The sequence below is a fragment of the Rhyacophila brunnea genome, unplaced genomic scaffold (assembly GCF_057557595.1).
Source record: "Rhyacophila brunnea isolate RB1 unplaced genomic scaffold, BYU_Rbru_1.0 scaffold_4, whole genome shotgun sequence".
NCBI lineage: Eukaryota > Metazoa > Arthropoda > Insecta > Trichoptera > Rhyacophilidae > Rhyacophila > Rhyacophila brunnea.
In genome coordinates this window covers 21,725,702-21,796,351 of record NW_028233068.1, presented here as the reverse complement: position 1 = coordinate 21,796,351, position 70,650 = coordinate 21,725,702, and the positions used below count along the sequence as shown (strand labels likewise).

The 70,650-nt window shown below is 30.4% G+C and overlaps 3 protein-coding genes across 3 annotated transcripts; all 3 read left to right on the top strand.

The window, feature by feature from the left end:
• The first annotated feature begins 22,632 nt into the window (after positions 1-22,632).
• LOC147067088 (farnesol dehydrogenase-like) lies at positions 22,633-34,468 on the top strand. Its single transcript, XM_085954322.1, has 7 exons — positions 22,633-22,680; positions 24,312-24,546; positions 27,064-27,223; positions 29,047-29,173; positions 29,738-29,870; positions 32,209-32,370; positions 34,356-34,468. The coding sequence occupies exons 2-7, from the start codon at positions 24,340-24,342 to the stop codon at positions 34,401-34,403; spliced, it is 837 nt and encodes a 278-aa protein (XP_085810448.1). The 5' UTR covers positions 22,633-22,680; positions 24,312-24,339; the 3' UTR covers positions 34,404-34,468.
• Positions 34,469-38,197: 3,729 nt separating this feature from the next.
• Positions 38,198-43,957, top strand: LOC147067087 (farnesol dehydrogenase-like). Its single transcript, XM_085954827.1, has 7 exons — positions 38,198-38,246; positions 38,521-38,744; positions 39,954-40,113; positions 40,493-40,619; positions 41,638-41,773; positions 42,399-42,545; positions 43,907-43,957. The coding sequence occupies exons 2-7, from the start codon at positions 38,538-38,540 to the stop codon at positions 43,955-43,957; spliced, it is 828 nt and encodes a 275-aa protein (XP_085810953.1). The 5' UTR covers positions 38,198-38,246; positions 38,521-38,537.
• A 12,756-nt stretch (positions 43,958-56,713) lies between these two features.
• Positions 56,714-64,056, top strand: LOC147067086 (farnesol dehydrogenase-like). Its single transcript, XM_085954826.1, has 6 exons — positions 56,714-56,899; positions 58,050-58,209; positions 60,103-60,229; positions 61,724-61,859; positions 62,532-62,699; positions 64,006-64,056. The coding sequence occupies exons 1-6, from the start codon at positions 56,714-56,716 to the stop codon at positions 64,054-64,056; spliced, it is 828 nt and encodes a 275-aa protein (XP_085810952.1).
• The last annotated feature ends 6,594 nt before the right edge of the window (positions 64,057-70,650 follow it).

The window sequence follows — 70,650 nt, the reverse complement described above, 5'->3', positions numbered from 1 at the left end:
CAAGAAAATAGAGGGGAGAAAAGGGTAAACATTATAAATATCCACGACCTGGCTGCAGAAAGTATATTGATTGAAAAACCACACGTTTATTTCACGTGTGTCAATAATGGATCTAATACCTGAACCCTTGTCTAACTAAAGTAGAGCATCACTTCTGCGCTAAAACTAGGCGGAAATATGCCATAACATGAATTTAATAAAATATTTCATAAATAAAAATACATATTACGTGACTTCTTTTTAAATTGATATTAGTAGAAAACAAGCAGAGTAGTGAAAGATTTAATGGTGTTTTTATTAAAATTTTATTAATATTTTCGCAACAGCACAGTGTTCCTTAATTTCCTAAACCCATTTGATGTGTAGTTTATTTCGTAACAAGGTAGGTACGTATTTTCACACGCCTCAAGAAATGTGTCACAGGAAATTTGCACAATAAGGGATAATATTTTATAGATGCTTATTTATAATACAGCAAAGCAGAAATCCTTTAAAACACATTCTTAGTAAGCTGCGGTAAGTATTAAATTCAAGAATAATTAATAACTAATGGCTTTACGTTCCAGAAAGTTTCGAAACAACATAATTTTGTGCTTATTAATAACGTGCTTCTTATTATTTACCATTATTTGTAAGATTGTATTCAATTTCTGCATACTATGTATACAGTTCGAGTTATATCTCTATATATATAAAAATCTCGTGTCACGATGTTTGTGGTCGAACTCCTCCGAAATGGCTCGACCGATTTTTATGAATTTTTAACGTATATTTTTTAGGTATGAGAATAGGTCAACAAGTATATTTCATACCGCTAGGTGATTAGGGTATCTCTATCGAGAAAAATTTTCTTTTATTTTTTTGAAAATTTTTTTTTTGTATTTTTTTTATTATTTGGCATAAAAAAATAACTATAACCCCAAATTTTCACCTTCCTACCCCTACCCTCCCATTTTTTAATCGCGATTTTATTATTTTTGTATGAACAAATTTAACCGTCGTTCGTATTTCAAACAGAACGAAATTATTTATGTTGTTGAATGACAGATGGCGCTACGTCCGAGAAGAATTCAAGAGAAGCGTCACTCATTTTGACATTTTATTCGGCATATCACAACGCAGTGCGTGCAAAATTTTGTACGATTTATTTTAATTTATCTATTTTTATGTGCGTGTATTACAGTGCACAATGCCAGCAAGACGCAAGGGGGGCCGTTTGGGCCGTCAAACGAATAAAGCAACAAACATGTGAAATAGTAGAGCAGAAAGAACAGACGAACAAATCCAACAAGATAACAAAAACGTGCGTGTAAGCATGTCGCAATTGCGTGCATCACAATCACAAGAGGCACGAGCTGAACGAAATCAACAACGACAATTGGAACGGAGCCAAGCGCGCCGGTTTGTAGTTAACACACGCAGAGCAAATGACCGACAACGCCAACAAGTACATCGAGCATTTACATCCGCTTCGTTCCTTCGTCTCGCATTCGATTACGAGCCAGATATTGAATATTCCGCTCATCCGAAAGTGCTGATTGGTGCTATGGACAAAGAATGTCCCCATTGTCATGCGCTCAAATTCAAACATGAGTCAGCCGGGATGTGTTGCGCATCAGGAAAAGTGCAACTATCAGAAATTGAGATACCACCAGAACCATTGAACGGCTTGCTCATCGGCACGGTTCCAGATTCAAACCTGTTCCTGAAGTCCATTCGCACATTCAATTCATGCTTCCAAATGACTTCGTCCGGAGCAACAGAAATAGTTCACAATACTGCGGCAAATGGTCAACAATTCTATTCAACATTCAAAATCAAAGGCCAAGTATACCACAAAGTAGGCTCATTGCTGCCAATGCCAAACGAACCACATACATTTTTACAAATCTACTTCATGGGCGCGGCGGTGAGGACATCAATCATGTGGATGCACGTTGCGGCTACAATAGCCTCAATTCGCATTATGCCAGGCGCATCGTCGGCGAACTGGACGCCCTGTTGAATGAGCACAATGAATTATTGAAATTCTTCAAAGCACACATGCACGAGTCGATTCAATGCGACTGTTGTTGACGACATTGCTGGAATCATGGTTGGCGACCGCACATTGACACGAGAAATCGTGATTCGAAGAAGAAACAATAATCTGGAGTTCATCGCTGACACACACCGTTCATACGACGCTCTCCAATATCCGCTAATTTTCTGGAAGGGACACGACGGATATTGCATAAATATTAAACAACGAGAGCCTGTCACGGGTAATTCATTCATTATGAACATCATTACTCATTTTGAATTGAGAAAATGAATGGTTGATGTTTTTTTGATTTTATCGGCGGTCATCGTCTGCAGCGCTCTATTCCTCTTTCTGTCATAGATCCCATCCCCACACACTTACGATACATTTTTATTTTTTATTTAACAATCAAAATATTCACTAGAAACAGCGCTCGAAATGGAAAAATTTACAAACCGGAGCGCTCGTAGTAAAGTTATCAAAGTTTATGTGTTTTTTTCATAAAAATAAGTGTTAGATTTTCTATTTTATGGCCTATCCAGCTCAGACGGTCAAATTATCTATTCCACGAGACGGAGCGAAAATTTTACCGATTTCACGAATAGGAACGTCGCTCCGGTGCGTTCCGGTTCATTTCGAGCCCTGACTAGAAATAATTTATATGGCAGAACAACGTTTGCTGGGTCAGCTAGTATTATTATATATTTCAGTAATATTAGCCTAAATTAATATGTATCAATTTAAAAAGAAAGATATATAATAATTCATTGTAAATATGATATGACTATATTAAACTAAACATATCATTCGTGATTAGGATTTATATTTTCATTTATTCTATTGTACCAATGTATTATCCACTATTCAATAAAACAAGGTTTTATTTAACACCTATCCAATAAAATACGTACAAGAACTATTTTTAGATATATTATGTTAATTAAGTAAATTTTACATATTTTTGTTACTTAATTGAGTTTTTGCATTCACTTTTATTGTTTTTGTGTTATATTTCGTTTCAACAGTAAATAAATAATCCATCATATCTATATTATTATTCATAATCATTATGTACTTTGCATTTTACTATATAGTAGTATGTTCACTCAGTCCCGCACTAAGGGTAAGTGTTGAGAATGCCCAGCACCTAGTATTTCTTAATAATATTATTTTAAAACGTATTGAATTCAAATACATAATTTGAATATGTTGAAATATAATATATTTTGAAGGACACTCATGTTGCCTACTGCTAAAGGATGGCAAATTGAAAATTGATCGCAAAATATATTTAGAATACAATATGCATTACTGGATAAGAGTTTAAAATGGCTAATGTCACCACAGTTGTATAAACAAGTACCGAAACCCATCATCTCAAAGTTTCCACTTTAAAATCGACGGAATCATAAAACTATAAAATTTAAAGTCCAGGTTTTATATCATTTTTTTTTATTCCATGTGTATTTACTGTTTAGTAACAAAACACTAAATTATTTTAAAAATTAGGTTGCACAACACGGAGGTGCTACATGTTTTTATATTTTCAATATTGTTTATAGATAAATTAATAATTTGTGTCTGTATTATCTTCATAATAAATACTTTTTATTTTTTATATAAATGGTATTTTTTTGTTTTAAATTTAAAATTTTAGTATACATAATTTATATAATGTAGAATTATATTATGTGGTTAATTCATGAACATTGTTGTTTTTATATTTGTAAAATATGTGTAATATTATTTGGTATATTTAATAAATTTTGGTTTGGCATCCGGTGGGTAAAAATCCTTGACGCGGTTCTGAGAGCCTTTTTTGAATAAATAAATAAACAAGAATAGTTAATATATCATTGCAATAAAAAGACATTGTATTAATTAACATATAACACAATATGTGTGGGTATTGATCATTATTAATTTATATGGAATACATGTTGTGTTGTGTTTTTTATTAATATTAATATATTTTTGTGAACGTAAGAAATTTGAACATAGGTACGTCAAAAAAATGTATAATAATTTTATAAGTTATGTTTATTCTCTCGTCTGATTATGCTAATTCGAATTACATTGATTCAACATTCGATTAACAGTTTCAAACACCAATTTTAGCTCTGCTAGAAGAATATTTATAATTAAATAATATTATTATTTACTTTATATACCTTCTAATTATTCATAGATTCCTACCAAGTAAATGCAATGATCGGTAATTGATGTATTGTGATATATGAGTATATACAGTTAAGTTTAGATGTAATATATTATACAAACGTTACTTTGTGTGTTGAACATTTTCACTATCAATCATGGAGAGGTCTTTCAACAAAACCGTTTGTTTGAGAAGGGTTCATACCGTTGCGTAGCAGTTGAGGTAATACTCTTTGTATCTAAAGCTCTGGGATCAATTCCTGACGGCTCTTTTTAGGCATTGTCGTTTATTCATGGATAGGATAAAAATATTTTCATAAATCTTATATATAACATCAAATTTAATATAATAATATATAATATTGGATACATTTATTTTTGCTTTTATATTCGAGCACACGTGTCTTCACAATAAACTGTATTCGTATCTCAAAGGGATCCAAGGTATAAGTACGATTTTTATAATGTTTTAATATTGTAACAAAGAGTAATTTCATTCTTCTAAATTAACTAAATTTTATTATAATATGTTTTTGTAACAGAATCATGAAATCTATAATAGGAATAGTTTATTGATTATATATTATTTTTTCCATTATAACATCAAGCATTGTTTTTTTTATAAAATACTTATTCGATATACTTATAACAATAGTTAATTCTTATTTGTCACTAAACACTAGTAAGGCAAGAGTTGGGTAGTTTACACGTTGTAACAGGTTGTATGTACGACTTATGGTGGGATACGTACTAATGATTAGTAAATATGATGGGTTTCTATTCACTCGCACTCACAACTAATGCTTAGGTATTAATATTCGGTCTGTATACACGTGTTGGTATTACTAAACCCGTATAAACAAGCCTTGATACAAGTTTCATCGATATTGGTGAAGTAACTCTTGAGTTATAAGTTATAACGAAACAAATAGACAGACATTCAATCAAAATAAAAGAAAACTAAATAGTCTAAATACTGATGTGATTATTTCAAAATCACAGACACTTCTGTTAAATTAATAGTATATTGATGACTATCACTATCACTATTGTGATGTTACTACTCTAACTTAATATAATAATAAACAATAATGAAAAGTTCTCTAGATGAACAATTTGGTAGCCACAATCAAATGCGCAAATTAATTTACATATTTTGAACAATAGTCCTGGAAAGTACGAGTAGTTACCTATTAGGAATATTTTAGTGTACTTACTGTGACGGCGCGTATATCTGTTATTACATTGGATAATAAATTGAAAGAGAAAATAACCAATTATCTTTACAATAATTGTTGAGTCAAGTTACCTATTTCAAAACAAAAGTAAATAGGTACTTAAGTGGAAAAAGTTTGCTTTTGTGATAGTTCGCCATTTCGGCGGGCAAAGATAATTCCAAGTTTAAATGGCTCATAGACTTAAACAGTTAGATTGTTTTCTTTAAGCAAAGAAGAAGCGGGAAACTTTTCAAGTTTTTGCGGGGAATGTTTTCCTAATTGATTTATATGAACACCTTCATTGCCGTATTTAAAAAAACAATATATTGTCAGTGAAGTATTTTTCTCTATAATTTAAGAAGCATTATGGCCATATATGTAGACTGTAATAAAATAAGAAGCTTGGAATTTCAGACATTTTTTTGATAATTTACTATTTAAACTGTATAAATTAAAAAATCTGTACTTATCTGAAAACATTGAAAAGAAAAATATTTTTTATTTTAAGTCAAAGATAAACTTACAATTACATATTATTGTAAAAAAAAATGTATAAAATATGAATTTTTCAAAGGCCCCTATCTTATTATTACATATATTTTATGATCATATTTATTATTAAAATTTAGTTTATTAAGTTTTCTATGCTGTACCTATGATATTTTTGACTAATTCTAAACCTAAGATAGTTTCAATATTTTTTTATATTTATTTTAAAAAAACATCGATTTTTATAAAAAATAGAAATGTGTATAACCTTTTTATTTCTTTTTTTACGAATTGAAAATTTTCACACGTACTTTTTTATTATTAATTCTGAGCTTTTCGGCAGGAAGGGGGGGGGGGGCATGTAGTCTCGATATTTATGAATAGTAAGTGTTAATCTCAGTTTATAAATCTATAATGTAGGTAAGTACTGAAGATTGTTTTTATATATTTACTAATTATCCGGTTAGTACATTATCGTAGATTAAATATTTAAAAAATACGATTTTTACGCATTCATTGTTAAAATTATATGATCTTTACTCACTCATTATCTTCGTGATATAAAACTATGTTAATTGACTATTAATTAATTAAGTTTTTGTATTCCAAATTAAAGTATCTATTACTTTAATACTTTAGACGCTGAAGACGCACCTGGCGCGTATGACAGGCGACCGATCGATGTTATTAACGTGCATTTTAAAGGTGGTAATTAAAAGCCGCAAAGTCAGTCAGCAGCAAATGGGTTACTAACCAACGTCACGGATCACTCCAATAGTTTCTGTTGTATCTTACTTGAACTTTCTAATAATTTTAATTGTTGTTAATAATAAGAGGCCCGCACAGGGCGCGATACCCAAGAGACGCAGGTTTGATTCCTGCCGGGTGTCTCACTTTTTTCAAAAAAGATTTTTTCTATCTGCTATTTGTTCATGAGTGTTTTCAAAATTACGTAAGTATGTTCAATAAAACTATGTATTTCCTTACGATATGTATTTAGTTGTAAATCGTATAAATACTATATTTCATTCGCTAATAACATTACCTTGGTGTTGCCAGAAATACCCTTAAATTATCATATTTAACAGACAATAATGATTTTGTCAGTTTAAGTTAGTAACAGCAGTGTTTAGTAAGTTTAGTGGATTTAAATTATTTGATGTTGGCTATTGAGTGTATAACAAACAAATTTCATTAAAGTTTAAATTAGTTCGCGTCTCTCAGTAGGCATAATTCATTTATTTACAGGTCATCGTGAGTAGTGTTTATAACTTTCAATGAATAATTGAATTTTAGATATACATATATTATTACCATTAAAGGTTCAGTTATAAATAACAGATATTGTAAATAGGGAGAATTTATTTCCTTCGTTTTGGCGTGGAGATGTCACAGTGACAGAGTATCCTCATCAAAATTTACATGTGGTTTTTTCAGTGCGTTTTTTTATATATAGTATGGATCCGAAATGTTGAGTGTCTGGCTAACAACCATTCCTCGGAAAAGTCTATTAACATACCATTCACTCTGTGCAGGTATATAATAGGTTCTGCTTATTAATAAAAGTGGTAATTTACTAATATCATTTATCAGGTTTTTGTAAAACGTTTCCTAACGTATTATAAAATTAATGTTATTATTAAAATATTTATGTAAATTGATAGCATAAGGAAACTCAATAATTATTGAGTAAAATTAATTTACAGTGCGTCCTAAATGTGTCCAAAATTTGTGTGTATTATTTTCAAAACATCCCGAGTGGTCGGTGGCTTAAATTTCACTTGAATAACAAAAGTTTTGATCGTAAATTAAAACAAATTGGGAAAATGTGAAAGAGAAATTTGGGTAATTACCATAAATTCTACCTACCGAATCAAAGGACAATAAATTGTGAAACTTTTGCATCTGGATAAACCTCATCCGCCAAATTCAAAACGGGAATGACAAATTTTAATTTGTGCCCAATTTGAATTGATAGTGATTAAAAGTAACTTACCAATAATTAATATAGGTATAGTATACACCTACTCATAATTATTTATTAGATTTTTATGATAATAATAGTCTTTCTTATATATTTTCCTTGTCCGAGCGGTCATTGACCTCGAGCATACTTTATATTTAGCACGCACTACTAGTGGTGCTAGGTATTTGGAAGCCTGAAGCGATAACAAGTTGGAAGCCATCTTACGAAAATTCCCCTTTCTGAAAAAAAAAATGAGAAACAAACCACCACTGCATCTTAAATTGTAATTCTGTTGTAATTGTAAGTTTTCTGATAATATTTTTAAGATTCTGGTAATTCTTGATGAAACGACCACCTCATCTGCTTTATAGCCACTGCAAGATAGCTATTAGGAATTGCAATCCCGGGATCCCGTCGATGATTTTCGTATCGGTTTTCAGGGTTTTGTTTTATGATTATTTATTAATATTACGATTTAACGGCCCACATGCTCAGCGTAGGTCAAAATGGAGCTTTTATGTTATTTTCAGAGCATAACCCTGGACATTCCTTAAACGTTGTTGATAATATATTTATATAATTTTGAAGCCTTATTATCCTTTATATTTATTTTAAACAGACTGCATAAAGTATTTTTATTACATAAAATAGTATTCTTTTAAGCCTCTCGTTCTAATGTTTTAGACTATAGTCATATTTCAGTACGTCCATGTGCAGTTGTGTTAAGATATTTAGATTTATTAATTTTTAAACGCATTTACAAAACCATTAGTAAAATTAATGTTAACATTATATAGTGACATATTTACGATAAAAAAATATATTTTATAATCTTTTTGATCTCAAATTTGACAATAATTAGACATTTTATTATTAAAAAATGGGCACGATTAACACAATTGAAGATAATTATAAAGATACTGATTATAAGTTATGTCTTTGACCGTTCAAATTTGATAAACATCCTACGAATAATGTTTGCTTTATAATAATTATTGACCTAAGAATATGGTAGTATTTTTTTTAAATACGCCATTTCTATTGGCATTTCCCAGTGACTAATCTACAACATACGGCCGTAGCCATACATTGATAAACGATAAATGAAGTCGGGAGTAAGATCATTTGAACGCGCGTGTTTAAACATGTACCTAACCGATTTTTTTTTTTAAACGTTACATTTTCAAAACGCGCGTTAACATAATTTTACTCCCTAGCGTTAGGAAATAATGAATACGACAACGGAATCCACAAGCATGTACTACTCGTACAAAGGCTTGGAGTATCGCATTCAACGGCGGCATCCAGAGCATCATCCATATCCCATGACAGTTTAAGCATCTCTTTTTATTGACATCCGTCGCCAAAGAACTAGTTGTCTTTAATTATATTAATTTAATAATGTACGCTGGTTATATTAACCAGTCACTTAGTAGTTATTATAAAGAAATATCCATTACTGCTTGATATTGAAATAAATGAAATATTTAAAATAATATTATTATATCACTAGGTTAGTTATGTTTTAATTTGGAACTTGTTTCCATACTTATTTAGGAAGATAAAGAATAATATACTTGCCTCGAAGAGCTGAGAGAAATCAATAGTTCTTGAAAAACATAAGTACTAATCCAGTTTCCTATATATAATACAAAAAAATAAATAATTGAAAAACTCTTTTCTTAACTATATAGTTAGGATTTGAACCGGAAACTTTTTGATTGTCCTACAATCTCTCTATCGTTAAAAGGTTGTATACAGAGGGCGCATCTTTAGTATTTGAAAAACTCTTTCCCAGTTTCATTGAAAAACAATAAAGGTAATAAATTTACATTTTTTCCATGGATATAAAAGTGACATCTCAAATTGTTTGTTGATTTATTACACCAATTGAAAAGAATACAGTTATAAAGAGACTCTCCAAGCATTTCTTTAACGTTGAGTAAAACAAAAACAGCTTCAATTTAAAACTATATCAATATTTTATATTCACAAACTTTTCCACTTTTTGTATGCTCCTTCAAATTGAATGCAAATAACTTTTTAATGTTTCATTATTTTTCTTTATGGCATTTTTTATTTTCGTACAAAACGCTTTCTCATTCAATAAGACATTAATTTGAAAATTTAACGAATTGTTATCTGGATGATTTTAAATAATTATATACCTAGTTAGTTATTATTGGATTCCATTTAAGAAGTTAATTAAGCTTATGGAAAAGATTATTATCGAGTTTCTAAATTATATTAAAATATTCTCAAAGTGTATAAAATTATGTATGAATCATATAGGTTATAACAGTGATATACTTAATAGTTTCCAATCTTTTTCGTGTGACGGTATATTATTTAAATTATGAAAAAATCTATATTCATATAGACGTGGGTATTCAACGCATATCACTCGTAAAAACATATTATCATGTGAGAGTTTTGGATTCGAATCCCGAGTTTGGGAAATATACATATTTACCAATATGTTTGGATCAGCGTATGTACGTAAAAAGTTGAGCAAGAGTGGCTATTTCTCGTATAAATAAAAATCTCTTGAAAAACACCAATGGCGAAGACACAATAGCAATTAACGATTGGTCGTAAATAAATTATGTAAATAAATTTATTTACCACTATAATGTAATTAATCATAGAAAAAATAATGTTTATATATATATTTATTTAAATTAGGCATTAGCGTCTGTCGGAATCATAGAAAAATCTCGATTATTGGAGACTACTCCACACATACAAAATTTACATACATAAACATATACCGATACCATCACAAATAATATTCAAAAATGTATGAATGGAGTAGGCGAGATAACGCATTTAATATTCGAAAAATATAACTATGTTTGAAAGAAACCTAAAGATGTACCATGATAAACCGTCCGGTGTTCGAATTTAGAACTAAGTTCATCACATATATACAAAATATTGAATATGTCAAATGTTAGCATATTGTGGCGCCCCTCACTCAGCAAAAAACTTATACTGGTGGATCTATATATTTTTTTTTTTCGACCATGTCCGATCCTGATAGGATCGTATGGGCCTCCACAGGGTGGAGGTTTGTATTAACAGATTTTATTTTTTATGAGAAATGGATGTCAGCCACTTGCTCAACCTATTAGGTCCATACCCTGACACACACAAATTGAAAAACAATATGTGGACTTGCTATATATATATAATGATAATAATAATTTATTACTATTTAACCTGTATTTTATGTTATATTTTGTATCTAGTTTGGTTACATATATTTATTTTTTGCGCTCTTTACATCATTTACACTGGCCAAGTTGTTAGAACGTCCATCCATCAAGTCATGGGTTATCGGATTGACCTCTTGGTTGTTCAAGTTAATATTAGTATTTATGTTATGGGGATGAAACAAAACTCAAGTTCCGTATGACTGTCCAAGCACTTTTTTGTTTACCCATCTGCTACATACCTTCGGTGGGCACTCATTATCATATTGATAGTATTCTGAGGTATGTATCAGATGTATTGTAATAATATTTTTGTATATTCAAAAATGTGTATTTAGTATAGCACTATCCATTACTTTACATGTAGGTATTAATAATTTAATGTTTTTGCTATTAAATTTACTACCCCCAAATATTATCTCGCTACGATCAATTTGGTGGTTGAATGAAATAAAATTTTAGGCTCTTAGATATCGAACGCAATATTAAAATGGAAATAAAACGCATTTTTATGATTCGGTTATACTTATAGTTAAGTACATACGAAAAATCTTTATATTACAGCATAGAATGAACAACCAGTGCCAGTGGTGAGATTTTAATTTTATGACAAATATTGTGAAATACAATACAATAATTAAATTACAATATTTAATGGCAATTTCTCAATTTTATAGTTTTAGCGTAGTTAAACTTCTCGTCAAAAATAAAATTAATATTATGTACGTTGTGGTATTGACACGTGGTCAATTTTGACAGGTATTTTTTTATAAATCAATTCCTTATTTGTGATATGTAGTGAATGATATAGTTCCGAGACATGTCGAACATGTTACTATTTTACATTTAAATTGATGTAGTAAAATAATAAATACCGTATATTGAAGACAAATTCTAGTTACATAACAATTTTTTAATATCTGTATATTTTATAAATCATGGAATTGACTGATTGAGTAAATTTAATGTTATATCGTGTTGAAATGCTTGCGGCTTTATATTTAGGAAAAATAACAGGGTAAAGATTTCTACATATTAAATCTGCAATGCGAAATTACTAGTTTTATCAATATTCTTAGTAACATGTGACCAGTTTCTTCATCATATTATATTTAGGCTTTGTCAATATATTTTATAGAGTCAACGTGTTTAGTAAATAATATGGAAACCTGTAGGTCTCTGTATACAAAATTAATATGTCGAGGTGTCTTCTTATATTATAGTTTTTTTTAATATGAAAGAGGTAATATTTTATCCATCAGGTATGTAAGTATATTATAAACCAATAAAATGTAACGGCAACAAGTTTACTTATTGAAAATGGTTGGGTTCTTGGGTATGTACCATGCAGAATAGGGCTGGAGAAGCTTTATGGCAATAACCGAACGACCATCGCCTACTGCAAAAAGGACCAGTGATTCACATTTAAAGCCCTCTATAGACCTTGCGATTATTTAACTTGTTAATGATTCTCGAGAATCGAGAATTTAGGAATTATAAAATATGTCAATCTTGAGAATTTGAGAGTGATTGATTAATTTGTTGAATTTTACGTACTTTTTTTGGTTTTCCGTTATTGTCATTCTCTCTTATGTGTGAAATGCGGATTCTTTGATGATTAAGCTTGAGAGTGCGGTAAAATGTTAAGTATACCTAAGTACTAAAATCTAATTTTAAGAATATTCCACAAGCTGAGAAAAATGATGTTGCAAATTATGCTTCTTAAGTTATCTGCAGTCATTTCAACTATGAAAAATAAGTAGAACAACAGGCTCGCACATTGGCGCAGATGTATTAACAACCGGATCGCACGGACCGGTGCAAAGTGACTGAAAACATCAATAGAAGCAATTGAAGGAGGGCCTCGTTATATTTAAGTATTTCACACAATTTTATGACGAAAAGCGTCGTCAAGTTTAAGAAGCGTGACACATTTAAAAAGTAATCAAACGTAGGTATTTAGAATGCAAACTCAGGAAAACACAGCTTTTTATAATGCACGTTTTCAACAGTAGCTTAGCTAAGCTTATTATAAGAATTTTACAAATAATATTATTTACTTACGCTATATAGAAATAAGCTGCATTACATTATAATATTAAACAATTGAAACAGGTAAAATTTTTTTGAGTATTTTTCGATTTTAAATATATTTTTGAAAAAACTCAGAAACACCTTTGTAATTTAAATCAAAGTAATGATTATTTATAGATGCATAGAATAGTCCAAAATTTAAATTTTGATGACCTTCCACTTAAAAATGTGTAGTTAATAACAAGAGTTCATATTATTCAACACCAAAATAAATATATAGATGATTAAAGAATGAATGTACTTAAAACTATTTTTACGAAAATTTTGAAAATCCATCTGATACAAATTGCTTAAATTAAATCCCCATTGGAACTAAAAATGTATCTTTAAATTTATCTTGACATAAAATTGAAAGCTTCTTAGATTATTTTGTCATTAAATTATCAAAATTCGCTATTTTACAATGGACGCTTTCGTTCAGTGGTATTGATCACGACATCCTCATGAATATTCTTGAGAATTAGCCAATATTCCCATGTGGTTTTCTATCCACTTTAATTACCCATTATATCGAAATCAATAACATTAAGTTTATCAAAATGATAAGTTTTTATTAAATTTAAAGCTTTTTATAAGAAAAATGCAAGAGTTGAGGTTGGGCTGTAAATGTGTTAGTAAGCAAACAAAATATGATTGTCTAAAATTACCCGGAAATCTTTTAGAACAACATACTTTCTAAAGTTTTCAAAATTTTCGGTTAAACGTTTTATATTGTTTTATATTTTACAGAAGGTTTAACATTAATAGTATCCAAAATTAGTCTGCTACTTCTATTTTCTTAATTTATGAAAATCGAAAATATAAATACGGAAAAGTTAATAAATGAGTTTGTTTCAAAGATCCTTTGACAACTTATTAATTATAATTAAGTGGATCCTGTAACATAGAATAGAGAGAGGAAATGTTTTTTGTACGTATATATGTCTTTTGTGTTTGATTTAGTAATAATAGGTAATTAGATTTTTTTATAACTTTTATCTACGTTGGTTTCCCTTATTTAATATGAACATACATACTGGGTAGTGTTGTTGCGTTTGTAAAATTAAGCATCGTGATATTACATAGAATCGAATTAAGTCTAGACTCCATAATAGAAGGCTAGAGGCAACGTCATCACCATTATAAAGATGGCTGAGAAACTCTTGCAGCGAAACTCATTTTAGGGAATTAGTGTTAGGGAGAAATTTACAGATTTCTTGGCAACACAGCGTATACTTACAATTTTGACGAGCTCCAATATAGCACACACTCCAGAAAAAAAATCCTTTTATGTGTAGTTACGAGGGTGGGTCAATAATTCCTTAGAAAAAAGCATTAAAACAGTTTTTATTTTTGTATTTTTTTTTTATTTCTCAACATAATCTCCTTGGAGCTCAATACACTTGGTAAGACGTTTCTCAATTTTTTTTAAACCGTCAGAAAAATAAGTTTTCGGAAGGTCCTCAAAATAAGCATTTGTCCGATCGATGACTTCTTCATTTGAAAAAAAACGTTGTCCACTTAGCCATTTTTTTAAGTTTGGGAAAAGGAAAAAGTCACTGGGGGCTAAATCTGGCGAATACGGTGGGTGGTCGACCAATTCGAACTTCAATTCTTCAATTTTAGCCATTGATCGTAAACATGTGTGAACACGGGCATTGTCCTGATGAAAGAAGATTTTTTTCCTGTTTAAATGAGGCCGTTTTTCTTCAATTTTGTTTTTTAGCTGGTCCAATAAAGATGCATAATAATCCCCTGTTATTGTTTTTCCTTTTTCCAAATAGTCAACGAAAATAATTTCACGTGCATCACAAAATACAGTAGCCATAACCTTACCAGCTGATTTTACGGTTTTCGCCTTCTTTGGACATGGTTTGCCTTCGCAATCCACTGCTTTGACTGTTCTTTCGTCTCGGGAGTATAGTGGTGTATTCATGTTTCATCCATAGTCACAAAGCGACGAAAAAATTCATCCGGATTGCGTTGCATGAGCGACAACAGGGCTTTAGAGGCCACCACCCTATTGCGTTTATTGTCGACTGTGAGCAAACGCGGCACCCATCTTGCAGAAATATTTGTCATGCCCAATTTGTCATGTAAAATAGAAATGACGCTACCTTTTGAGATCCCTGTAACCTCAATTATCTCACTCAACTTTAATCTTCGGTCACTTAACACCATATCGTGGATTTTATTGATCATTTCTGGTGTAGTCACCTCTACAGGACGTCTTGAGCGTGGTTCATCCTTTGTTGATGTACGACCACGTTTAAATTCATTTAACCAGTTATAAATAGTTGCAAGTGAAGGAGCAGATATGCCGTGAACTAAATCCAACTCATTTTTTATTTCCTTTGCTGTTAACCCTTTTATATTAAAATGTTTAATAACTGCTCTAAACTCAATTTTCTCCATTTTCCATTTTTCAATTTTCCACAAGCAAATTTTTTTTTAAATGTACGAGAAACACACAACAACCCGACCAATCTGATTGAAACTTCGCAGCATACTGAATCGGTAGTGCCGCTGCATGAAAACAAACCGCTTACAGTACTAGTCGCGCCACCTGTCGGCTTTTCTAAGGACTTATTGACCCACCCTCGTACCTAATTTATTTACAAAACAGAAAAATTGAATCGACGCGATTTTGTACTAGGTACTCCATATAAGTCTATGAGGTTTTGTCAACCTGAGTGGTTGCCTCTCGAAATTCTTCAGAAATATCGACATATGTAATTGTATGTATATAAGTAACAAACTGGTTGGTAAAATCGATTTCCATGCATCTATTATTTTATTATGTTAGGATTCATCTTTCCAGAAATCTTTAGGCTCTGTCAACTGTCAACTATACTATGTCTCTTGTCTGCTCGCTAATTATTATCACGGTCATATTATAATTAAGTTAATTAAATTGTAGTCTGATCGTATCTATTATGTTAACTATTTCTAAGAACAAGATTAAAACTGATTAAATTTAAGACATTTTTCTACGAAACGTTATTCTTTTTATCTCGATAAATAATGTGGAAAAAATAAAGGATCACGTGCAGTTATAGGTGAATCATCAATATATACATCATACAGATACGACTATATAATATACTTATATGCCAGCAATCAAATAAACCTGATTTTTATTTTATGTGGTACCACATGTTACCTGTTAAAACATGAATAAATTATTGTAATAAAAAAGTCCTTGAAAAGTTCATTGAACCTAAATTGCACATTATTAGTTGATTTTAAAATTGGAAAAAATAATTGAAGTACCGAGATTTAATTTTAAGTTTCAGATTACATAAAAATGTATATTTTGACGTAGAAAATATTTAAAAAAAAATGCATTCTAATGAATTCATTATTATATTAGTAATAAAAAAAATTAATTGCTATGTCATATGTTTTATTTGTACTTATTTCTCAATATTTTTATTTATATAAATACTTGTTCCTAGATTATCCAAATTTAAATTAGACATAAAATAAATCAAGCCTAATTGCTTGGAATTAAAACATGTCTGCGGTGAATTTTCTGAGAAACAGTTTAATTAATATGAAATACATTTTGGTAGAAAAATAATTAAATTTTTTTCACAAGATTTAAGAATGTAATATTATTTTTTAAAACACATCAAAGCAAATAAAAATTCCTCCAAACCAACCCGCCGCGTACCACACTCGGTCTTAATCGAGTGTATCACGATGCCCTACGTTTAATGTGAAGCATCAGCAGTTTTTTACGCCTGGTAATCTCTCATAAGTAGACATCCACGACCGAGGTCTGTAAGAAAATGAATTTAATTATAAATAAAAAAACAAAGCTAAACAATACAAAAACTATGGGAAGAGATATTCATATCCGCAATAAAACACCGCATTTTTTTTTAAGTTAGAAAGTTGGCCTGTTTGGCGACAAGATCGGACGACCCGATGGACCCTACAGCTAGTCGGACTGACTTGAGCATCTATTCTCTCTCGGAGCACATTCTCCAATAATTCCAGACGATGTGGCTTGCATCCTGTACTTCTCCGCGACTTCTCCGCGACTTACGAATCCACCATGGCCAGTCAAAAACTGACTGGTATATAGTAGTCAGGAGTCAATTTGGTTAACTCCAATCGCCGTTGTACATTAGGAAAAAACAAATCAGAGAAATATATAACTAATATAAAAATCATTTTGAACAAAAATACGATGCCCAAAGTGATTCTAACCCGTGCCCCTAGGATTCGCGCACATGTGCTCTACCAACTAAGATATGTGCGTCCGATATGTGTCAAAGTTAGATATATTTTTCTGGGGTATTTTCAACTCATGTATGTTCAATAAAATATACGTTTGTCTTTTGCTGTATCATTATATTTTTCAATAAATTCTCTTCTCTCGATTATTTTTATAAAATATTTCTTGTGTGAATTTTTTTTCATCAAGTCCCTACCACATTTACATAAGTATTTTAGTCATATTTCTTGTCTGTGTCCTTTTTTCAGATTTCCCAGTGACGGTTATATATTATGGCAGAATATTTTCTATTCCGTGCTATCCGTAGTAGGTATCTACTTTCCATAATTTCAGTCCACTCATAAACTTGACGGTTTTTCGGTTTAATTTTCCATTTTTCTACTTTTTGTTTTCAGTATTGCCACTTGCATTATCACACATTGGAGATGTTAATGCACTATGAGTTAGTATCCGTAGATGTGACCCGTAGCATCTTTCAAAGACTTGGTTATATACTGAAATATAATATATAAGTATATTATTCAACTGTTTCAATAGAATTTAGATGATACTCGATTATTTACAAAGCTTACTGATATGAAGTGCTGAAGTAATATTCCACTATGCCAAGAAAATAAATTATATGCAAAGCCGTAACTAAAATTTCCATACCGGGCAACAAGTGTTTAAGTATTAATTTGAATGACAAAGCAAATAATATTACTTGCTGTAACGTTATTTTAACGGTATAAGGTAAATAACATTTCGAACATAAAATATCAGCTATTTATTACACAGTTTATCATCATGGCAACTATTTAAGTTGTATTATATTATAATACAACGACATGCATATTCATTAAAATGCAATAGTTTGCATTTTATATTGTATATTTACTAATATTATATAATATAATTTATGTTTTGATAATAATTAATAATGATATTTAAATTAAATAAAAAGTGAAATTTTCCGATATTTTTGTACTACAATAATGTTGGGAAAAGCAGCATATTATTATGACTTGCTTAATACTTTCATGATCACAAAATTGTTTAATTTATTATAATTAATGATTATTAATGAGCGTCTTATAATAGTATATTGTCAAAACATGAGAGATTTTTCTTTTCTTATTTCCCTATTAACCCTATTTTTAATAATGTAAATAAAATATATGTAAATAAATTTCTAAATTTCTATGCCTTTTTCGTGATGTGACATTTTTAACAGCTACCACTTTGCCCCGAATATGTATAAATACCGCATTGGCTCTTAAGTAGCGATCGACAACCAACGGGAGTATAATAATATAAGATCTGAAAATGATTGATGACATGTCAAATTAAGCACCTAGTGGGAAAAATTCAAGCTTGCAATTCGAGTTTTTTTGATAATTAACATTTTTAACTGTTTTATAATTAAGGTAATCCTAATCTAAAATAATAAAACAAAAAAATATTTTTTATTTATAGTCGAAGATTAATAGATTCAATTTTGTTGAATGATCCCATCTTATTATTACATATTATTTTATGATCATGTTTGACATTAAAATTTAGTTCATTAAGTTTCCTCTAACGTATAAAAATATGTTTGACTAATTCATGATTTCAATGTTTTCTAGGTAGTGGTATTTATTTAAAAAATATATCGATTTTCATACAAAAAAATATAATGGATATTAAAAATAAAAATATGCATAACTTGAAATCATTTTATTAATATCAATTATAATTTCAATATTGTGACTATACCTAAATTATATTTGATATAAATAAAAAGGATTTCAAGTAGACGCATGTTTATTTTTTATTAAAATCGACGTTTTTTAGAAGAAAAAAAAATGATAAACTATTTTTTTTAATAATAAATAGAACCATAACACAATTTATGTTCCTTTAACTCATCCTTTAACGAATTTTATAAAATGTTATAAAATAATATATAATAAAATATTATAAAATGTAAATTATCAAAAAAATATATCAAATTGCAAGCTTAGTATTTTTCCGATAGGTGATCTTGTAGACGAAGTATTCACCTTAAATACTCACTATAATTTTGATATATGTATACCAGAAGTCAGAACCTTTCTAAATTATGTAAATTCTATAACAATTTATTATCGCATAATATATCAATAATAATTATATAAGTACATTAAAAAAACTGTAATTTATCGACACTCATAAATTATAGATATTTGTAAGTACCTTATGCATTAATTATTATATTCAATTTGAAATTAATTACCGGAAGGCTTGTATAAAACAATTTAATTAATTATTAAAACAAGTCAAAAAGTTTTATTTGAAAAAAACTGAGTCATAATTTTGAAGGACTATTAAAATTTGTTTGAAAATTTATAATAATAAATCTATCGTCAAATGGGTACATATAATATTTATTAATATATGGATTACATATTTTTCATCAATACATTAAAAAAAAACTTATTTTATGTTGCCGCCCATTCATAAATTTAATCTTCTCAATGTACCCGGTCGAAGGTTGCTGACCCCTGCCATTGTATTAATAATAGTTAATAATAATAGCTAAAAATATCGTGTTTTAAAACAAGATAGAGAATGAAACACGTATTGCGGGAAGGAAAATATTAATCATCACATTGAAAATATTATGCAATATATTTTACACATCTTTGTGAGAAGTTGAGTGATTTTTTATTTGCTATGAATACCTATAATATCACTTATTATTAAAATTAATTTCCCGAATAATCTTAGAGATGAAAATTAAATACGTATACATTATAATAGTGGCATGCGGTGACTTTTTAAGTAAGGGATGCTGTCAAGGGGGAAACACAAACAACATTAATAAGTTTTTTAAATTCATATCAACTAAGCTCGTTTTTAACAATGATTTTTAAAAGGTTTATGGATTTTATGTTATATAAACTTTGATTGAGTGGTTTCGTTTCAGAGATGTGTAAATTAAAAAAAATAATAACGATAAACATGAGAAAAAGCCTTTTCATAATAAAGCATGCGCCGCATCTACCGCATGTATGGATTCCACTGCATTATAGAGCAGTTTATTATATAGGTATCTTACATTTACTGTAAATTTGCTATGAGTTTTCTCACAAAATGTATTCTAATACATAATCATTCTGTATATCTACCATATTAGCATTATAACATTTTAAATAATATATTATGATCATTAGATATGGTATAATCAAGAGTCAATTCATTACCTTAAGCTTCATCCACTCTTATATGAGTTTTCTTACATTAGGATTCATATTTCACATGCACATGTGAACACTGGCAGCACGCAGTGATTAAGAAAACTACACTTTACGAGTAACGTTTTGTCACTTTTGTAAATACCACTCAGGTGCCTAAATATTTTCCATATTAGTTTGGCTCAGCGACCATTACAAATATTTGTTACCAGAAGTTGACGTAAATGTTGACCCACTCGATTTAAATATCGTTCACTAGGATCGCTTTTGGACCAGCAAATCAGTTCATTATTAAGTATTTATATTTTCGAAACATTTATCTTTAAAACCCACTTTGCCGCTTTTACTTTCAAAACAGTGAAAAGTCTATTGGGTCTTTTAAAAAGATAGGAAGGTTGTCTACAAAGCGCAAATAACCATTTAAGATGATTCATCTGTTTTCCTAATTAAGTCACCTGAAAAAATATTTTACTTTACTCGTGTTGCCTTGCCGGATAAATTTGCTAACGGAAAACCTACAAGATGGCATAATATAAATCGCTGCTGCATCAGTGTTTCTATATGTTATTCAAAATGTTTATATAACGCCTGGGATTTTTTTGGTTGCACAAAGCATCTATAATTGAGGATGTATCAAATGTCAAAATCAATAAAACCAAGGTTAAAAGTGTTAGTCTATATTCTTGATATCGGTCTATAAGTTCCGGATATGGACTATTTTTTGTTAAGCCGAAATTTATTCATAATTGATATCTTGAATAATATAAAACTCACTTATCTTAATTTATCGTAGACTGCAATAATAGGTACATAATTTACCTGTTTTACATAAAACGTAAAATACTCTATTACGTTGATTAAAATAATTATATAATGTTTGCACACAAAAGATACATTGACGTAGCATGTCAATATTTTTTAATCATAAAATATAATTTTTTTATTTGTGTTTTGTTACGTTGCTTAATATAAGTGGCATAGACATGAAAAAAATATGTACAATTAAATTTTTATACGACATTGAATAACGATTATCTTAAAATAAGACCAGTCAAAGATTCATAGACGTGTCGTTATAACTAACCAAAAAGAATCGTGTAGGTTATAGTAATACATTTTTATATACTGGTTTACAATATTTTTGAAAAACATACGATATCAAAGTATATACTGCAAGTATATATAATATGTATATTATAAACCTTCATTTTAAAAAAATATACTCATTACTGTCATCAGCCTGGGGTTAACCACTGTTAGATGAAAGTTGCGTCGCGGTTTTACATACTTCCACATAACTCAACTACTTCTTCGCTTCGTGTCTAGTTTTTGAAAGATTTCTACCTTTTGGGTACCATTTAATGACAAGATTTGTTCAACAATTATCTCTTCAATGGTCTCACATGGCGGAAGGCGCAATACATGCAATGCGGGAACGTAACAGTATAGGTAGTAAGTAGGTACATACCTGTTCGTCGAGCTATGTGCTGAGATAATTGTATTAACATTTTAATAACAAATCCTTTTATTTATTTATAACAGTAATAAATAATAATATTCTCGAGGGATGCAATTCAGTAGGTACTTATTTTTAAACAAGAAAATAGAAACGAATTAAATGTGGTTTAATGGCAATATAAATTATGAAAATTATCATTTCTTCCCTTACCCTACCCCATATAACGGAGTACGGGTTATATTAGCACACAACAGCACTCAACTCATTGGATCCTTGCTTTAGATCAAACACATATTGATAAAACTATATATAATTTTACGGGTAGGTAGTTAAAATAATGAAATTTAAACAATAGGCTAACTATTTAAACGTGTGTTTTAAATATACACACAAAATACAATAATATAAAATTTATGTATTTTATGTTTTTGAAGATACAATAATAATATTCGTCCACGCTGACACTGGTCCTTTGTAACTGATCCCAAAGTCAAGAGCAAATGTATATACCAACCTATGTATTTACTTTTTTTGTAGGAAATGAAAAAAACACAAGTCATATAAATATTGCAGATTTCATTTGAAAACTTAGTCGCATACGAGTGGGCATCGTTTGATTGTTTATCTTTATATTAAAGGTAAGAATTTTTATAAATATGTAATTTATCATGTGTTTCGCTTTTAAACACTTGTATCATAATATAACCAATAGGTATGTAAAAGCATAATATAGTACGAGTATTATACCATACAATTTAAAATTATATGCAAGCAATAAGTTGTTTATCACAATATGATATTTAAATATTATGTATGATTCATGGTTGCATTACGATTAATTAAAAATAAAACAGTATGTATCCTAAAATTATTTGACAAAGCGCTACACTTACCTTCTAATGGTTTTTAGTTATAATATAACAAATATCACATAATTTTTTTGATTTATAACTAAAGATCAATATTGAAATAATAATTATAAATCATTGAATTGAGAATGAATCATAACTAGGTAAGAAGTCACAATATATTATATTGCTATATATCATCAAGCATCACCATGTCTGTTCAGGTCTAGGACGATTTGGCACCGGGACAACTGGACGCCACGGAATTCGAAAATAAATAGACGTTAGGTACTTATAGGTACTTTTAAATATTTAATATTATTATTCATATTTAAATGATTAAATTATGATTTAATAGTTGGTGAGAATGTAAATATGCGGACGTAAATTATGATTTAATCATGCATATGTTTAAGTTCCAATGAAAAAAGAGTTTTTTTATTTTATATAAAGCCTTAGGCATGGTAATTCTCAATCCGCAATAAAGAATACATTACATATGTTAAGAGTAAAATGAATTAAAACTACTAAGTAGTAGATAGAAACTGATTAAAATACCTTGTCTATGTTCTTATACGTGTCTACGACAGTGCGGCGTCCAATTGTCCGGAGTCCAGTCGTCCCATTCCCTGTCTATCCTACTATAGACTATATTACTATTTTGAAGATCACAGAATCGTCAGAGATATAATATGTGAATAAAAAATAATTATTTATTTAGCAAGCATAGTACTTAAGTGAATCCACGAATAAGTATAAATAAAAAATACTAAAATATTGACTTGACTGAAGGTTGTATACATATTATCCATATTGTCATCCAACTAACTTTCATAATGTAGTCAAAAAGATAGAGGGGCTTTTATTTGGCTACATATTTTTTACGACGTAAATAAATTTATGCAATTATTGCTCGTATTGACGTGTGTACCTATCACTTATCAACAATTAATTTAAGGGCAATAACCGTGTTTAAATCAACCATTTCGGGTATTGATGTATTCCACTTGTGTGGGATGAGTTTAGGTAGACGTTGTTGCATATAATTTTTAAATAATATCTACTTGACTGACTTGGTGTACTTATTTACACGTATTATTTTTTCGCTTCATTTGCAAGTTTTCTTGTTATTATGCCTAGTTCAGACCAAGATATACATGTAAACAGCTTAATCATGATGCAAATGTTCAATTGATGTTTTTGTATTCCAACACGGATGGTAAACACTGTTCACCTTCTGATGTATCTTGGTTTATACTAAGCATTACGGTGTTTAAATGTTGTTAATAATTATACTTAGTTTCTTTGTATTTCATGTTAGGTTGTGAACGTATTAAAATGTATAATTTGTTAATTTAACTTAATGCAATACACTTTAAAAAAATATTTACTTTTTAAAACCTTCTATGTTTTTCACACAGAGAACAGTGAAATTTTACGAACCCAGCGATGTCACTCCCCTCAGCCAGATCTGCATTTTTGTTCCTGTGCCTGGCAGTTTGCTGGCACACCAGTTACTCGGCCGATTGGCGCTGGCATGGAAAAGTCGCGGTAGTGACTGGGGCAAGTTCCGGTATCGGGGCTCAGATCGCCCTTCAGCTTGCGGATAGGGGGATGGTGGTTGTGGGCTTGGCACGCAGGGATGAAAAAATCAAGGTAACCAAGTGATGATAATACTATTTTTATAGACGCAACCGCTCTTCATTCTTTTTTATAGTGACAAATATTTATTATGAATACGTATCTTCATCCCAGCTTCAAACAATTCGTCAGTGCAATATAATAGTTTTGAGATAATTTATTGTGAAAAATGAATTCAAATATAATTGCAGTGTTGAGATTATATAACTAAGTAGAATTCTTCGTTGAATACTAATCAATCAAAATCATGGTGATACTTATTGAAGTATCAACAAAAGTACACCCGTTTTTATGATTGATACTAATCGATGATAATAATTATTTATGAAATGTGTTTATCATTTAATATCAATTCACAACATATAAAAAAGCTCGTTATGTATCTAAGTGGAACAAGACACATTATCCTAAAACCATTTTATATACGGCGAATACCAAGTAAAAAACACATTTTATATAATATATTTATATTTGTCATAACTGATGTCAATTCAAAAAGTAATTTTCTCCCTACAACGAGTAAGAAACGGGGTGACATTATAATATAATTGGATAAAGGCGCAAAAGCTGCACCAAAATCTTTTTTTGAAAAATAAATTTAACCATTTCTTTTATTCAATAGGTATACATAAAATTTAAGATTCAAATTTTTTTGTGTGGATCTGCGAGGTTATTCTTACATATCACTTTATATGTCAATTAATTTATCATCACAAGAAGTAAACTGTTAAATGTACTATCTTTTATCACCCGCTCTCTTGGCTGTGTTAACTTTTAGAGCGAGATTGAGTACATCAATTTCTATATAAATAATAATATATCCAACTGATTTTCTCTTAGATATGCTTACATACTGTGGTTTAAATGCTAAAAGATATCAATATTTGGCCACGTATTTTTTTCGAATTTATACGTGGTGTAAATGAGAACACTGCCATTCTTGGTAGTATTCACTTGTGTGTCATTGATAACTATTTTAGAAATTGGGAGCATCAGTTGTTTGTTCTTCCGAGGAGCAGAACTAACCTGCTATTGGTGATGCCAATTGGGAGGGTAATAACTCTGTTCAACCAAATCGCTTCGGATGTTGATATATTCCGTCTACGTGAGGATGAGTATAGGTGGACGTTGTTTTATAAGTTCTTAAAATAGGGTCCACTTAGGTCATTCGGTGTGCTTCCATGCTTTATTATTTATATTTAATATTTTTTTAATACAATTTTATATTCTTTACTTTACTTTTCATACTGTTTTTGTGATACTGCATATATTTATTTCTTATTTACACTGTCTTTGTTTTTGAATGTCATATTGTGAACGTCTTAAATTTGTAATTTGTAATGTTCAAGGTATGTAAAAAAAAAAAAAAAAAAATGAATTTTTGAATTTGAATATAATCTACGTCACGGGTCACGCCCCCCCTCAATAGATAGTTCCCCGCGAGCTGTCAAATATCGAGTGGGGAGTAGGTAGTAACATTTTATTTTAAATACATATTTCAATGACATGACTAATAATAATAACAAGATAAAAAGAACTTTTTATATACCACGTTTTTAAATTTTCTATTGAATCATATAAACTTTCTATGTATTAATAAAAACTTTTTATTGTACTTGATAGAAATAGGTACTGAATATATATTATATAATACAGAAATGTCATTTTGACATTTCATATTGATTTCCATAGTAACACACATATTTATTAATAATATTATAAATAATGCAACCAATAATAGTGAGTAGTAAATATTACTTTTAACGATTTTTTTCCGAAACATACAAAACAGAATTAAATGAACATGAATTCAATTCTGCTTAAAGATGGCCAATAGTATTAAAATAATGGATTGTCGTCGTGTTCTGATATATTCTAAAAGTTTTTAATGTCTAGCTAGTCGGGAAGATAGTTAAAAAAATTGTACTGCACAAGAAAAAATCTGTACCGGACAAACAAGAATACGAGCTAATAAAAACGTGGTTAAATTGTAGATTATGTTGATATGTTCAATTCTTGTTTGACGTTTCAATACAAAATTTCGGGGTTAGGGTGGAAAAAACTATACACGAACATACCTGAATTTGACCAAGATTTGCAAATAAGAGACGTATTTCAGATGACATTCGTACCAACTTAAATTTTTTCCGTATTACGAATTTACCAATAGTTGCTCCATGTTAATTTTCACCAATAAAAATAACGCAAACATGCTAAAGTGTTAAGTAAACTGTTAAGAATAGCTGTGCCGCCTCATGAAGAGGTTTCGTAACAGATTATTGTTTTACGAGAAATCGATGTTAGTCACGTCACGTCTTGCTGAACCTATTAGACAACAGCAACATATTATTTGTTTGCCAGACCCGAGTTCGAACCCGGGACTCAGCCATGGTGGGCTATTCTTCAAACTATTATATTAATTTTATCTCAATACTGAAATAATTGCCGTATCATTGATAAATCATTTTGAGAAAAATTTCCGTATATTTTTTCTTCAAGAATTCTAAGCTATTTAATTGTATTGTTCTCAAGGAATTGTCAAAGCAAACGAATGGAAAACTTTTCGGAATCAGGTGTGATTTGACCAAAGAAGAAGACATTATTAAAGCATTCAGATATATCGAGGCTACTTACGGAGGAGTGGATGTTCTTATAAATAACGCAGGAATATATAAAGTATCATCTCTAATCGGTAAGTAAACCTATTTTTTTTACTAATTGAGCAAACCCACTGGCCACGAGGTAGTATTAAATACTGTATACACACACACAAGTTGACAACATCATAAAAACGGCAACTCAATTCTACTCGCCCATTAAATTGCGGAAAAATGTAATTAAACAGAAACTATGTAGACACTTTGTGATAATGTTTTTTATAATGTTAGATCCTAAAAAGATCATATGGACCTCCACAGAGTGGATGTTGTATTATCAGATTTTTGTTTTACGAGAAATGGATGTTAGTCACTTATTCAACCTATTAGATTCATACTCTGGGTACACATACATACATTGAAAAACAACATGTGAATTTTTCAGACCCGGGACCCCACGACGTTGTAAACCTGATGCGTAACCGCTCGGGCATAAATTAGGATAAATTATAATACATCTGTAAGATGTCCAGATTTTCCTTTGTACTCGGATATAGTTTATAAAAAAAACATTACATATTTATTAATATTACCTACTATAATTTATTTTATTTTATTTGTATTTTTTATGGTAAATAAATAAAGTCAGCAAATGAAGTTAATTTCATAGTTATAAAACTATAAAGTTTAATAAAAAATATATTTATTTTATATCTTATGTATCTGTATTTTCATTTATTTTATGATTATTATTATAAACAACTATCAAAAATGCATGTAAAGATTTTGCAACAGTATGTTTTTTAAGTAAATAATGTAGGTACTTTCGCATTAGTCTGTAAGAATAAAAAAATATTCACAAATAATCTAATGTTGGGTAAACTACTATGTACATACTGTAATATTACCAAGTTATTCATGTTTATAAGTTTAGTAGGTTCATTTTTATTAAAGTAATTCTATATAATTAGTTGTGATTGTATAGCTAGATGAATAGTAGTATTCTGATTGAATAATTCCAATACATAGGTATAGCAATTTAATTCTTCGTATATGTTAGGGATTGCAATACCGGTATTCCAGTATTTATCAATACCGAAATACCGGTTTTAAAAATCCAAAATACCGTAATTTTCGGTATTAAGAAAACATACTCGTTTACGTTTTTGGCGACGAATTTGATGTTATTTCTTCATTAGTTTATACTGTATTTCCTATTCAATTGACTGTATAAGTTATGTGCTGATAAATGCAAAATATTGACTGAATCCAACATAGGTGAAATAACAATAAAACACAATTCATTAAATATACCCATTTATAAAATTGTCTCGATAAATTAATCTACTGATATTATTTCGAAATAAAAAACATCTGTGACTAATGTTCAATTATTCTACAATAATAATATTGATGATTGTACAGGTTTTGAATTTAAAAAGCTTTTCCTGCAGCCGCGCTTATTTACACTTAATGGACTAGCCTTTTTGAGGGCTTTAGTTGAAATTATCAACATATTAAAATTATTTGTAAAAATCACCAATTCTACAATATTGTAATTAAAACATATTTTTAAATGTCACCATAATAAATGAAGTAAGGTAGGTTTTTTTCCTATAAAATAATGTTTTAAAAAGATTGTAATAGCTATATTTACTGATAAGTAGGTACTTATGTTTTAACGAATACCGGTATTTAATAAGAAATAACGAAAAACCGGTAGTGATATTTTCATTCGGTATTGCAATCCCTAGTACATGTTCATATCAACATATTTTTTGGGTCTACATTTTTTTAAATACTTATATAGTTACTTATTATATTTTGAAAAAGTATTTTCGAATCAGTACCTATTGAATAAATAAATATTTTAATTATTTTTTATAATTTACAAAAAAAAATCTTCATTAATTTGTAGATGGCAATTTCGAGGATTGGAAATCGGTTATTGATTTGAACGTGTTGGGACTGTCTGTTGCTTCAAGGGAAGCACTTAAAACTATGAGGACACGAGGCGATGATGGAAATATCATCAATATAAACAGGTAATCAGACAAGCCATAATATTTACGTACTTTTCTATCGGTGTACTAGATTTAAAAAAATAAATATTATTTACCATAATAATTATAATTTATTATGAGTAAGAATAACCAAAAACTCTGTCAGATACCTACTTGTGTAATCAGCATATTTGAATGCAACGTATTAAAATATTGTTCTATATTTATTACTACTTTTTTAGACAATAGCTAACAACCAATATTCATATGATATTTAAATAACTCCATATTAAAGTACATTTCCACAGTGTCAAAATGGATATACGGTTAAAATATTTTAAATAAATATAGAATTTAAACAGATTGATTGATTCGGATAATGGTCTTTATGATATTGTTATCCCCGTTTTCTTTCGCTTCATAACGTGCATTATTGTAAAAAAACCTTTTTTTTTATAAAGGAATACATTTATTAATATCGTTATGTTACATATCTACGTAGTTTGGTAAATTATTTTACTAAAAGAGAATATCAAATAGGTACTGGGTAAAAGTACAAATAGATACTTGTATATATTGCTAATCAAATACCTAATTGTTTTTCAGTGTATCCGGTCACAGTGTTCCCTATACTGAATTCCCATCAGGACTTTACTCCGCCAGCAAATATGGCGTAACCGCCATTACCGAGTCACTTAGGCTTGAACTCAGAAACTTGAACTCCAAAATCAGAATGACGGTAAAGTGATAATATATTATTATGAACACCATCCTTATAATGTTCAGGCGACACACTAGTCGTGACATGACCATTGATTGTCGATAAACTGTAATTTGCATACAATTCAGTCTTCTGTAATGTCCGTACGATAGATGCGTCAAAACTTTTTTGGTCCACGCCTTGGCCAATATATGGTAGTGTCATTGGATTTTGGCACGTTGCTTAGGATTCAGATGGACGCAGCAAATGGACAGGCCATAACGTATTCCGCGGTTTCGTCAGTGCCACATTCGTAGGTTGTAGATCATCGGAGTATACTAACTTCCGTATAATATAATATATCCTAGATTCTGACTACTGATGTTCTTATACGATTTATCTTAATCTAAATGGCGAATTCAAATAATAAGAATATAGGCACCTACCTCATTTCTTTTTTTTTTTAATATTCCACATTGTGAAGTATGTGAAGATTTATCATTGATAATATGAAAAAATACTGATCATGCAGGAAAAGATCATGCAGAAAAAAAATAAAAAATGTAACTTTTATAAATACAATATAAGGTATAATCAATAATCTTAATTAAATCTTTATATTTTTTTTTTACTAAGAACGAATAATAAAATAAGTACGCAAGACAAGGCTTGAACAAAAACGATGCATGAGTGCGAGTGAGAAAGTATTCGGCACCCTTATAATCTCTGCGACACGCGCTAGAGTAAGATAAAAGGTCTACATATGTGTGAGCTAGTTTCCAAAAGTATCGCCAGCAAATGTGTGGTGAATCGCTTCACGTAGCGTCGCTAACCTGCGAGCCCGTGTTGCTAAAATTGCTATTTTTTGTGTTAAACATAAAGTCAGTGGTAAATATTTTTAGTTGATTAGAAAAATGGTTCTATGTGTTGTATTAAAATATGGTAGCCGTACTGATAAGCAAGAAGATGGTATTACGTTTCATAGGTATGTTGATACATGTTCGTGATAATTTATTTGTATATTATTATATATTTTAATATCAGTGACCTAGTGTTTCTTTAAAATAACTTTAATTATGGATATCTTTACCTAATGGTTGCATTTTGACCGCTTAAAAATACTATATAACGTAAAAAATTATATTTTAATTCTGAGCGTCTAGTGTGAGCACTTTGGGCGAGCACTACCGAAATGGTCTATGGGCTCGAACATTTGTAGACGAATGCGTTTGTATTGTAACATTTGTAGCGACAAACCAAACGCATGGCACGCAGCTTCATTTAGCAATGCAACGGGTGGCGTCTAGATGTATCTATAGTCTATGACGCAAGATGATTATTTAAAGAAGATGTATATATTATATTTTCAAGACAACATAAATAAATAATTGATAATGTTTCACGACTGCGATTAATTCCGTGTGAAAAATAATTTATTATGTTAGTGCCTACCTACAGTGATATTCGATTTTCAATTTATGCCCTTAATGCTGAGCTTATATCTTTGTTTTGAAATTTACAAGAACATAAAATCCTATTTCATGCAAACATAAAATGGTAAAAGTTAAAATATACAAGACATTTGTTCGATAGATACGAATATTCAGAATGGGTACATGATTAACTAAAATATTTAACTTTGTAGCAAATGAAAGACCGAATACAAATATTACAAGTTTTCGGAATAGGCTTCGTGGAAATAAGTTCTGAATGTTAGTAGATGCGTGTGTGTGTCAAAATTTTAAAGATTCTTATTGACGTTGTCCGTTTAAGATAGCAAGAACTGAAAAGAAAAATAAGAAAATGACCGGTTAGGTATCTAATGAATTTGCATTAAATTTGAAACTAAAAAAAAGGGCGGCGGCATTCTACATCTGCCCAAGAGGGGCAATTTTCCTAGCAATTATGTCGTATTTATTGAATTTTAATTGCGGAGTGCTGTTAAAGTTTGACTAGTACATACATACTTCTACAATGGGGAAGATACTTGCATTTCTTTTTAATTATTGAGCAAGACGTAACTGCGATGAAACAATGACGGCAGTAACAAAGTTTTTTAAGGCTCTTATAAAAATTATTCGTTATTAAAGTTATTTTAATCTCTTGATAAACGTATTGTAAATTTCGTCACGTAATTGCAAGCATATTCAATTGGGGCGTAGCGTAGGTACAACAAAGTAGCTTGAAGTATATTCATCAAAAAGTTTTAATATTTTTCTTTGTTATCTTCTTAATTAAAAACATGTAAAATTTTAAATATTTTGCGAGTAATTGAACTTTTTTCCACAATATTTAAATTTTATTTTAAGACAACTTAGTAAACGAAATAAATAATAATTGATACTCTTTGTAAATAAAATAATGTCTCCTCTCACAGAGTATCAGCCCAGGATTGGTAAAATCAGAAATTATTTCAAACGCCAGCGCCGACAACCCAGAAATCCTGGACCAGAAAACCTATCCTCTGCTTCCAAGTGTCGCGCCAATTGACATTGCTGAAGGTGTAGTTTATGTTCTTAGCACCAGGCCCGTTGTCCAGGTAAATGACTAATTATTATAATCATTTTCATTCAACGATTAATAATTATAATTTTTCAAGTGCCTACTTAAATATAATATGTAGCTACTTATTATATATATATATTTATTTATTATACTTACTATATTAAATATCTTCTTCTTCCACCCTGTCAGTCCCAACATTGGGGCATAAGGCAAGCATAAGTTGGCGCCACTTCCCTCGGTCCATCGCCAACTCTTGCGCCTCTTATCAAAAATTCAATTATAATTCCCATTTTCCCCAATAGATCGTATATCGGTAAAAATCATGAACTATTATATATTACTAAATGTGGGTATTTACTGAAAAATAATTCCGTATTGGCGAGCTTTTTATCATATATGAATACATATGGCCATTCCTTGCAGTACCTATGTGTAGATATGTACTGACACTGATGAAAGTAAATCATCAAATATTATTTACACAATTTGGAAAAGCTTTGCAAGTCTACATATTATTAGAATTGATATGAGTATTCAACCTTGAATAAAATGTATATGAAAATATAGGTATTTACACCGTACAAATAAACATATTATTGAGTGCCTATAGCAGATATATTTTACAATAATTGGCAGATATTTATCCGATCAAGTTATGAAATATACATGTAGGTACTCGTAGAAAAAAACCTTGTAAATAAGTCTTATTACGTGGAACTTAGACTCGTGTCCTACCGACTAATAACGGAGTTCGTTATACTTCCTCTGATTCATAGTAAGAAAATCATTCATATATGATCATCATTAATTCTGGTGACATTATGGAAAATCAGATGACGTTGTAATATAACGAAGTATATTTATTGATTTTACAAATTAATCATCTGGAAATTACCATGAACTACGTTTAGCAACATTATATATATTATGTTGTCTGTTGAATAAAACTCACTATTTGTCTTTTAAAACTATTTTTCTATGAAAGTATAACATTTTACATTAGTAAAAGCACTGTAATATTGTGATAATACATATAAAAATATTTACTATAAATTAGAATGCAATGTACTGATTTGATGGGTATAAGTAAACATAAAAAAGGTACTTAATAATAACGATAACTTTGAAAGTAAGTAATCTTACTTAAGTAATTGAAATATTAATTGTTAGTGCCAAGCTATTTATTCCTATGTAATAAAATAACTAAAATACTAACAAAGATATCGCAGACCATTTTATCCTGAGGGAAGAAGGCAATTTCAAGTAATTTATTGTTTCCTTTTACTTACTTACATTTTTTCCGAAGACCAAAATAAATTTATTTGTAAACTCTCTTCGTATCATTTACGTTGAACTCAATACGTTCAAAGGGATTCATTTTAATTTAGAAACTTGATATTATGATCATTGAATAATATAAACATTGTACGTGATTGGATAATATAAAGTATAATTTCATAACTATAAATGATCAACTGTAATATTTGTTTTAGAGAATGGTTTAATTAATTAATTCAAAACATCATGTTAGTGGATAATATTTCCTAATACTATAGGTAATAAATCTTTATCTAAACCAGTATTGGGTGATTACTGAATATTTAATTATTCATCTGAGAAATTGGTTTTTTATATTCATGTTAACTACATTTTTTTATATGATTTCTTTAACAAGATTGATGTTAATTGGATGAAATAAATTATATATACGAACCGATTCAAACAACTAATTGAATATTGACTAATTGTATTTATATACTTACTCTAAGCTACAAGTTGTCTGCTTTTTTATTACAGATAACGATCATAATATTATGCTTCAAATTAAAATGTAAATATGGATATAATTCCAATCTAAGTAGATAATTATTACATCATAATCAGTAGGTGCCAATAATCCTTGAATATTTATATAAATGTATTATAAGTTAATAATTAAAATACATATTATAACCATACTGAAATGTACCTAACTTATAGATTATAATACGGTGTGATTTATTCTTTTATTTATTTCAGATTCAAGAATTGACGATCCAGGCAATTGGACACAGTATGTGCTTTTAATAGTATATGTGTATAGTACCTACCGATAATATATTTTTTTTAATAAATGTTTTTATTCAAAATAAGTTTACTTAGTCATTTTCCATCCCCAAATATTCATAAGTTTCAACATTAAATAATAATATGATCATCATCAACAGATGAAAAAAAAAGAATAGGTATGTGTTATTGTATCATTAAAATATATATTATGGTCAATACAATATGCAACCTGTATCCATTTATTCAGTATGCAAATATACCACAGATGTGCACACAAGGTCCTTGGGTCGAGATATGTGACCAAAAAATCACGTGACCAAGAATCCGACGGCGCAAACCTAGAAGAGTCAGTCTTGGAGTTCACTGATGATAGATTCTTTGTACTTTTACCCACGAGGCTTTATGTATCCGTCTCTAATGTACTAGCATCACATTATACGTCAAGTCTCTACTTTTTCCCCTTTACTATCAAGCCTCAAAGACAAAATTTGATCTTATTATACGCATTTCAGTTGTTTATGTAATATTTTTAGTTGTAGTTTCGACATAGTTGTTTTTTACATTCATATTCTTCTTTTGATGTCAGCCTCTCATCCACTTATATCAGAAATGCTAGATTTGAGATAAACATAATCGCTGACCACATATAAGTATATCTTTTGGCAGTTGACTGCGTTGTCGCATAGTGAGTATTATTACGATACACGAAACATCTTAGTCATGTTAAAAATACAGGATATCGCGGCGTGGATGACACAAATGGATACTAACTGTCCTCGTGATTAAGACCGTTAGACCATGCGCATGAAGCACGACCAGTAACAAACCGCGTGAGAGTGGAAATTAGTGGCAACTGCCAGTTTTGGATATCCCACCACCACGTAAAAAATCAAGTACTTATATTTTATCGTATTTTGGTTTTTTTTAAATTGCCCCCCTCATACCATCTTTCTTAGTGCGCAACTGTATATAATATAATATTATTAAACGCTGACTGTAGTAGATAACTAATGTATTTAATGTTATTAATAAATGATGCTCAGCTGTATAATTAAAGTTGATTAAAATATGTACGCATATGAACTAGGTAGTTAGGTATGTACCTACCTAAGTTTTAATTAAAAATATATAGTTTTTCTAAAAAATAACTCACATGTTCATGTAAATAAAAAAAATATTACTGCATCAAAATTATGATGATATATAAAATGTGAATTGCATAATGCTTTCCGAGAAGTTTCCAAAAATCTATGTAAAATTGAGGCAAAATTTTTGAACAAATGCTGTTTCGAAATTCTACGATTAAAATACCCAATTGTTAGCAATTTCTTTTTGTTTTCATTTGTTTATCGACTGTTATTAAAATATAAATATATAACATGGAAACGCTCTGGCACATGTGTAAAAAAGATTTTGATGTCACTGTTGAACACTACTGCATAAAGCACGGGTTCAATTACCTACATACATAATTACATACACACGTATTAATATAATGAAAATAATATGTTTACAAGTATACCGAATCAATCTTCTCTGTCTTCATAGCCACTGGTATTACATAAATTAATAATATAACATGCCTTGTTAACAGCTGACGAGTTTTTTTACAACCTGTTATTGCAAAACCTCCGAGTAACATTAAAAACCAGAGATATTCATTATACGTGTTTCAAAAATATTTAAAAATAAATATACATAAAACTAATTGGTTTATGTTCTGCAAGTTATAACTAGAATATTTTCCAGCTCATTATTTAATAAAACATCAACGATATACGAGGCAGAGGAAGACATCACGTATCGTGGATTAGGAAGTTTCGTGATATGTACGAATGTAGTTCTACCGAACTGGGTAGCAATTATTAAATTGAAGATGGGACTGACGGCAGGCGATCTCCGATAAAGAATGGCCCTTGAAGAACTAGATGATATATTTGTAGAAAAAGTTTATTCTAAGTTTTTTTGGTTTGTGAAATGATGTATTAGTTATCGTTTTTTGTCAGAATCAAACAAACGAGTAAACTTAACAAATATTATTCTACCTATGTTTTAGGTATGGTGTTTCTAAATTGAGAAATAATGATATCAGTGAAGTTTACTTAAGAAGATTTTTTGGTTACAGAACCCAAAAAGTAACACAATATTAAAGATAGGTATTTAACAATTGATTCAACCGTTAGCATACTATAACTAATACTTTACTTATAGTAATCTTTACGAATTATTTTTCTCGTTTTATTGATAAAATTCGAAAGAAGCTGATATTATATGAGCAAATAATTGTATAGGTACCTAGTGTTTATACGTATAATCGGTTTATTTGACCGTATTCCTCACAGCAGTGTCAATAAGTTAACACATGGGGTTGGAAGTCAACATGCGAAGAGGACTTATAAGATTTTTTTGGAGAGACCAGGTGAAGGTCGTATTAGACTTATATCGGACGATGGATCTCAGAGCTGTGCAGTGCAATGAAACATGGCAGAATATCGATGATAACTTATAACGGAGCTGAATCTACCAGTGAATGTCGTGACCCAAGCAGTAAGGAATAACAACTGGGAACAAAAAGTGTCAATCGTATTATAAAAACATGTTTGTTTAATATCACTGCATTGTTTAAGGTTATCAAAATATTTAATGTCCATCATCATAATCTTTGGCAATCGTTTTCATTTTTTTTTTTAAATAAAATTTCTTGTTTGTTTGACATGATTTACCATGTTCATTCAATGATTAAATCAAATGAATCTTTACGACATTTATTACAATGTGCATTGACGTGCCTGAATATAATAATGATATAGATAGGTACTTAGATATAATTTTTGGTGTTAGGGAATGAAATCCTGAATCAGAATAACACATGAGTTGAAAATGAATAAATACCGGTATTTCTAGATTGGATTACATGTATCTTAAAAAATGCTGATTTGTCAGTAAATTAGTATAAAAATGGTAATTTAACTCGGTCAATAGTTTTAATAAAATAAAGAAACATTGTATTCAAAATATCGTAGATATTATTCCATTTGTTACAATAATAATTGTTACTATACATCGCTTGAAGGTTGTCATTATAAAATTATCGCTTAGTGTAAAATTTAACAAACGTGTGAAAATTTCGCGATTGGGGTATCAGAAAAGAACTGTTACATTATTACATAAATATATGTACAATACATACATGTCGCATCCAGTCATTTTCATCATTCATAATAATTATTAATATTCTTATTTGCGACGATGAAGGTCATCGTAATATGCTCTCGATAACCCAGGGATCCTGGCACAGGGATTGAAAATACTAAACATGAAATTCCGGGATAGTTATAAAATCAAGTAGTTTGAAATGACCAGTGTGTTAGAATTGGAAGTGTGGAAGAAGCTTCAAAAATACTTAAAGTTAAAATCTTATTTTTCGGTGGTCTTTCTCAAATTTTATATGTTAAATGATACATACTCATAATGTGTGTTTGTTGAATAGGACACATAAAAAATTCACCATAGAATTATATGGTATTATAGTTATATACTTATTTACTTTTAAATCTTTTAAGATACAATTTGAATATCTTACTATTTTCATTCAGTGAAATAATTCAGTACTTATTCGATAAAGATGGTTAAATAATAATAATTATATATATATATATATATATATTCATTTCGTGCCACCACTGAATAATATAAGACAAAATACGTTATTATTAAATAATTAATACCCAATGTAAACATTAACGCTATCCAAAAGCAGGTCATATAAAAGAGAATAATTCAATATGGATATGCAGTACTTTTCTCAACACCATACCTGGACGTTTAAAACTAAATACAATATATTCCAATTATTTGCTGGTAAGTTTTCATACTCTTATTAAATAATTTTATTGTAAAGACTATTTCTAGAAATAAAAATTGTGTCTTTTGTATGTGAGTTATGTGATATTATGGCTTAACTAAAACAGTAATGAACCAATAATATGTGAATGGATTATTCATATAAAATGTAAATAATATTTATGTGTGTTTGATTAAAATATAATTTTACTACATATCTAGATATCCTCGGTTTAATTAAATATATCCTTAATAAATTCAAATCACAATAATTCTTATATAACTCTTGCAGAATACCATAAACAAAAAATGGCAATATGTTTTCCAAGAGAGATGTTCCTACTACTGTCATTAGCACTTTTTGCCTTACCGAGTCACTCGGCCGAGTGGCGCTGGACAGGAAAAGTGGCTGTAATCACCGGTGCTAGCTCAGGAATCGGTGCCGAGACAGCTGTTGAATTAGCTAATAGAGGCATGATCGTCGTAGGGTTGGCGAGAAGGGATAATAAGATCAAGGTATTTTTAAGCTTACTTTAAGTATGTTCATGTCAATAACGTCTTACTGGCCCTGTGTTATTTGAATAATATTAGGATTACAAGATTGCATTGGTATTATGTTATTACCTATGTACTTGTACCTACATAATTATTTCTAGCCCGTATACCGTACCCATCAATGTCATGCATAAATCTTACTCATTGAACTGGATTAAATAATTAATAAACATTAATATCACCAAAATACCAAGAAGAAACAGTTTTATTACTTTTGTAAATAATTTATATTGAATCATTTAATTACCAAATGTATTATGTTCTTTCCTATATATAATAATATCAGTACAAGTAATTTTTGGATATAATATAGAGCTATGTTGTTTGTTATTAGTTATCAGTGTTATCACTTATCAGTTATCACTAATGAGGATGTCAATTTCGGCCTGATCCGAGAAAAAACGTACATACCCAGTTTAAGTTGTAATTTAGCGACCTACAACCTCTATAGCAATACTAAACTTCATTGGTTGTATATCGCCTAATAATAATAGGTAAACTAATGAAGAGCCGCGATTGCCTCATAAAATGTAAAAAACTGAATACGCGTCAAATACAAGCGAACTTCACTTAAAACCCATGTATCTTATTATGATAGATCAATGGTAATCTCGATAGATATATTGTATCGTAGATAAACAAGTATATAAATATAATATGTATATTATGTAAGACAATGCAATGCTTGTTTTATTTCTTAAAATAATATATTGAAACGATATCCTTAAATATTTTTATGCTTAGGTACACCTCATATAATTTTACATACCTACCTAATTTATTAACGATGGCTGAGTGGTTACGGGTCAGGCTTATAATGTCGTGAGTCCCGGGATTGAATTCCGGGTCTGGCAAAAATTCACATGTTGTTTTTCAATGTGTGTTTTGACCCAGCGTATTGAACTGATAGTGTGAACAAATGACTAACAACCATTTCTCGTAACACATATTTCTGTTAAGAAACCTCTTTGTGAGGCGACCCAGATCCACATAGGATTGTAGAGCCAATTAATATATTTATATTAACGAATGGGTACAATAATATGAATTAATCCGTATTGAACAAAATATATTTTAATAATAAATATTGTAAAAAAATATTAATAATATTTAATTTTAATAATATCTATTCTTGTAAATATTGTTTTCAATATTCCTTTTCACTTCTAGGAGCTTTCAAATAGGACAAATGGAACAATCCATGCAATTAAATGCGAGCTGACAGACGAAGAAGATGTTATAAAAGCTTTTAAATACATCGAGACAAATTTCGGAGGAGTGGATGTCCTCATCAACAATGCTGGCAGCTTTTTATATTCCTCTTTGATCAGTGAGTATTATTATGAGAATTTTTTTAAGTAGGTAATTATAACCGTACAAAAAATATATCATGGTAAGTTATAGGTATAATAAATATTTGATGTTCACGTCTCTATATTTGGCTATATCAATTATTCAAAAAATACATTATATTATCATAGATTATAAAATATATAAATATAATATTTTTTCAAGGTTTAGGTTTATACTCTAGATGAGTATTTATATATAATATATAAAATTCGTTACAGTGGGAAACAAAAATATTATATCTATTATCTAAACATTAAAATCTATGTTTCGTATGCAGTGCGATAAAAATGATTCGTCGATATTATGGTATATAATGGAAAACTGTTATTTTAATATGCAATTTTGTTTCCTTTCAGCTGGAAAAACATCAGATTGGAAGGTTAATTTGGATGTTAATGTTTTGGCCCTCACAGTTTGTACGAAAGAAGCTCTCAAAACAATGAGAAAGAGAGGAGACAATGGTCATATCATCAATTTGAACAGGTAAAATAAATGATTATAATAAACTATTGACTTTTTGGGATAAAAGCACCAACCTACGGGTAGGTAGTACTATCTTGAGGAATAGGACAACCGGGCGCCAGAACAATTAGGCGCCGCACTGTCGAATGAAATATATATACATTCGTTACGATTTTATACAGAAACAAGACGAGGAATTTTAATCAGTTTATATCTAGTACTTCTTAGTTTTAATTTATGTTACTCTTAACATAATGTTTTTTATTGCGGATTGATAATTATTATGCTGAGACTTTATATAAAAATAAAAGCGCAATTAAAACATTTACGTGTGCATATTTCAATTCTCACCAAGTATTCAATAATAATATGACAATTATTCACGAACGTTTATTTATTTTCAAATTTCATTCGATTGAGTAGCGCCCGGTTGTCCCGGCACCGAATCGCCCTAGACCCCTCCCCTATCAAAAACATCTAAATAATAATAATCTTCGATGGTTTTCGTATAGTAAATACTACTTTTAACAAACTTAAAACAATAATAATTTTTGATTAAAATCAATTTACATAGCATAATCTGTATGTCTACACTATAATAAATATTCTAATATTTTCGATTAATTATTCTTTTAATTAAGCCTGTTATGTTATTATTAAATGGCACATGATATTAATAGAAAAGAAAAATAAAATTGCATGTATAAATAATACAGATACGAATTTTTACATAAAACAATCTACTACGTGAAAACTGCAGTTAAAATAACTTTTACTTTATAAAAACCATAATAGAACAATAATTCAAGTTGATGACATGTTCACTAATTATTATTTTATACAATACTAATGATTGTATGTAGGTATTAACTAGTCAAAAATTCGGTAGTTACGCATTTAAAAATTAATGCTTTACATACGAAACATAATATAGATAATATTATGTAATAGAGTTTTAATGCCTGAATTCGTAACGGTGAGTTGAATGGAGTAAAATAAATCATTTTATGGAATATGAAATTGTTGCTATTGTTTTTAGCGCCGCTGGTCATCAAGTTATTGCAGACGGACAGTCTCCAACTGGTCTTTATTCAGCCAGCAAGTTCGCTGTCACAGCAATTACTGAATCAGTCAGACTTGAACTGAGTTATCTCAATAGTAAAATCAAGACGACAGTAAGATATTCAATAATATATTTGTGTTGTTTGCATTTAGCTATTATATATTTTATGTTACAATAATTAATATTCCAAATAACGTACAATAATCATTTTTCAAATAGGTAAGTACTTATTTATTATAAAAAAAATGATTTCTCTTTGTATTTTCAATTTAGCCAAATTACATATGACAAAATACGTTTTAAAATGGTGGATATGCTATGTAAAGGTCGAAAATAAATAATTCATCGTATTTTTGGGAGACAATAATTTCTCCAAAATTACCATTATATTGCAAACTCCAATAAAAAGTTTACCGAATATTTTTTACTAGTTATATAATGTTATTTATTATTACTGTGCTATAACCATATTATATCTATAATAAATCAACCACATTTATAATAATATCTATACATAATAATATATAGTGTGAATTGTTGATTTATATAATGAGGAAAGAAAGCATCATAATGACATATACCTACACTTAAAAAGTCTTTAGAATATTTTGGCTTAGCTCACAAAGATACCACAAATTCATAATTTTCGACCATTACACGGCATGTTGTGTCTTAAATACAACGTTAATCGTTGTCATCACTATATTATGTCATTAATTATTGTTGTATTATTTTAGAGCGTCAGTCCAGGACTTGTGAATACTCAGATAATGGGCAATTACACCACACCAAATAATGAAACACCAACGTATTATCCATCGATTCAACCCGAAGATGTTGCGGACGCTATTATCTATGCTCTCAGTACAAAGCCACTTGTAGAGGTATGTAAAATTATTCTAAACTGAAGATTATTATATATTAAATTAATAGATTATAGCATTATGAGAAACGTGACAACCTGGGTACTAGCTCCATCCAATAATATTCCCTATTCAAAGTGGTCGCTTTCCACTCTGGTACTGTTAGATTGATTTATCAATTGGTAGGTTCATAATTATTATTGTCGCTAGCCTAACACGGTGCAATGTACAAGACATATCCAGCGCACTCTCCCAATATTAATTAATTGGCCTTAGCTGGAATTTTGTACACATATACTAAGATATCTTCATGTTGTGAAGGAATCTACTTAAACTGATATTTTTTCGAGGATAATTATTGAGACATTCTAACCTCTTCGTGAAGCGGGATGGTTTGGCACGTAAAGAAGGGGAGATAAATATTACATTAAATCATCATACCATGGAATAGTGGCGAGGGGTGGAGGTAGACTGTTAAAATACAACACAAATAGTGGACATTCATTTTTTTCAGTCATAACTATTTGTTTTCATTGAACTAAGAATAAAAATTGTAGATGATGATTAGTTTTTAAAAACCGATTAAGCCCTGCCTAAAATAAACCATAATAGTTTAGGTATAGCTACTATGGGCGATCCCACAAAAATAGTGTACACCTTTTCAGTTATACTTATTTGTTTTCATTGAATTAAGAATAAATATTACGGATGGTGTCGGTTAGTTTTTAAAAATTCATGTCCTGCCGCACCAAACCATAATCCATCAAAACTATTCTTCTATCTATTAAATAAATAAGTTATATTATTTATGGTTTAATGTCATAATTTTATATATTTATAGATAAACGATTATTTTTTTACTATTATCTACTATGGCTTGGATTATGCAGGATTTAATTGAATTTAAAAAAAATAACAAATAATATCTACACATTCTACACACTACAGTCTTAGTTCAATGAAAACAAATACGTTTAACTGATAAAGTTTAGTGTGCACTATTTATGTCGGATATTAACAGTCTACCTCCACCCTTCGCCACTGATATGGAACCTAAGTGACAATATTATATTACATCAAATAAAAATATCGATACTGACAACTATAACTTGATTCGGGGCGCTGGTATTAGTGCTGTGATGAGAGTATTGCCGGTATATTAAGACATGCTATTTTTTTTAAATCGCCTACTACAATTAGTATATACGCGGTATCTACCTATAAATTTGAACACAATCACAATTTGATATTCGAATCCAGTAACTTTCACGTGGAAGCTAGTATGGTACATAATCTCTCAATAAAACATGAAATCATTCCAAAAGCGCTACTTTATGATGTATTGCGTGAAAAAGCAAGCACTAATAAATTTATATTTTCAGGTGCATGAAATCGGAATCCAGGCTATCGGACATTCTTTCTGCCCAAAATAAATAATTTATTTATATAATAAATTAATGTTTTTATATTTGAAAGAATTATTTAGATTTGGTGGTGATCCAGTATTATTTTTATTTGTAAAACTATTTCAGTATACGGAGATCCATATAACCGATGATAAAAATAAAATATCCTAAACCTGTTTATTTCATAATTTTCGTGTTAAATAGGTATTTATCGTCATAATGACAATTCTTATTAAATTATACAAATAAAATCAATATTTTTTTATTATTATTTCAATCGTCTTCATTTTCTAATAGTAGGTAATGAGTGTAAAATTATTTCTTTAATAAATTATCCCCTTTTTAACTGATGTCATAATATTCAATAGGTACATCATTTTAGATACGTATTACACATACCTATAAAATTAAGTACCTGTATCCAAACATAACTTTAACGTTATATGTATTTACAACGGCTTAGTAATTCACGAAAGAAATAAACCAAATATAAAAATAATGTAATTTATTCATAACAAATATTATTTATTTAATTATATATTACAATTGGTTACAATTTCCCGAACTCCGGGTCTCTGGAAAATTCACATATTGTTTTTTAATGTGTGTTTGAACCCAGAGTATGGACCTAATAAATTGAGAAAGTGGCTAACGTCATAATATTATTTCTATATTCCCTACACTCTACTACACCCACGGTGGCCGAGCGGCACTATCACGCCGTGGGTCCCAGATTCGAATCCTGGGTCTGGCAAGTACGCATATTGTTTTTCAATTTGTGTTTGAGTCAGGGTATGGACCTAATAGGTTGAGCAAGTGGCTGACATCCGTTTTTCGTAAAAAACAAAATCTGTTAATACAAACCTCTACTCTGTGGAGGCTCATATGATCCTATTAGGATCGGACATGGTCGGAATGTCTATATTATGATCCTCTCAGGATCGAATATGGTGATGTACATTGAGTTCTCGACTTACGATGGGGTTCCGTTCCGCCACCTAGGTCGTGAGTCGAAATGGTCGTAAGTCTGCATTATAACAGGGAAGTGCTTGCTGAATGAGGCGGCGTACATTCGAAGATCTATCGATGTCCAAATTTTCAAAATTTGGCATTGGAATTGACGCAATCGATTGTTACGCCTTATTTACGTTAGCAGCGCACGCGGGCGGGGTGACAAAAACATAAAAGAAAACGGATTTTTTACGATGTTTTTGTTTGTTGTAGGTCCGAATGGTCGTTAGTAAATCGAGGTGGTCGTAAGTCGAGAACTCTCTGTAATGTAAATGTGTAATAAATATTTTATTCGATTCATTTTTTTCTACAAATTATTATACTTGACTGTATAAACAGTAGATTTATTTATATTATGAAATTAAAATTTTAGTAAGCTTCTGTAACAAATGCTATAAATAAAAAGGTTTTGATGTTAGTATTTATTTACTTTCTGCGAAATAAATGTTAAGCAAAATCATTCATACAAAATTAACTACAACCCAATGTGGTTATTGGCTACTAGGAACTAATGTTTAACAAATTTTATTTTATAATAATATAACTTATTGATATATCTAGGTATTGATTTAACTGGCGTTTACATAACAGAACTCTGATTTTGGCTTTGAAACATTTTTTTTTGATTTGTTGATATTTATATCAGATACAGACTAAATACAATCATCTTCTGACCGGTTTATCAACAACTTTGCGAACAATATTATGTAATAATTTGACCAAGATGAGTGAGCTTATAAAAAGGGTAAGTAATTATAACTAGGGATTGCAATACCGAATGAAAATACCTATACTCGTATTTTCGGATTTCCTATTGAATACCGGTATTCGTAAAATAGTTGGAAAAAAAGAAGTATCTACCAATAAATATAATATATTATCTTAATATATTAATATTTTATAGCATGTAGGACGATGAAGGGCCATGGAAGTAAACCAGACATCGCGTAACCCGACAAAAAATACGTTCCTGTTAAGCCTTATTTATTTTATACATTTTACATTTTGTTTCCACTTTCAATAGCGAATACATCGGTATTGTCTGATTTTTAAAACCGGTATTTCGGTATCAAAAAATACTGGGATACTGGTTTTAAAATACCGTTAATACATTATCTAACAATTGTAACTCAAATATTTTATTTCTTACGTACTAATCGATCTAAGCCAATCAAATAATGATTCACATACTAATTTCTAATCTGATGATGAAATGCTAATGATAATATATCGCAATGATATTCACGGACAAACATTATGCATACGATTATACGAAAAAAATACAATATAAAGGCACTTTTTTGTACCTACGTAAATATGTATATTGTATAGAATTACAAAATATACCTCTTGCCTAATGAGCGTAAAATTGATAGATTCACTAGGTACTGAACAATATAATTTATAATAACTACTTAAAGTACCGTTTTTAATACCTACTTTAGTTTTAAAACTGCAATAATAGTTACTCTAGCTCAGGGGTTTCCATCTTTTTTGTACCGTAGGACCTAGAGCACATTTTAAAATATCGGTAGGGCGGCGGGCACCACCTATTTTTTTTTAAAGTAAACTTATAGTGGAACATATAGGTAATCAATAATAACTACACAAACAAATAATTTAAAAATATTGTTTATATTTCGTAAAATGAATATACGTTATGGTTGCCTCATACATACGTACAAAGTAAACGTTATATAAAAATATAATATCAATCTCAAAGTCAGTGTGATTCATTTGGCATTGCATTCCATAGGAAAGTGCCTCATAATTAGGAGAGTACGATGATATTCCTGTTAGTAAACAATTATAAAGACTAATGTATTTAAGTTTTGTACTATTCCATTTAAGTCGTTTTTTGCGACCCAGGTTTCGCCTTTCGGCATCTTCAGGCACCGTGTACACTCACCAAAGGCAAACAGTGTGTTGGTGAGTGTACACGGTGTCTTAAGATGCCAAAAGGCGAAACCCGGGTCGCAAAAAACGACTTAAATGGAATAGTACAAAACTTAAATCCATTAGAATTAAAATTCAAATTCCATCAAGAAGGCACCTTCAGTCGATAGTATTAATATTATAATTATAAAGAAGCTTATCGGTGTGTCGAGATCTATAATTTGATTTTATTAAATTCATGTTTGAAAACAATGTTTTTGCTAAGGTATAATATGTAACTGAAAAATGATTTTATCTTACATATTATATGCCCGTATTTTTTAAGAATGGAAACTTTTTCTGTCCACTGTATTCCAAAAGTCATCATTTGATAATAAGATCACTCCTCCCATCTAGTGCTCTAGCAGGGAGTAGCCAGACAACATAAACATGATGTCGCCTTTATGCAGAAAAATGAGTTCGAATTACAGATTTATTAAGGGGGGACATGCTCAGCGTAGTTCAAAATGGAGCTTTTATTCTATTTTCAATGCATGATCCTGGACATTCCTTAAACGTTGTAGATAATCTATTTATATAATTTTGAAGCCTTATTATACTTTATATTTATTTATGGAACAATAGCTCCATTTTGACCTACGCTGAGCATGTACCCCCTTAATACATTTGAAGATAATTCTAAAGATACTAATTATAAGCTATGTCTTTGACCATTCAAATGTGATAAACATCCTACGAATAATGATTGCTTTATAATAATTATTTACCTAAGAATAAGGTAGTGTTTTTTTGAAATACGCCATTTCTTTTGGCATTCCCCAGTGGTTAAGCTATAACATACGGCCATAGCCATAAATTGACAAACTAAAACTGAAGTAGGGAGTAAGAACATGTTAACGCGCGTGCTTGAACATGTACCTAACCGAAAAAAATCTTTTTTTAAACGGTGTTTAAATGTCCAGGATCATGCTTTGAAAATAGAATAAAACCTCCATTTTGACCCACGCTGAGCACATCCCTTCCTTAAGGGCCCACATGCTCAGCGTAGGTCAAAATGGAGCTTTTATGGTATATTCACATGGACGTACTGAAATATGACTATATTCTAAAACATTAGAGCAAGAGATTTAAAAGAATACTATATTCTGTAATAAATATACTTTATGCAGTCATCAAATGTTTAAAATAAATATAAAGGATAATAAGGCTTCAAAATTATATTAATAGATTATCTACAACGTTTAAGCAATGTCCAGGGTTATGCTTTGAAAATACCATAAAAGCTCCATTTTTACCTACACTGAGCATGTGGGCCCTTAAGAAACTCGTCACAATTAAATTTAAATTTTTAAAAATTCTATCGCGGTCGAATAGTAGCGAGCGCACACAAATCAGATAGTTGGGAATATTATTGGAACATTAAAACATGGAACATTATATTAATTTAATTATAAGCATATTATAAAATATATTTTATTTTCTTAATTCATAAATGATGAAAAATATGATTTTATCTTTCCTAATATAAGTATCTTATTTTATCTAAATATCAACGTAATTTGTTTACTCAGAATTACTCATGATAAATAATAATATTTAATGGAGACAGTAATGATAATACTAAAAAGTGATTTTGTCATCTGCATGGGTTAGTACATAATTTATAAAATCTATTATTTTATCATGCTATTATAATCGTAACAAAAGCCATTATAAAGGTTAATTTTCGATTTTTATAATGCTTAGTGTTTCCTACCAGACCAATGTCCATTGTTTAATATGATTTAAAATGGACATTGGCGGACTGACACAAACGAATATTATGTCTGTCGTAACTCCATAAAAACTTTTATTTTTATCATATTTCATTCTTTAAAAAAAATTGCTACCCATCTGTATTTTTTGTATTATCAAAAAAATCTTAATTAACTATTCTTTATTCTTTGCTCACCATCCAGCCTCAGAGCATATGAAAATTTTAAGATCGCTTTATTTCCTTTGATCCTGCACCTCCTAACGTGTCAAACTTCGTACGCGTAGATCGCTCAAGTAGCATTGTTGACAATTCATTAGTTTCTAAGAGCACGGAGTATCTTGTTACATTACACAATCTAGATGTAGCATTTTGATTTGCACAGATATGTAAAACCCGCCAATATTTATTTTATCCAGCATGAATATTGATATTTGCAATTTTAATCTTCAGCCCCCCACGTTGGTAAAGAAAAACCTTCTTATATGCAGACGGAGCTCATAGTTAAAGTGATGCTAAAAAAGAGGTAACTTACGCCAATTATTAGAATAACTGCCAATACAAAATTAATATGTGGCAAGTTTATACACGAAATCAAAAAAAGATTTACCAGAGCCGCACTGAGATAAAGATGATTATCATTATTATTTTTATAAGCATAAATGGTTTTATTTATAAAGTGAATCATTATTTACAAAGGAGTATTTTAACTGAATAATAGAAAAATTTGGAGAATTACAGATAATTTATATTATTATTTTTTTAAATAGAATTCTATTAAGTAAATGCTAACTTAATTATTGCATCACCATTATTAACACACTTCATCCTGTCACGCTCCAGTGATGAGGCAAGGGGAAAGCACAAGGTCGCGCCATTTCTCTCGGTCTACTGCCGCTTCTCGCACCTTCCGTCATGTGAGACCTTCAGCGAGTAGATCGCTTTTGTAGTACCACTGTAGGGTAAGGGACGGTCGGCCATGGCGACGAAAACCTTGACGAAACCTCATCATTATTAAGATGCCAAATATAATACATAATAATATACGTATACAAACGATTGAAAATTGCACGTACATTGGTAACCAAAGCAAAATGCCAATAACGGACAACCATTTTATTTTTTGAATAAAAAATAAAATTGAGCAAATAAAAAAAAATGCATAGAATGCTAATTCAGATAATCATATTATGTTTCTATCGTAACCATTTAAGGATACTAAAGAAGTTCAGATTTCGAATCAAAAATTTGTACCTAATATTAAAATTACAAGATAAAAAGAACTTTTTATATACAACGTTTTTAAATTGTCTGTTCTATTATTATGCTCAATAAGCTCAAACTTGTACTTGATATGAAGTAAATAAAAAACAAACTAGAATACTGAAATGTCATTTTGACATTTAATTTTGATTTCCATAGTAACGCATGTATATATTAATAATTTAAATGCTAGGACCATCCTATTAGCAACCAATAATAGTCTTTTACTTTTTACGGATTTTTCTGACATAACTTTCCATACAAAACAGAATTAACTGAAAATGAATTCAATTCTGCTTAAATATGGCTAAAAGTATTAAAAGAATTCATTGGCATCGTGTTCTGATATATTCTAAAAGTTTTGAAATGTCTAGCTAGTCGGGAAGTTAGTTAAAAATCGATTGCAAGATTTGTACTGGATAAACAACCACCGGACAAACAAGAATACGAGCTAATAAAAACGTTGTATAAATAATTTTTGTGCTACGATAGCGATGGTGTAAAATTCTGTAAATTTTATACAGACAGTCTCATATCAATGCTATTAGTAATTTTTCTGTACTACCACTGTTTTCAAATGATCATCAGAAGTTTGTTAGGTAATCATAATTATTTTTTACAGCTATTAACCTTATTTTGTCAAAAAAATGTCATAATGTTTCGCAATATATTGTTGATCTGATCCACCAATTGCCAGTTACGTGTAAGCCTGGAAAAGAGCTGGTAGGAATTATTATTCATTGTCAGGTAAGACAGAACTAATTAATTTATAAATATGTACAATAGAAGCGTATGTAATAATATGTGTTCTTCGGTAAAGAGAGTACCTATATTATTTAGTAAGTGTTTTTAAATTGTGTTAATGATGGATTAAAAAAATAAATATCGTATTTATTAATACCTACTGGATAGTTAGTTATATTATGTAGGTGGTTTAATTAAATTATTTATTTGGTATTTATTCTCAAATCGAATTATCGCTGAGTTGTTAAAACCTCCGATGTGATAATTTTGTGAAAACGTTTTTTATAATATTTCTGTTGTTGCAGGGTAAAAGTTTCTAAGTCGTATTTTTATGAAATTAAGATTTTACGTGTCCGGCAACTTGTACGCATACCGTATATTACTTCACCGTGAAATTTTGTATCGGGAATATATGGCCGTATATTAATTAAAGACTGTCCAACCTCTTTGGGTAGTATAGTACTGACATAAAATTTATGTCTTAATAAAACACGGTTCTTGTCGGTTTACACATTACAGGAAGCCAGCAGCAAACGAAAATAGCCGATATACTGGATTATTTGCTAGGTTAGGTTAGGTTAGGTTAGGTTAGGTTTTCATTCGTGAATTTGCCAAAATCAGCTATGAAAATTTAATTAATGTTCATATTGAATCTAATAAATTGGAGACCGTATAGTACCTATACGACCATCTCTTTCCGATAAGAAAGCTCACGACGAACTGTGCCACGGTGAAATGTTTTACGTACAATTTACATCTAACTATTTTAATGCCAATGTGTGTAAAGAATTGTGCTTTTTTGTGTATCATATTATATTTTGTCACATGTACCTAAGTAAAATAAATAGATATTTTAACTTATTCAAAATAAATTGAATAATATAACACAATATCAAAAACTTAATTGTAAGTAAATAAATAATATTAAAGAATTAAAAAAGATACACCAATTAACTACTAAGCATGAGTGTTTTTAAAACTGTGATTTATTTCAAAACCAATTCGTGGGTCGGGATGTGAAGTCAGGTAAGTCACAAAATGTCATTTTGAGATATAGCAAAAACAAAGTTCAAAAAATTCCCCACATTCCCCTAATTATAGTTATGTTTTTTTATGGGTAACAAATCAAAGTACATGTAATTATCTTTCAATTATATGTCCTAGAAGTATTCTAACTATTTCGTTTCATTAAAACCTAATTGGTTTAAAAAAAAGGGAATTGACTTAACTGGATTTGCACAAAAAATGATTGACTTACCTTACTACGCATAAAGTAATATTGTTATTTTTTCATGTAAATCCGACTAATATTAGCAATAAAACACACGTTTTATACATAAATCTTATTGGTTTATTGAACAAAATATTATATAAATTTAAAATTAGCATTTTTACAACTTTTTTTTACTTTAATGTTATTTAAGTAATGAAAAGGCACAAAAACCTGAATATTATAAAGTTTAATCGTTATCATTAAACTTCAGTATGAATTTCTTCAATAGTATCAGGTTAAATATCGCTGACTATCTCAGATGTCTCAAGTGACTCATAAAATTCTCTATAATACGGTGAAATGTATGGAAGTAAGTCTATCAAATTTTTCGTCTTGTCTCGTCTTATATATGAAATTTGTTAAAATGCAGTCGTTTCGTCGAGAGTTCTTTCAAATTTCTCTATTCCCAGTTCGTGTTTGTTGAATTGAAGCCACTTAACATCTTTCCAAACAAACTTATTCCCATCTGTGTCTATTTTTCTAAAAATTTGTAATTGCACGAGTCATTTCAGTGACTTTAAAAGGATTTTTCTTTGCAGCCTCACACATTGATTTGGCCCAATCATGAGGATGTTCGATCGTTCCACCAAATGTTTTTTTTTCTTCTCAATTATGCGATGGTCACTATCGCACTCCATATGTGTGTGGCCAGGGACTAAAAAGTGTGATCAATTTTGTTTAAAGTCTCAGAATGTTTTACTGCTATCATGCACATTACAGCTACGTGGCTATTTTTGTTTTGACCCGCACATCTATCAGAATACATGATCATATGCTTAATATTATCATGTACCCCTTGGTTAAGTATTTGAACAGGCATGAAGCGATATCGTTAGCTTTTCTATTAGCAAGAGTTTCATGGCATACATAGCAATATCCCTGGTTATTATCACAATCATGCACTGTCAAATGCCGTTTGTAAAAGGCCAGGGAACTTTGCTGCATGTCAAATGTTACAATTTGGCAAGAAGAATCTTGCAAGTACTTTTTATCACAATTTTTTAGCTGAATATGCAAAGTCAGCTTCGTTATGATGCTCTTTCAATTCCTCATGATTTTTATTTCTTTCTTCATCGTTGGTGGAATTCTTAATTAAGTTAAGTTTATCGTATGTTTGGCAAGTAGGTATCCTTATTTGGCCGTTTGAATGTTAAGTTCATGCCAGGGAATATTTCTGCGTATAAACGAATATTGATGGGATTAGAGCTAATACTCTTCAAATATTGAGAATACATCACAGTTATTGTCATATGTGACGGTAAGTATTTTCTGACAGTTCCTTCTAGAATAATGACTCTCATAATGATGGAATTGAGAGTATATTATGTATCTTAGATATTTGTCTATCTTCTTCGCTATCTTTTAGAGATATTTTTCCTCTTGCATATTCTTGAATAAGTATACCGGAAGTAGTCGCACTTTTTTTTCCAAAACAAAAAAATTGTGACTTTCACTTAATGTTTTTAGTGTACAACCTTTACAAATTGGTTTCCGTAACAGTTCAACAGTCAAGTAATATTAAACTGTTGGCGAAAATGTTGTTTTCATGGTTCGCTTTGTCTGATACGACTTTTTTTCGTATTCATAACATCCATTATAGGTACTTATTGTGTAACTTTTTCCAGTATTTCGTTTAACTTTTTTATCATTTCTGAAGGCTTTGTATCATCCCTTAAGTTACATTTTTGGTGATTATTACTTCTCAATCGAAAACGAGGGTAACAGGTTAAAACATCATTATGATGTGTAATCGTGGAAGCACTATTTGAGCATGAAGGGCGTGGTTTTTCAATGTTGGTAAATTAGACTGTAATAATTCTTGAATATTAAAATCAAGATCTTTTATGCTATCAATGAATCGTTAACATACAAGTTATTGGAGTATGTGGTTGAACCTAGAAGCAAGATTGTTTATTTGGATATTATGTACGTGTTTTTAGATTTAAATAAATCAAATTCGATAAATTTGGTATATTTTTTATTATTTACAAATAATACACATACTTATTTATATAAGTCATAATTTATTATAATACCTATGACTATTTTACTTAGGTTCTGTTATTTCTTTTTCAAATATTTCTCAAAATATCTTTAAAAATACGTTAAATTCACCAAAATCAACACTGAGTAGGTATGACGTTTGAAGGTAAGCCAACTATGAGTAGTAAGGTAAGTCACACAAAATGTTGACTTATCTGACTACTCATGTGACTTAACTGTGTACACACCCCGTAAAATAAAAAATATGTTTTGACTGAAACTGCATCTCACCAATGGTGAGACGTACGGCTTACCTGACTACACACAACGAAAGATTTTTTTTTTTTTAGTATAGTGGCATTCATATCTCATTTTTGCTGTTTTGTGACTTACCTGACTACACATCCCGACCCACGAATTATCTCAGTTACAGCCAAACTGACGTAAGCACTTATACCCCAAAACCATAGATTGATTAGTAGGTAAATGTTCTGTACCACCAAACTTAAAATATGACCAATTATAGAAACCTCCTATATTACAATATGCCTCATATATACCTACCTACATATAATATAATGCCTCAAATTTAGGTAGTCTTCTAATCGTAACCATAACAAACAATCGATAATGACAAGCCACCTACTACTATATTTAGATAAATCAAGTTATTTAGAGATATAAACATATAAGTTTTTTTTGGTCTTGTAAAATTAAAATTTCGACGATGGGACACCGTATAAGTACGGCCTTACAGTACTAAGGGTCAGAAGACATTTTTGTGATTTTGTTTACTTCACGTTATAATAATATTATATAGCAGGAATATATTATATTCGTAAATTTAGTGATTGAAAAAAGAAAAATATTAAATATTCAAAGTGATATTTATTAGGCCTAGTATTTTTGCGTGGTGTTGATTTGAATTCTGCCATTCTTGTGCATCATTAACATCACTATCTAAGAAATCATGGGTAATTACTATTGTTTATTACCCTAAGATGCAGAAGCAATCTGCCATTGGTGAGAACATTGACAACATTTGGGAGAGCAATAGCTGTGTTAAATGACTTAATTTAGAATTTGTATATAATTTGTTATGTTTAATAAATTAATTTAAATTTTAAAATACCTAAGTAAGTTAATATATTTTAAGTCATATTATTATGTACAATTTCCTTGAAAGTCTATCTTTATTAAAGCTTCGATATGTACATAATTGTTAATTAATATTGCTTAAGGGCGGACGTGCTCAGCGTGGGTCAAAATGGAGCTTTTATTCTATTTTCAAAGCATGATCCTGGAAATTCCTCAAACGTTGTAGATAATCTATCTATATAATTTTGAAGCCTTATTATCCTTTATATTTATTTTAAGCATTTGATGATAATAAAATAGTATTCTTTTAAACCTCTCGCTCTAATGTTTTAGAATATAGTCATATTTCAGTACATAAATGTGCAGTGGTGTTAAGATTTTTTACATTCATTAATTTTTAAACGCATTTATAAAACCATCAGTATATTTTATGTTGACATTATTATAGTGAAATATTTACGATAAAAAATTATATTGATAATCTCTGTGATCCCAAATTTGACAAGAATTAGGCATTTTATTATTCAAAAAATGGGCAAGATTAACACATTTGAAGATAATTCTAAAGATACTAATTATAAGCTAGATCTTTGACTATTCAAGTGTAATAAACATCCTACGAATAACGATTGCTTTATAATAATTATTGACCTAAGAATAAGATAGTGTTTTTTTGAAATACACCATTTCTTTTGACATTACCCAGTGGTTAAGCTACAACACACGGCCGTAACCATAAATTGTACATGTCACACGCCAGTTGTTTTTGGCGTGTGACATGTAACACATAATTTATTTCTTCACACGAAAAAAAACGCACTCAATTGGATTCGAACAACCGATTGTTCGGTTATCAGCCGAACGCTCTACCTTTACGCCACAGTATAATACTGCAATCGTGACGATTATACAGTATAATATTATAGTTTAGAATTGTTCCGTTGCCTAGGCAACGAATTTATTATTGTCGGCGATTTGCAATTCCTTACGTAAACAAACGATTAAACGTCAGTGACAGTTGGTACTTTAAAAATAAAAACAACGTGAAACCATTATAATTATAATTTAGTAATATAAGTTAAAGTGTATAGAAATAAACCAACGGCGTTCCAATAAGCGGTCGTTTTTCTTGAGTGTGTAATTTAGCAAGATAGTTAAGAGCTAGTCAAAGAATCTAGTTTATCACAAGCTTTGTTTTTGTTCTGTTACGCCAAAGAAGTATAACTTCTAACGCGCGTACATGAGTACACACATCGATTTTTTTATAGATGATCTCATTGTAAACGGGGGATTAAATATTCGTTACGGCATGTGACATGCTATACAAATTTGACTATAGGTTCCAACATATCTCATAATTTGATATTACTTAAAATTGAAAATAAAAGTGTGTAATTATCGTTTCAGATGAATGTAATTGAAATAAAAAAGTTTTATCTCAAAAAGTTCAATCGATATGTATTTAAATAATATTTTTTTAATTAGATTATTTTTTTATTGAAGAATAATAGGTACACAATATTTAAGAATGCAGTATTCCCAAATCCTCAAAATCGTACATTTTAGAAAAATCCTTAATCTTTTTTGAACCGAATAGGACTTTGACCCATTTCCATCACTATCCTGACTATTGATAATACTCGTACCTACTTGCACGTTTAGAATCGACTGATATTTTTTTGTGTTCAATTTAGTATACCTGCATTCATATAATATTTTAGATACTATTCACATTGTTTGGATCAAAATGCCGTTACTGAAAATGCAAGCAACTTTCCTGCTACTGGCTGCGTGTGTGCTGCAAAGCTACTCGGCCGAGTGGCGATGGGAGGGAAAAGTAGCAGTAGTCACTGGGGCGAGTTCTGGGATCGGCGCCGAGACAGCAGTCGCTCTGGCTGATAAGGGAATGATCGTTGTTGGATTAGCGAGGCGTGAAGACAAGATTAAGGTACGTCATAGTTATTTTATAATAATCCATGTTTGTTTATAAGTTTAGTGAAGTAAGTTACCTCACTGTAATTATGCTCGTGAATATATTATGGACTTGTTTATTTTACAAAATATTCAAATCTTTTACCATAGATATAACGGTAGTGTACGGGTTCTCAATCTCTTTCAAGTCGCAACCAACTTTTAAGTAACATGTAACACCCGACTATATTTATATAAAAAGCACTTTAATAGGGTGAAGAAACACATTGAAAACCATGATAATAGAAATACATACGGATTATCAATCATCACTTTTCTTTCACTATATCTATGTTTACTATACTTAGTATGATTGCTATCAGTTACTACACACATCGCCTCCGCATCCTGAAGCGGGCCCCCCAGGCTAGGATCTTTGGCGGGCCCCGCTAAGAATAAATTCAGTGTGATGCTTTACAGTAGTGTTTTCTAAATGGTGTACTCAGTACAATTAAGGTGTATTTTTAATTCATCCATTTGAATGTGGTTGAGTATCGACACACAATTAAAAATTGAATCACACAACCACATATTTTAAAATAATAACATCATTGAAGTAAAAAGCGCCGTAGACGACTTTTTTTTTTTACTATAAAAGCAAATTTGTGATTTGTGTCTTTATCTCACTTGACTGGTCGACTCGCCACGCCGGGACCTTTCTGAGCCCATGCCCCCAGGCTAGAGCCCTGCCAGCCCCACTCTTGTGGGGGCCATGACTACACACGTAGGTACGTAGTTTTGGTGTCTACTGAAAGCAGTACGCACCAACACTAATTATCCGGAATTGTATTGTATTTTATCTTGTATGTATATGTACCAACATCGCATATAGGTATCTATATCGTTTCAATCATGAATTTCTATTTCTTATACTTCTATACTTCTGACTGTTATTATTAGAATAATACTTTATTGTTGTGAACCTAATTATTGTGATTTATTTATAATTTTGTGGTGAGTGTCATGTCAAGGTGAGTGTCATGTCATTGAAAAATATAGAACAAAAGATCAACCTCACTTAAGAAAATAAAAACAAGAATATACAAAAAACACCTGGGTTTATTTACGTGAGACAGATTAAAATTGTTGGGAGCCGATGGTGTATTTATGTTTTATTTATATTGTAGGCACTCTCTGCAAGGACAAAGGGCAAAATTCATGCCATTCAATGCGATTTAACAATGGAAGATCAAGTGATGAAAGCCTTTCGTTATATCGAGACAACGTATGGAGGTGTTGATGTTCTGGTCAATAATGCTGGAATCTATAAGATATCATCACTTATCGGTAAATAAGTAATCAATATACATACTACTTATCTTATGTTCACAACTCGCCGGAGATACCGACGGTTGTGCGTCACAGCTTGGGCTTGTGATTTCTCGAGATTCGAAATTTTGAATTTAAAAATTCGAGATTTTTTTGGATTCTTCGAGAAATCGACATTATCACGAAATTATTTCTTCTTGCCGATTTTTTTTCCATTTTTAGATCTATCGATAAATTTCTTCCGGCCAAATATTTCTTGCCGAGGAATTTGACTAATACTTCCATTCAGTGCATCTATTCTATACACGAAGCTGTTATCAGCGGCTATCGAGGGTAGTTTATCATAAATTTATGTAACGAAGAATTATAATAATTGTTACAATAAGTAAGCCGTTTATGCTGTCAAAATAGTATATCTCGCTCTAAAACTTAACACAACCAAGAGAGGTGCTGTTAAACTTAGCACTTTTTGACAGTTAACTTATTGAATCAATTAACCTCCTAAATACATAAATATGATAAACTACCCTAGATAGCCACCGATAGCAGCCTCGTGTATAGAATATATGCGCATATTTGAATTCGAGAGATTTTTTTTACTTCTCTGGGCCAGAAATTTTGTTCACATTTTTTTCTGTAGCGAATTTAACAAGTCCCGTTCAGAATCAAAATCGAGAGCTTTTTCGGCCGTTGTTTTTGTTTTTTATAAATTCCGCTTGCGGTCGGCAACTTAGTCTAGTAATAATGTATCGATTTTTAGAGATTTTCATTGATGATTTCTCGAGATTTGAGATTCGTCTTTTCTGGTTATCTCTCGAGAAGTCTCGAGACGAGATTTATCAACCACAATCTCGTCACAGCATGCTATGTAATGATTGATAGATAATAATGTAGTATTCCAATACAGCGAGAGTTTCGGATTCGATATTCTTAATAAACTATAACTAATGGTTGCTAAATTGGTCACCCCGTGAACTTGGAAGAAATGCCGCTAAATTATGAAGTCGAAAATAAATTATTATATCTCTCAGTTGTAACAGAGTTAACGATAAGAGAGATGTAAATAAAAATCAAAATGATGGCTACAATACAGTAATGCAGTAAATTAATGCATTAGAATGTATCCCTGTACGATTTCATATTAAATAGGTCTAAAGCTAATTTCGGATGAGATATTTTTTGAGTTTAATACCGTTGTCGACAATAATTAATAATAACGTACCTAGAATGCAATAAGCCCGAGGAAGGCTACTCGGCCAACCCCAAATAAATCATTTTTAATTAAATAAATAAATTCTGAAAACCCTCCATAGATGACGACATACCATTTGTACAATATACCTACATAGCTTACTGTACAAAATTATTGCGTGCATTTTTATCGTGAGTATTTGTAGGGGAAAAAGGGCTAATTCTGTCATATTTATTAAATGAATTTTCGCGTTGATTGTGCTGACAGACATAGTATTTTTAATATGGAGTAGGTACATACCTACATTTATCTACCTAAGTTTTCTATAGGTAGGTAGAGATAAAATACTATTATTACCTAAAAATCAAATATTTCATAATGGAAACTTGGAATCATTTTCACATATTGTATGTCCCGCTACAAATCTTGCACTGTTTCTATAATTGATCCAAAAATAGCGGTGTTCCAAAAACAAACGCAGAGTACACTCTACTGCAAGCCGTGGCACCATTTTTATGGTTAATTGATAGAGACCGCAAACAATAATTAAGTTTCGTATGTGTACCATGAAGTTTTTGTATTTTTTAAATATATTGCCACAAATTAAATCTATAGATACTTATCCAGTGAAGCCCGGTTGGGCTCAATGTGTAATTACTAGTGTAAAAGAAAGTGGCATTGGGTGACCAAATAATATATTTCTGGACATTTTTAATCAGATGGTGAATCCGCTGATTGGAAAGCTGTCATGGATCTGAACGTAATGGCACTTAGCATATGTACCAAGGAAGCTCTTAAGAGTATGAGGAAACGTGGGGACGATGGTCACATCATTAATATTAATAGGTGAGTACCTAATAGTATAAATATGCCTACTTATATATCAACTTTAACGAAATCTAATTGAAAGAAATAATACCTAAATACTAACCGTGTACGTATGTAAGTATTTTTTTTTTGTTTATTTAGAGTAGGTACATTTTCCACATTATGTAATATATAACACAATCTAAATGACTGTTTCATTTTTAAACAATATCCTCCAATATATTGACATTATCTCATTCATATAGATCTCTTTCTTTTAAGTATACTATCCAGTGGCGTCTCAAGACAAAATGCCGCCCCTAGGCAGTGCCAAAATGCCGCCACATTTTTTATACAGTACTTTTTATCATCCTTCCATGACTGAAATATCTAAGAAATGTGTTAATCTAATCTAATCTAATTGAAATGCCATCTCTGCTTCAATAGACAATAGTCTACGGTTTCAGATAGGTACATTTAAAAATACACCTGACAACTTCTAAAACTCGCGAGTGACTGGCAAACATATTTTGATAAATTTTAAATTCGGTGTGAACGTGTCATGGCTGTTCATCAAGAACGGGATGTCCAAGGACAACGGAAGTAAACTAGACATCGCGAACCCGACAAAAACATAAAGTCCTGTGAAAACGTTTATAGTACCTAATTTATACTTTGCTTCCAACCAGTGAGCTGTGTTTTTATTGGAAAGATATTACTGTTATTACTAAGTTTATGTAGCTTTCTACATATACCTAATGATTCTCCTCGATTTGCCGCCCTTTAGGCAACTGCCGCCCCCAAGCGACGCTCAATCTGCCTACCCCCACGGGACGTCACTGATACTATCTTTTCACCGAAAAATAACAGTAGGCACATACAATTAATAATATGAGATCCATCTATGTAACTTCATTTTTTTTACATATCCATTTTAATTCATTGAAATTAAACAAACGGTTTCTTTATTTCAAGGTATTTTCAACATATTTGAAATTTCAATAAATCTACTAAAATTCAATATCGAGAGTTTTTTTAGCTTTCCTTTTAGTTGAATGTAAAAATTAGGGCACCTTGTTCGGCTGGGCACCAATCCATTGCATGCTCTTGCGATGAGGTAACTATGCTACTATCCGCGATGATATGTATCCCCCTCCCCCGACCCAACTTATTTAAACGTAATAATCTATATTCGATTGGTGGATGGGGCTAAAACTATGTTATCTTCTTCACGATAAAAATGTATTTTTCGGGATCCAAGACCCCTACCAAACAGTTCTGGATTAAAGCTGCTTTAGACCTATATGGTAAATCCAGTCTTAACCATAATTATTCCGTAATGTGCATTATACCAGATAATATTTAAAACTTTTGATAAAAAGTCTTAATTATCTGCTGCAACTAGTTAATATAATAACGTGGCCAACTTGTTAGGTAGGTACCTACGTATCTGAGATTAGATTTAATAAATGTATGTACCTTAGTTACATTACATTTGGTATTATAAATGACTGTCATCGTGAATGTTTCCAGCGGTGCTGGGCATCAAGTGCCCAAGTTTAACGGAATCTCTTCCGGCTTATATCCGGCCAGCAAGTACGCTGTAACTGCCATCACAGAAGCTCTCAGAATCGAGCTTCAAGAGCGTGAAAGCAAAATCAGGATAACGGTAAGGAGATTAAATCACTTAGAAAGCTTTTTTCTACGATATCATTCGTAATGTTAAAAAAAACACAATTTAAAAGCCAATTCGATTAATAATGAATAACATTCTAGTTATCATGATTTATAAGCTTTTATTAATACTATCGACCGAAGGTACACGATGGAAATTGAATTTAAATTCTAATGGATTTAAGTTTTGTACTATTCCATTTGAGTCGGTTTTTGAGTGTAATATTTTTATTATCTATTTATAATTACTAATGATCTATTATGAGGTTTTGACGATTTATTATACGCTTATCGAGTGTATTATTTATTGATAAGGTATTGGGTTTTTTACAAACACTGTGTTTGTTATATTTTTTTTATTGGATCCTTGACTTAATAGGTAGGTGATAAGTTTTACCTACCTACTTTCCTGTATTGATGTGTTATATAAGTCAGAGTTAATAGTGTTCGTTGTCTGTGTTTTTGCCTTTTAGTGAGTTTTCACAGTGCCTGAAGATGCCGAAAGGCGAAACCCGTGTCGCGAAAAACGACTCAAATGGAATAGTATAAAACTTAAATCCATTATAATTTATAAAGCTTGTATTCAACCTGGTTTATCATTTTTTGCCGTAATATTGAGAGGCAATTATGTAATAACTAAATCATTATGGTGTGCACAATTTTTTAGAGCGTCAGCCCAGGCGTTGTGGCAACTGAATTGGTCGCCAATCTGACCAGTCAAGCGTTGGACCTGGCGAAGAAAAATAATCTCGAGCTACCAATGCCTGCATTCATCAGTCCCCTGGATGTGGCAGAAGCCATTGTTTATGCATTGGGAACCAGGCCTATCGTTCAAGTAAGTTGACTTTTATAATTATTATATTAGTTTAGTCAACATTTTGAAGGTCTCCTTTTCGAAAAAAGTGTCTCCATACCATCCTCATAATGCCACTACATATTATTATTATTACCAATCCATATTTATTATGTTTGGAGTCTTGTCCAGTGATGACCTGTAACTTTAGCATCAATCCACCCTCACACGTGGCCGATCGGTTTTTCAGACTTGGTTTCGAATAAAGACTATTTTAAAGAATATGTTTCTCAATTTTTTCGTCTCGCGACGCCCTTTTTGTGTAGATGTTTTTTCACGGCGCCCTTAATAACATCAATATCAGTGGGAGGAGTGGATCCTGATGTTCTCTAAATAGTTTCTCAAATCTATGAAACAATCCACCCTTAAGCAGACTTAATATCTCACCGCATATTCTTTTTAGTCTCATATTGTATGTCATTATTTTACTTGCTTCTGCTAATAAATTATTTCGTGATTTAAATATGATACACAAGGATATTTTCAAATTATGACACATATATATAATATGTCAATGGCGAAAATTGTGATTACAGTGAATCTATTTCATAAATGTGTATTATCCGCCGCATATTTATTTTGCCACTCCAAGCAATGCATTACCTTACATACCTAGTCACACCGCTAAGTCACTGCAGCCACCCTTATTTTTCTCAGATTTCGATTGTATGTGAAGTAATCCATATTCTTGAATAATATCTTCCTAAAAGTATTTATACAACTAATATTGCGAAGATAAGAAAAATGTTCTATCATTGTGGTCGTGCAACAGCGAGTTGTACTGGAATTATTAAATTTTTCAATTTTCAAACAGGCTGTGGCTCCTTTGGGTATTGTTAGCGGCGCCCCAGGGTACAACAGCGCTAGTTTGAATACCACTGCGTTATTATACGAATAGAATACGGTTATACATATAATATGTTAACTGTTTTTAAGCTAACTACATCTTAGAATAACTGGCTTTGTTTAGGAGAAAAGCATTTATTTATAGGTAGGTATTCTAATTATTAACATATTCATTCTTTTCATATACGTATGTCTAAACTTATATATTTTCATTACAATATGGTGATTCAAGTCACTGACAGTTTCTCGGGGATATAAGTTATGACTTAAGAGGGATGCAAATTACTTGACATTATTGTTCTTGAAGGTTAAAGATGCGACCCATTAATACAAATACATGACCTGTGGGAGGGGAAGGTGGATTAATAATTAATAAATAATTTTAAAGTCAATTGTAATTTAATTTTCTAATACTTATTATTTCATTTTATGTTTGTCGTAGGTTCATGAAATAACAATTCAAGCAATTGGACATTCACTGTGCGGAAAATAATCGCGAAATACAATAATAAACCCAATTCCTATAGATACAATTAATCCGTAGGAAAGTGTTATGTGATGCGAGGGGAAAATTAACTTAGGTACACCTAAGTGCCGTAGCGTTACATAAAATGTGAACTATTTTAAAAGAAAATATAGATGTTTAATAAATTGTTATGTTGGTTTTATTGAAGTCATATAAATAAGTATATGAAAATATCTTCCCGTAGGATATAAACTAAGTATCATAATAATAAGTTTATTCAGGTTGATGAATTATTACAATCTGTTGATGTTTTTAAAAATGCGACTAATTTTTATAAAAATGTTGGTAATTCAATAAATATTGTAATTTGTGCGTTAAAACATAGGTACCTAAAATCAAGAACACTATCGAAAAGTAGATATTTCATCGAAATCGTGTTAATTTATATGACTTGTATCTAGGTATTGTACGGTGGTACTCAGTGGCGGGTTTAGAGACTTGGAGGCCTCAGGGGCTGTATGATTTTGAGGTCCCCTATGATAAAATAAAAACCATACCTAAAATTGTAACCATCAAAGTACCTAGTAAAAATAGAAATGTATATCTTCCCTAGTGACGGGGTGACATTGACATATCACATAATATAATAATATTGTTGGTTTATTTGTTGTGTACAATTACGTATATATTTGAGTGGTCTTATACGTTTATTTGACGTCAGTTGCAAGGATTTTGTTAACTCTGTAGGTATTATTTTATACGCAATTTGTACAACGCATCTTTTTAACATTTTGGTGTAATTTAATAATTGTGTGATTGATTTGAACCGTTTCGAGCCCCCTATTAAATCTTCTGATGATTCGCTCTGATGATGAAGCGCGACGCTGGTGGTACTGGTACCTATATAATAGGCATGAAACGCTGAGAGGGCTGGCCTAAAAACCCCGGTTCAAATAATATTGATTAAAAGAAAAGCTAACGATGAGAAAGCCGAATGGGATTATGTGGCATCCCAAAGCCGACTGAGGTACATGGCGCTGGGCATCCTCATCAAACAGTGATACAATGCTGGATAATTATATTGACAGTGGTAGTAAGTACTATTATTAATATCGGTCACGACTTTATGACTAGGTACGTTAAATCAATAGTCGTTGAACTTAACACATAGGTCAGGGCTGGCGAACCTTTTTACGTACACTTGCCAACTTCTCCCAAATATAATTTTTCAATTGTCAACGTGCCGAGCAGTTTTTCATTGAAAGTGATGATGTTCTAGATACCACTCATAGAACATAACACACATAATATACAGCTTTATCACTTTTTTCAATTACGCCATACATTTCGGTCCACAAATTTTGAAACTGTCTGCCAGAATACTTCTCGCATCGCCAATTTTTTTATTTCATATCTAGTGCGATCATTTTTGTTGGGTAGAAATGAAATTGTTTGTTAATGTATTAGGTAAGTAATTGGTTTGGTTCTTATCGCACAAATTGACATGAGAATTGCTCCGATCAGATGTGGCATTCTCTTGCTGCTCGCTGAAGCATTCATTGCAAATCGATCAAAATTAGAGGTTCGCGGCGCGGTATCCCCCGCCGCCTGGTGAGGTTAGTTTGATAATATTATATGTGACACATAAAGTCTATAGACCGACCTATGCAATTATATATTTACATTAAACGAAATGCTTATTCTTGAAGAGTATTTGCCTACTTTTTATACAATGCGATCTGTCATTTATTATAGGCAATAGCGGCTTTTCCATGAGGTCAATTGGTCAATGACCCCCCAAAAATAAACATTTCACAATCTATGTAGGTTATAATCTAATATGTAGGTACAAGGTATTATAATAATTATCGGCTAACACGCCAAGGCGAGACGCACATGGACGGATGAACTGTGTGTATAAAATTCAAACAAAAAAAATCCGCTCGGTCGCTATACCTTGGGTCATTTGGAAATACGCCGGGATAAAATATTTCTAAATATTTCTCTTTCTCTCTCATTTTCCATATGTGAAACGGAGAAAGCACACATTTCGCCAGTCTTTTTTTAATTTGTTTTGACGCAGCATAGGCAAGATTTTCGTCATTGTCCGAGAAAGAGATAACAATACATTTTTCAGTGTGTTAAAGGAAACTGGTATAAAACGTTGTTCTGTTATTAATTATTATTGCCTCGTAATTTCATCGAGTATGTGTTGTATTACCTACAAGCATTGTTTTAACTATCTTTTTAATCTAACTATCTAACAATTTATAGCACTTCTTTTATAATGTATAAAAAGCCAATTTGCTATACGTCTTTTAAGTGTACAACGAAAAGACAAATTAAAATAATATAAAATTATTTAAAACTGACCTCCCAAAATATCGAGCAACGGCCGCCAATGATTATAGGTATTTTTTTCTCTTCAAACACTTCTTCCGTGCAAAATCATCTCGCGTGCCATAGGTTCGCCACCCCTGACATAGGTCAAATAGTAATTAATTTAGAGGAGTTGTAACACTTATAACATGTCAAATATTCAAGTAGGATTGATTTAAATAATTAATGTAATGAAATGTAGAACATATCTCACAAATCAGTTTGGGGACTATTATTTCGGGACTAAGCGTATCTACCTACGTGTTACTAAATTTAGTATTTTGTTTAAGTAGTGCTGGGTATATAATAAAGAGTCATAAATACAATTAGATTAGACTATTACATTATTATATATATATATTATCAAGCAATATGTTAAAAAAGTAGTCAACAGTGTTGGCTGCACAGTAAAATCACTAAATCAAATAAAGATAATTTTTGACGAGATTTTTGATTCACTGTCTAAATATTTCAGATTTTGTGTCATTGAGCTGATCATGTAAATAAGGGGAGCGACATATTAAATAATAATATAATTTAGTTAACAATATCAACCGCACAGTAAAATCACAAAATCAATAATTAATACAGAATATTTCAACAGGTAAAAATATGATATAATTCTGTTATTTTGGCTGGTTTTTCATTTTTTTACATGGGCATTTAAAGGCCTTATCTTGCCGTTACTTAGGCCTTATCTTGTCTCGCGCCCTACATCGTAAAAAAATAATAACACGAAAATTATGAAAAAGTTGATTTGGTACACGTCTGTTTACTGGAAGCCAGGCGGGAACATCGGCCATTTTCATAACTGATTTCGGCAAAATTCATAAATTCAACCTAACCTAACAAATAATCAACAAAGTCAACCTATTTCTAGTCTTTGAATGTACATGATTCAATATAGAAAAAAATTATTTCACACGAGTACGTGGAGGAAAAAACGGTCAACAACGAGATTGCTAGTTTTTTAACAGATATAAAAGTATCAGGCATGCTTTTCCATGTTTGTAATATGTTTACAATTCGGCACTCCGATTCATCAATTTGAGAAAGCCGATGACATTCCAATTCTTCAACACATTTTCGCATGTTTTCAAAATTTTCAGTCCAAATAGGATTAGATTGAAAATCAATAATTTCAGTACATATACATCAACATGATTTCTCTTTGATTTTATATTTTTCCGCTATAAACATTTTGAATATTAAAAAACAAAATAATTTTTTTGGCATGCTGTCGAAAACTTTTAGCTTGCCAAGTTGGGCGCGTGCCACGTATTTGCCATTGCTGACCTAAACTAAATAAAAACATCTATTGCAAATAAGCACATATGAAAAGAAACATGGAAAAGAAAATACCCCGATGATAATTTATTACCTACTTACTGATTGGTCAATGATTTTGTCATGCAGAAGATGTTTAAAATACACTGATAATTTTTTACCTACTTACTGATTGGTCAATGATTTTGTCATGGCGGCCAAGGACACGCCCGCTGTGTTCTTTCTTGAAAAGCTGAAGGCTACAATTATTTTGTATCCTTTGTATTCCGTTTAACCGAACAGAACCGAAACATGTGTAGATAGTTCATTAATAATCAATCATATTATTGAAGATGAAACCAAATTCAAGATCAAGTTCTATAAGTAGGTATGACTGTCGAAGTGTGCATTTTTTCACTTACCAATCACTTAGGTCTATTCGGTATAGATTCTTCGACAACCAGAATCATCCATAATTAATAACACAGTGATATGCATGTCTCTTCTGATCAGGGCTCAAAATAGACCGGAGCGAACCGGAGTGCCGGTCCTGTTCGTAAAATCGATAAAATTATCGCTCCATCTCGTAGTAGAAAAAATAATTTGACCATCTGAGCTAGATAGGCCATATAACAAAAAATCTAATACTTATTTTTATAAAATACACATAAAAGTTGATAACTATGACGTTAATATATTCAGAAAATTGTCAAGCGCTCCGGTTCGTAAACTTTTCCATTTCGAGCGCTGTTTCTGATTGGTAAAGTTAACCTACAACATGTCAATAATTATTCATTCTTTTCCTGCGCTTAACTTATGCCATAATAATAAATACAATGATACAATAAAAACAACAATAATTATTCGGAATTGTTTATTCAAAATGAATCACTATTATAATAAACATTTTAGTTTTGTAAAAAGTAAAAAAACGTGATATAATATGCTGGTGAGGAATGATTGTTACTTAAAATGTGTGTTCAAAACGACGTAAAAAAATTGAGCAAATAATTGTTTCACATACGTAATGTATCAATGTGTAGAGAAAGATGAAAAATTTAACAAAAATTTCAGACTTGTTAACAAGTAGGTATCAGGTCTGGCTATTTTGTTTAAATTCAAAGAATCAGCGGCCTAATGTAAAAATGTGTTAAGTACAATATTTGTTTAATTAAGATTCAGGAAGTTAAAAATAAGTTTTTGTGTGTAAGTTTACGTTATTAAGATGCTATTGAAACAGATTGAGAAGTATAAAATAATCAAGGACTAAAAGGCGATAAATGCACAAAAATGCACTTAACCCATTATTAGGCCGATGATGTCTATCTCTAGTAAGTATCCAGATGGATTTGGACAGTACTGCACAACCTTTTATGAATAATAATAAGTTATTTGTTACCAAAATTGGAAATATACTGCAATGCTCAAATTACATGACAATGCAATCCCTTCCGGCTGTTCGCATCATAAATGTATCACTTTGAATATTAGGAGAGTTTTGGGAAATAGAAAGTATCTATTCTTGCCGAATTCAGCGACTACCTCTGAAAACATTACTCAGTTGAATTTTCCCTGTCACAATCATTCTATCTGATGTTTGTCATTCATCGATTTGCTCAGGCAATATTCATTATTTTAACAGACAATAAGAAACCAAATTGTAATATTGTAGTAAATACAATCAGTAACATGTTACTCGTCCTAACAGTTAAGAAGTTTCTGAGGATAATTTTACAAGTAAATGCCGTTAAGTGCCACTAATGCCTAAAATATTTTTTTTGGTTCACTTACAATTTGTAACACTAGCGACTGAACAGTATGCAAATGGTTAATTACAACAAGTAACAAGTGATCGACTTGGTATCAGAATCGTTGACTTTTCATTTCGGTATTAGAATGACAATTGTTCACAACGGTCAGCGTGAATCTGTAAGTTGTCGAGTGTTCATATAAATTATTTAGCCATAAGATACCCGAATTTATGAGGTAAAGCACACCTATTATTGATTCATTTAAAGGTTGAGAAGCACTGAAAAAGTATACAATTTGAAATAACCATCAAATATATTAAATAACTCAAAGAGTCTGGCAGTACACGTCACCCTTGTTAAATATTAACATGTTAATAAACAAAATCTAAAACTATAATAAAAAATTACTATAATGGCGATAGTTGTTGTTATGCATGAAAGCAAACAAATAATTATCATTGTTATAATAAATTAGATTAGTACGATTTCTTTAAACTATGAAATAATTTTACACATTTTATTTAAAACTATGGTAAATATGCATTGAAACAGGGGTTATTAAAAAGGAGCTATAGAAATATGGTTTAAAACTGTTATAAGCAAGATTTTAATAATACTATTTGTGGGGGTTTATACGAAAGTGATCTAATGTTTTATTAATTTTCAACAGACTGAAATTTAGTTCCAACTAATCCTGTTACAATAATATTATTTCATGCTTGATAGAATTATCTTAATCCATTATAGAATTATAAATGGTATTGGTACATATTTTATAGATACAGCTTTATGTTAACAATTCCAACACAAATGCTAATCGTGTTATATTACTATCCAACACAGGTGTCTCATAAAATTTCACATTGCAACTCAACTAGGTACTGATAAAATTAGAAACAATCGCTAAATTCTTCCAAGATATAACAGAAATGTATTAAAAATGACATATACATAGAGCTTTGGCTTAAAATTTAAACAATGTTTGAACTAACCGTTTGTGTTTTATTATTTTACAACGTTAACTATAACTGTTAACTACAACACTAAGAACTAAAGCAGTAAGCACCGTCGATTATACAAATATCTAAATTATTAAATTTATACAATATAATATCCAGTTAATATTTATTATTAATCAAAATCCTCTGCTTGGCAAGGATTCTTGAAATATATCAAATAACTATTATAATTAATACTTGTCCAGGCTGTAGTGGAACCATGCGCA

Bases quoted from the DNA above. Each gene is read 5' to 3' on its own strand.
- LOC147067088 (XM_085954322.1), top strand. From the start codon at position 24,340: ATGTCACTCCCCTCAGCCAGATCTGCATTTTTGTTCCTGTGCCTGGCA. The intron at 27,224-29,046 runs GTAAGTAAACCT...ATTAATTTGTAG, and splicing joins TAAAGTATCATCTCTAATCG to ATGGCAATTTCGAGGATTGG. The intron at 29,174-29,737 runs GTAATCAGACAA...ATTGTTTTTCAG, and splicing joins AATATCATCAATATAAACAG to TGTATCCGGTCACAGTGTTC.
- LOC147067086 (XM_085954826.1), top strand. From the start codon at position 56,714: ATGCAAGCAACTTTCCTGCTACTGGCTGCGTGTGTGCTGCAAAGCTAC. The intron at 60,230-61,723 runs GTGAGTACCTAA...GAATGTTTCCAG, and splicing joins CACATCATTAATATTAATAG to CGGTGCTGGGCATCAAGTGC. The intron at 61,860-62,531 runs GTAAGGAGATTA...ACAATTTTTTAG, and splicing joins AAAGCAAAATCAGGATAACG to AGCGTCAGCCCAGGCGTTGT.
- LOC147067087 (XM_085954827.1), top strand. From the start codon at position 38,538: ATGGCAATATGTTTTCCAAGAGAGATGTTCCTACTACTGTCATTAGCA. The intron at 40,114-40,492 runs GTGAGTATTATT...GTTTCCTTTCAG, and splicing joins TTTATATTCCTCTTTGATCA to CTGGAAAAACATCAGATTGG. The intron at 40,620-41,637 runs GTAAAATAAATG...TATTGTTTTTAG, and splicing joins CATATCATCAATTTGAACAG to CGCCGCTGGTCATCAAGTTA.